The sequence below is a fragment of the Danio aesculapii genome, chromosome 20, assembly GCF_903798145.1.
Source record: "Danio aesculapii chromosome 20, fDanAes4.1, whole genome shotgun sequence".
In the NCBI taxonomy this organism is placed as follows: domain Eukaryota; kingdom Metazoa; phylum Chordata; class Actinopteri; order Cypriniformes; family Danionidae; genus Danio; species Danio aesculapii.
In genome coordinates this window covers 46,880,002-46,948,498 of record NC_079454.1, presented here as the reverse complement: position 1 = coordinate 46,948,498, position 68,497 = coordinate 46,880,002, and the positions used below count along the sequence as shown (strand labels likewise).

The 68,497-nt window shown below is 37.0% G+C and overlaps 9 protein-coding genes across 9 annotated transcripts; all 9 read right to left on the bottom strand.

Moving 5' to 3' along the window:
• Positions 1-877: 877 nt before the first annotated feature.
• On the bottom strand, positions 878-1,861 carry LOC130213570 (trace amine-associated receptor 13c-like). The gene has a single exon (XM_056445289.1). It carries the CDS (start codon positions 1,859-1,861, stop codon positions 878-880), a length of 984 nt encoding a protein of 327 aa, XP_056301264.1.
• Positions 1,862-6,992: 5,131 nt separating this feature from the next.
• LOC130213590 (trace amine-associated receptor 13c-like) lies at positions 6,993-7,979 on the bottom strand. The gene has a single exon (XM_056445318.1). The coding sequence runs from the start codon at positions 7,977-7,979 to the stop codon at positions 6,993-6,995; it is 987 nt and encodes a 328-aa protein (XP_056301293.1).
• A 5,513-nt stretch (positions 7,980-13,492) lies between these two features.
• On the bottom strand, positions 13,493-14,485 carry LOC130213586 (trace amine-associated receptor 13c-like). The gene has a single exon (XM_056445312.1). It carries the CDS (start codon positions 14,483-14,485, stop codon positions 13,493-13,495), a length of 993 nt encoding a protein of 330 aa, XP_056301287.1.
• Positions 14,486-19,545: 5,060 nt separating this feature from the next.
• LOC130213554 (trace amine-associated receptor 13c-like) lies at positions 19,546-20,705 on the bottom strand. Its single transcript, XM_056445272.1, has one exon. The coding sequence runs from the start codon at positions 20,571-20,573 to the stop codon at positions 19,584-19,586; it is 990 nt and encodes a 329-aa protein (XP_056301247.1). The 5' UTR covers positions 20,574-20,705; the 3' UTR covers positions 19,546-19,583.
• Positions 20,706-30,848: 10,143 nt separating this feature from the next.
• LOC130213591 (trace amine-associated receptor 13c-like) lies at positions 30,849-31,841 on the bottom strand. The gene has a single exon (XM_056445319.1). The coding sequence runs from the start codon at positions 31,839-31,841 to the stop codon at positions 30,849-30,851; it is 993 nt and encodes a 330-aa protein (XP_056301294.1).
• A 4,531-nt stretch (positions 31,842-36,372) lies between these two features.
• LOC130213572 (trace amine-associated receptor 13c-like) lies at positions 36,373-37,359 on the bottom strand. Its single transcript, XM_056445293.1, has one exon. It carries the CDS (start codon positions 37,357-37,359, stop codon positions 36,373-36,375), a length of 987 nt encoding a protein of 328 aa, XP_056301268.1.
• Positions 37,360-41,639: 4,280 nt separating this feature from the next.
• On the bottom strand, positions 41,640-42,626 carry LOC130213573 (trace amine-associated receptor 13c-like). The gene has a single exon (XM_056445294.1). It carries the CDS (start codon positions 42,624-42,626, stop codon positions 41,640-41,642), a length of 987 nt encoding a protein of 328 aa, XP_056301269.1.
• A 3,959-nt stretch (positions 42,627-46,585) lies between these two features.
• On the bottom strand, positions 46,586-47,578 carry LOC130213564 (trace amine-associated receptor 13c-like). Its single transcript, XM_056445285.1, has one exon. It carries the CDS (start codon positions 47,576-47,578, stop codon positions 46,586-46,588), a length of 993 nt encoding a protein of 330 aa, XP_056301260.1.
• Positions 47,579-52,095: 4,517 nt separating this feature from the next.
• On the bottom strand, positions 52,096-68,281 carry stx7l (syntaxin 7-like). Its single transcript, XM_056445284.1, has 10 exons — positions 68,210-68,281; positions 65,600-65,687; positions 64,904-64,973; positions 64,488-64,578; positions 63,969-64,106; positions 62,984-63,033; positions 61,576-61,672; positions 57,914-57,986; positions 56,168-56,250; positions 52,096-53,756 (listed from the first exon to the last, which is right to left on the bottom strand). The coding sequence occupies exons 2-10, from the start codon at positions 65,676-65,678 to the stop codon at positions 53,661-53,663; spliced, it is 777 nt and encodes a 258-aa protein (XP_056301259.1). The 5' UTR covers positions 65,679-65,687; positions 68,210-68,281; the 3' UTR covers positions 52,096-53,660.
• Between the last annotated feature and the right edge of the window lie 216 nt (positions 68,282-68,497).

Here is a 68,497-nt window from a genome sequence, read left to right as displayed (position 1 = left end):
ATTTAGCATACTGTAGTGTTAAATGGAACATGGCCCGTTCCATTTAACATCCCCCAAAATGTTTACATTATATATTAGATATATATATATCTTTACAGTGTAAAAAGGCTCTATAGAGCATTCAAATGTGCTTCAGTCTAAGAACAATATGTGGTTCCTTTTAGAACTATTCACGGAGTGGTTCTTCTATAACATCTCTTCAATAGCTCATCTAGAAAGTTCATTTAAAGCCATCTAAAAAAACAGCTGCAAATTTTACGAAGCACGTTCCAAAGGTCTGACTCGGCATCTGTACAAGCTGATTTATGAACATTTGTTGTGCACAAGCCTCAACTGAGACCTTGCTTGCTGTTGTGTGTGATATTTTTGACATAGATTAGGGTGTGTTCTATGGTCGCAGAGAATAATGATTATTTCTCTGCTCTGATCATTGCCTTGTGCATGACAATTTTAGTAATTATACATTAAAGTAATTGTGTTTCATTACTCTCCAATCACTGGTGAAATTTCACTACAAAACATCAAAACAAATGGCACAAATACTGCATTTTATTTCCAGTGATGCCACAGGACATTCATTTTGACATGTGAAAATAAAAAAAGGCCTATAAATACTAATACTTTTATATGAGACTCATTCATCTTTTTACTCTATATGATAATAATGTATTTATATGATAAACATGTAATAATTTGTTCTAATGAAAACATTGTTCAACAATTTTATCTGATAAACAAAACAAGTGAGTTAAAAGTGTAACACAGAAGCAAAAAACCTTCTCTATCATATTCTGCAGCACAAAATAATGCAGTAAACATAACTTGTAGGCAAAATTCACCTTACAGCAATAAAGATTTCTGTCTCCCATTAGATAACTTACATCACATTCATCAGCGAGGAGTCTTTGTGAAACACTTTAAATGTGAAAATTAATTTTAAGCTTTTCCTAAACCAGGAGTAGAATAAAGCGTAAATTATGGGATTAATGGTGGAGTTCAGGAAGAAAAATATCACAGCAACATCTATGACATAAAATATAACACTGCCATATGGAATCACTAAAGACGTAATATAATACGGCAGCAAACACAGCAGAAACACAAAGACCAGAATCCCCAGCAGCATCGCAGCTTTTCTCTCTGATTTGTCGCTGATTTTGTTTTTCGAGGATTCTGTGCTGTTGTGAACCTGAAGGGCTCTTATAGCAGTCGCATGTTTCTTAGCAATGACAAAAACATGAGTGTATAATATTATAATGAGTGTACACGGCATTAGAAACACAATCAGGAGATCAACGATTGATGAAATCCCATCAAGATTATAAACACACACTCCTGGACACACAACATCAGTGAAGTTTCCATTAACATACAGAAGAGTGACGTTATAAATGAGTGAAAATAACCAGTTTAGCAAAGCTGCTATGCAGACCACATTGAGTGAGATTTTCTCAGAGTAAAAAAAGGGAAAACTTAAAGCCAAAAAGCGATCGACAGCTATTAAAGCCACAGTGTGAACAGAAACACTTGTTGCTTGATAATTCACAAACTTAAAAATTGAGCACATGATCGGTCCAGAAGTCCAGCATGATTCAATGAGCAAAGACAAATGAAGTGGTATCACAAAAACTCCCACCAGCAGATCAGACGCAGCCAAAGAGAGGATGAGGATGTTGGCAGGTGTGTGGAGCTGCTTGAAGTGACTAACAGAGATGATGACCAGCAGGTTTCCACACACGGTCAGAAGAGCCACAGCTGCTGCGGCCACATACAGAATCACATAGACAGATAAAGAAACAGATCTCTCTGGACACGAGTATTGCTGACAGACATCAGTTTGGTTCAATGCTGTAAGCTTCATTGTGAAGTATTTGGAAGAAACATCCAAATGGAGTATGTTTTCCTGTGACTTTCTTCATGTGAAAACTGTATACTGTAAGTACAGATATCTGAAGGTGTTTTTGTCTCTCCAACAGCTGTGAAGATCTCCTCAGTGAATGTTCTCATGTAGCTTCCACAATAGCAGATAAAGACGTGCTACGAGCCACACAGCCTTTTATACACTTGACATGTTGACTCTTTCCGAGCATCAGGGGGGAAGAACATACAGTTGGGAGATCAACTGATTCTGTTCATGCAGAAAAACTGAATATTTGTGACACAGGACCTTCATTAGGAAAAGAAAAGTGACCTTTGGCACAAGAAGGCTGTAATTACCTCGTCTACCAGCAGAGAATCATTTAGTGTCACCTGCTGAAAGAGAGAGGCCGAAAATGAAAATCTGCTATTACTTCCCTCACTTTCAGGACTTTCAAGATGAAGAAGATTCTTTTTGGCTGAACGAACCCTTTAACAATATTAAATTGCTTGCACAATATACAGGGATTGGACCATTGAAACTAAAACACATGGTTTTAGACCGATAGGGCCTCCTTTTGAGGTCAATACAGCATTAATTAATCTTGGGAATGACAGATACAAGCCCTACACAGTGGCCAGAGGGATTGTGAGCCATTTATCTCACAGAATAGTGGCCAGGTCACTACATGATACAGATGGGGTGGAGGAAAAAGTTTCCTGACTTGCTCCACTAAATCACCCCAAAGTGGCTCAATAATATTTAGACTGGTTACTGTGCAGGCCATTGGAGATGTTGATGGAGATAGTTGGTACGCATCTTTGGGACTTCTCCTCACTGTAACTCTCCCGGATGTGGGAAAGACAGTGAAGGTGGACTGTAGTTAAGTTTGTTGGAAGTCAGGGAAGAAGAAAGCAGGGTCTGCGTATAAGGTGTGCAAAGAAGTTTTATTTTGTTTCGGCCTGTGGATCACCTTAAACTTAAAGGGCTGTAAAGCTAGATACCAATGGGTGATACCAGCGTTGGTTTCCTTCATGTGGTGGAGCAATTGGAGGGGAGCATGAGCTGAACAGAAGACAAACTCTCACCCCAGGAGATAATAGTGGATGCTGAGAACGATGCTGTGGGACTCCTCTACTACTCCCTCTTTATATTTGTGCTCATGTAAACAATACAGATGTGTTTTAACTACCACACTGGGTTTGGTCTCAATATAGTGCTGAATCAAGTTGGTTCTTGTGGGCAGGGATAAAAACACATCTGCAAAATCAAGCTGAAGGCGTTGGATGTCAGTGAGCTGGGTGGATGAGATATAATCACCCCTGGTGACGAGAGTGCAGGGCCGATTACAGCCACCTCCCTCTGGTCCCAGGACATCCTTGGGTGTAACCATCGTTGCCAGCATCACTGCCTCTGACTCCCTCCACTGCTTCAGCAGATTTAAGTGATACACCTCTCTCGCAACCTCTAGCACCCAGCACGACATCCAGGAGGAGTAACCAAAGGGAGGAGCCAGGAGGGGAGTTAAAGCAGTAGCCAGATGACCCAGGACACAGCCAGGAGGACGGCCCAGGGTGGAATCGAGGGAGGGAGGATCCATGGAAGAGGAGTGGTCGATGACTTCAGGGGGCCGACCGAGGGAGTCCACACTGATGGAGGTGAAAACCTAGGAGGAGACGGAGAGCCGCATGGTGAGGGTGACTCTGAGGTTTTGGAGGGCCAAGGTGGAGCAGGCGGCTAATCCGACCAAGGCGGAGGCGTTGACCAGGAAGACCCCTGTGAAGGCAGAGTGAGCTGGGGGGAAGGAGGAGCTCAATACAGCCCAAAGGATGAAGTGACAAAGAGCAGCCAAAGGAATGGAATCCACAGGCAGAGGCAGGGTGACAAGTGACAAAGGCGGAGCCAGAGGAGTAGGGAACCTGGTAAAGCTGGTGGGATGAAGAGCCGTGGTGAAGACAAGTGAGGAGTGAGCCAATGTGGAGTCGTACGGTTGGAGGGCCAAGGTTGAGTCTGCAGCTCGGAGGTTGGAAGCGAGGATGGAGGATGCAACTGACAGGAGGGCTTTGTTGCCAGGCAGAATCACAGCAAAAACTTCCCACATGAAGGTTGACCTTGGGGCGGCGGGGGTTAGGGGGTGTTATTGGGGGTAGGGGGTGGGGGGTGGGTTGGGTTGCTGGTGGAACTGGCTGATTGTTGCAGATCGTTTTGCCAGTACTTGAGGGTGTGTGTCCATGACAGTGAAGTACTTTAAATGTAAAATATATTTCTTGTGTTTTGTAAAGTTTTTCAAACTGGTGACAACAATGTTAAAACAATTCCTGCTCAAATGGTAGTTTACACAGAAAAAATAAAAATATCATTTTCAAAAACTTGCACCTAGTAACTCATTTGCAAAACATTGCACTATTAGTTCCCTAAAATGCTGCTGTCTTATGAATGAATGGACAAAATGTAGATAATCTTCCTTCCTTTTCAATCTTCCTACCAGCCTGGCCATTCCCCTCTGACCTCTGGCATCAACAAGGCATTTGTTCCCACAGAACTGTTGCTCACTGGATATTTTCTCTTTTTCAGACCATTCTCTGTAAACCCTATAGATGGTTTAGACCACATTAATTCTTTAGCATAGTGTAGGGCTTCCTATTGCAGCTTATACAGCATCACTTCATCTTGGGAATGACAGATACAAGTCCTGCACAGTGGGGATTTAGAGCCATTCTTTTTGCAGAATAGTGGCCAGGTCACTCCAAAACATTCCAAAGGGACTCAATAATAATTAGATCTGGTGACTGTGCAGGCCATGGGAGACGTTCAACTTCACTTTCATGTTCATCAAATTATTCTGTCACCAGTCTTATTGTGTGTATTGGTGCAATATCATCCTGATACATGGCACTGCCTTCAGGATACATTGTGACTCATCCATCTAGCACAAGTATTGGGCCTAGGAAATGCCATGATATTGCAACCCAAACCACCACTGATCCACAGCCATGCATCACTCTGAGCATGTAACAGTCTGGGCGGTACACTTCTTTGGGACTTCTCCACACCGTAACTCTCCCAGATGTGGAAAAGACAGTTAAGGTGGACTCATCAGAGAAAAAAACATGTTTCACATTGCCCACAGCCAAGATTTTCACAGCTGGCACCATTAAAACTGACGTTTGGCATTAGCACGAGTGACCAAATGTTTGGCTATAGCAGCCTGACCATGTAAATTGAGCCTGTGGAGATTCTGATTACAGTCATGGTGGAAACAGGACAGTTGAGGTGCACATTTAATTTTGGAGTGAGTTGGGAAGCAATGGTTTATGGTTTTGGATACAGCAACCAGGCTGGTCAAAATTAGCCATGAAACCTCCAACACTAAATTGGCCAGTGTTTCATTGTCCAACCCCTGTAGCATTTTGAGTGGTTGAGTATTGAACAGGTTGATTAGACAAACAAGTGCAATGAAAAAATTTAGGAAATCAATATCTACCTCAGCATTGCCTAAAAGAGACAATCTTTCACTGTACTTACAATTAAAACCCTCATAGTCCCAATGAAGTGCTTGACTGTAGATGGCAGATCCATTTCTTACAAGCCAGCAAATGTCAGATCAAGTAATCTTTATTTCTGTAGCGCTTTTTACAATGTAAATTCTGCCAGAGGGACTCCATAAATGAACAGAAAAAAGAATAAAAAGCCAAAACAACATTTTAGATTATGAACATATTTGGCATATCTGGCAAGCAGCTGGGGTAGTGGTAGAAGGTTTGTTTAGTTAGTCACCATATGTGGCCCAAGTTCTGGCAACCAGACCCAATCCACTCAAGTACCATAATTCATTTGGGTCAAGTGAAAGTGTGTTGTATTTTACTATGTGGGCATAGTACAGAATGGTGCACAATTATTTCTATTTCCTCAGTCAGAATCTGTTAATGGTACCAAAATAGGGAACAATACTGTGACCCATTTGCTCTAATAACTGAATCCCTTTATTAATCAATGAATCTCACTTACACCATAGCCCTATATATTTTTGTTATTATTATAAGAATGCAAAGATAACATGTAAAATGCTTAATGGATTATTGTTAATAGTGAACATAAACTACAAGGAAAAGAGTTTACAAAGGAAAAGTTATGAAATAAATAAGAACAATAAAAGAAAAATACAGTAGAAGACAGAATGAGGAACTACATGAGGGTTAAACATGTTTTACATTCAAACCATTAAGTCATGTAGTAGCTTTTACTTTTATTAGTGGTAATAGCATGTACCAAAGTCACTTTAATATATAATTAATTTAACAGAAATTCACGTTGTGGATTTCATATTGCAGATACCACTATGATTTTTTTTAATTTAGATTTAAGACAAATATACATGGCGATATTTGAATAAGATCGAGTGAAGGACTGGCGTTTCCGCCGAGCGCCACCTAGAGGAGAACTTCAATAAACAAATAAAATCATTTCTGAGAAGCTGTAGTTTCTCCAATGCATTCATTCAGGGGTCTGTGAAAATTTAAAGCAGAGATGGCGCCCTCTGTCAGGCAGGAGATGGGGGACATGTAAAGATATTGCTCTTTTTTTAAGCTTGAACTGATAATACTAGAATAGCAGAAGAGCATAGCCAAGAGATTACATAAAGAAGCTTAAAATAAACTCAATAGCTGAGACACAGTCATAAAAATAGAAACACATACATATACAGTTAAAATAGGGGAAAACAAATATGTAAAAATAATACATGAAAATGACATTACAACAACAAGAACATCACACAAACAAACACGAATGAGTGAAGCATCTAAATACATGTTTATTTTTTATATATCTCTGTACGTAAGTATCTTTTTGTTTAAACTATATTTCAGGAATAGGTTTTTTTTAATAAGTTAAAGATATTTTAGGAGAGAATTGGGGATATGATGCATAACAATTTGCAAATATTTGTGAATTAAATTGTAGTGTGTTCCAGGCATTTATTTTTGGTATTATAATAACAAAAATATTAAACTAAATAAACAATATCTACATCTTCATGGTCATGTTTTACAGCATTATATTACAAAACATCATGAGACGTGCATTATGAAAACAGGAAAAGGGAGGGGAAGCATATTGTTTTTAATTCTGTGACTTACATCACATTCATCAGCGAGGAGTCTTTATGAAACACTTTAAATGTGAAAATTAGTTTTAAGCTTTTCTGAAACCAAGGATAGAATAAGGCATAAATGATGGGATTAATAGTGGAGTTCAGGAAGAACATCATTACAGTAACATCTCTGATATGAAACAAGTTTTCACTGATGTATGGAATCACTAAAGAGGTAATATAATACGGCAGCAAACACAGAAGAAACACAAAGACCAGAATCCCCAGCAGCATCGCAGCTTTTCTCTCTGATTTGTCGCTGATTTTGTTTTTCGAGGATTCTGTGCTGTTGTGAACCTGAAGGGCTCTTATAGCAGTCGCATGTTTCTTAGCAATGACAAAAACATGAGTGTATAATATTATAATGAGTGTACACGGCATTAAAAACACAATCAGAAGATCAACGATTGATGAAATCCCATCAATAATAGCTATACACACTCCTGGACACACAACATCAGTGAAGTTTCCATTAACATACAGAAGAGTGACGTTATAAATGAGTGAAAATAACCAGTTTAGCAAAGTTGCTACACAGTTCACAGTCAGTGAGATTTTCTCAGAGTAAAAAAAAGGAGAACTCAACGCCAAAAAGCGATCGACAGCTATTAAAGCCACAGTGTGAACAGAAACACTTGTGGCTTGAAAATTCACAACTTTTAAAACTGAGCACATGACTGATCCTGAAGTCCAGCATGATTCAATGACCCAAGATAAATGAAGTGGTATCACAAAAACTCCCACCAGCAGATCAGACGCAGCCAAAGAGAGGATGAGGATGTTGGCAGGTGTGTGGAGCTGCTTGAAGTGACTAACAGAGATGATGACCAGCAGGTTTCCACACACGGTCAGAAGAGCCACAGCTGCTGCGGCCACATACAGAATCACATAGACAGATAAAGAAACAGATCTCTCTGGACACGAGTAGTCCTCACAGATATCAGTTTCATTCAATGCTGTAAGATTCATTGTGAAACATTTGGAAGAAACATCCAAACAGAGTATAGGTTCCTGCGACTTTCCTCATATAAAGTTAAATACATGGAAAACCACAGATGTGTCTCACCACTAGCTGTGAACGGCTCCTCACTGAACACATTCACTCTTAAAGATGTGCTACAACTCACACGGCCATTTATACACCTGACATGTTGACTCTATTTCAGCAGCATCAGGGGAGAAGAACATTCAGCTGAGAGATCAACTTGTTTAGACAGGTTTTGGTATAACTTTATGGTCTAATAACAAGTGGATTTACATGAAATGTATAAAATAAAGTTGTCAATACTGTAAATCTACAGATATACTGTTTACATCTCCATGTTTTAGTATGCTTTCCATTTTACATGCAGAAAGCATCTACACTTAACCCTGGGAAGCCACAGGAAACCATTTGTAAATGTCAGGAAAAGGCTGTTAATAATGTTGTAAGGCACGGACAGCTAGGGGGATGTAGTCTGTCTGGATTGTGTTCACATAAACATACTTTGCATACTAATGTACACTATAGAATCATGGTCATCATAGTGGATCATGGTTGACCTGAGCTCAAACAAAGCTCACCGACTATGTTATATAAAATATTCTAAATGACCTGTAAGCCAAATATATAGGAAATCTGCAGGACATGTAGGTAGACTTTGTTCTGAGATTCATTCATTATTTTGGTGATGCATTTCTACATAAATATTAGGCGCAAATTTATCTTTGAATCTCTTATGCAGTGAGTATTGCATACTTTTAATAATTTAGTGTTTGTCAAATTGATAAATGCTCATCGTCACAAAGTTCTCCACACAATAACAGACAGGTGTGCAGGCAGTAAATCACTGATTCATCAATGTCTCAGAAAGTTATATGCATATTAATGAGCACTGTCATCAATATAAACATTACAGGTTTTTTATTAGTGCTATATTGGTGCCGAAACTGGGGATGAAGGAGGAACACGCTGTCAGAGAGCCCACGCTGCTGGGGGATGTTTGTGGTACCATAGCGCTGGAGGAACAAAGTCTGACTGGTACAGTCATCGCCGTCGGCCATAGCCAAGAAAAAAACCTGCTGCTGTCTGCCATGATGGGAAGGAGCATTGGCCAAGAAAAAAACCTGCTGCTGTCTGCCATGATGGGAAGGAGCAGGGAAAGTGAGTAAAGAAGGGACTTGCTGCCGGGCACCCCTGAACAGGAGGAGCCGTCCCCTGCCATGCAGAGATGGGGAAGTTGGAAACTACCCACCGAGAGACAACCAGTGCTGCTTCAGGCACTGCAACTGAGGGTCATTCAGCTGCTCGAGGACCAAACGGCAGTGTTTTTGGCAAACCAAACTCATTTTTATTCTTTTTTACGCTCTCCCCTCTCTCTTTCTCCCTATATGCTTTCGCTTCCTTTCTCTCTTGCCCCCCATGTCGTTCCCCAGGTCTGTAGATCCACCAAGGTGCCGACCCTGAGACAGAGAAGGGGGGTATATCACAAGGGGGTGAGGTCAAGAGCCATGGGAACAGAGCGAGGCTGGTCGTGAGCAGCACCTGTTCATTTACCAGTCTCGAGTCTTACAGTGAAGCGCAAGCATAAAAGAAGGAATGATGACAGAGGATGATGAGAGAGGACCAGGCCTGGACACTTTGTTTTACATTCAATTTGGCAGAAGCCTCCTGTTTGCTTTATTTTTTCATAATTAAAATTATTGAAAGGTTTGTCAGTTCTCTGCCTCCTTCCGGACGGCAAGCCCAGAACACCTCTCCAAGTAGACATTCAGGGGGCAATCTTTAACATATGCCTGAGCCACCAACCAGCTTCATTTGATGTGGAGGAGCAGTGGCTCGTCTCTGAGCTCCTGGTGACAGAGCTTCTCATCCTATCTCTGAGGCCTGATGAAGCCAACAGGACAAGCAAACATGAAATCCTGTGATCCCTGATCCAGCATCCACTCAAATGTCCCGAGTCTTTCCAAGAATGTTTTAAAATCTTTCCTGGAGGAGAGAGCTGAAATGACACCTGGTTCAGTCAGACGTTCATACTTCCCGTTCACAATGTGGTTGGGCCTGCTGGGTCTGTCTGGCCTCCTAATCTGCTAGCGGATCTAACTCATGACCAGGTGGTTATTGATTGACAACTCTGTGACTTTCTTTGCCTAAGTGTCATCTGACCAGAAGTCAAATGAAATGAGTCCATCCTCAACCTCAAACATAGGGTGTCACGGTGCTGTGTGCACTGATGGACACCCTTATGCCTGAACATAGTGTTCAACAAGGACCAACTGTGACTAGCACAAAAATCCAACAACAGAACAACACTCGGATTTAGATCATTGAGATTGTACCTTCCTATCAGACCTCATCAGATGTCACTGTCACTGCCCATTTGAGTGTTGAACTCTCCCAGTGGAACAATGGAGTAACCAATCTGAGCACCATCAAGCACCACTTTCTAAGAACTCCAAGAAGGCCAGGTACTCGGTACTGCTGTTTAAAACATGCTCGTAACTTACAGTGGGAGACCTATGCCTGATGGCACTTGGCCCTTGATGATTAATGTAATGCAATTTATTGGCTAAACTGGTACATTTTTCAGGATTGCACTCAACGACGTCTTGCCTCACTAGTTAATAGTTTATTAGATTTTATTTGGGGTTGGTTAGATGAGGGCCCAATGTCCCCAAGTGGACATTAGTCCAGTTTGGTGACTTTGTGATGTGGTGTTGAGGGTCCCCTTTCATAGTAGGGGAAGCACAGAATCTTTTAAATATGTTTTGTTTGGGGGCAGTAACTGGCTTGGGCAGATGGCCAGAGGTCTTGCCAGTTGCCTCAACAACACCATGCCATCATCAAGGATTGCCTCACCTGTTATCTTACCTTCAGCTCCCCAGTTCATTCCCCTATCAGTATCCAAGATGTCCATCAGCTCGGTGTCAGCATCCAAGAACTGACCCCTTCTCAAGAACACTGTCATGATCCTGAGACTCACCCCACCATGGCACCTGTTTCTGAGTCCTTACTCACAAGCCCCATTGTGACCTTGCTGTTAAGTGCCATAGAGCCCTTGCTCTTAAATGTCATGTATCTAGCAAGGTTCTCCATCTCAGCTACTCTGCCCAACATTAGGTTTGACGCCCAGCCTGCCCTACAATGTCCTCCAGTCCTGCCTTGTCCACCTGATTGCCCTCCCTGCCCCTGATCTGTTTCCCATCATGGACCATCCCTCCCTTGTGTCAGTCTCTCATATTTGCCACCACACCTCCATCCTCCAACTCCACCTGGACTCTTTATTGTGGTTTGTTTTGAAGTTTCTGGATGTCACACTTCTGAGGGCAGGGTTATGTCACTGTCCTGATGTCCCTGTATGTTGTGTTTTGTGATTGCCCTTTGCTTCTGTTCACCTCACTGTTTTCTTAGTGTTACACCCTCATTTGTTTCCTTGTTTCCCTCTCCGGGCTGCCCCTGAAAGCACTTGTTTCCACCCCCTTGTTACCCCGTTTGCTAGTTAGCCTTTTGTTTGTGTTTCTATATTTCAGTTAGTGTTTGTTAGTCATTGAATGGATGTTTCCATTCAAGACCTGTGAAGAAAGGATGCCAAGGTATCCATATTCCTGGACCAGGCCATATCCTGAGCCGTGGGCCAGCATGATCACCCGCCGGTGACCTACTCACATCTGCAGTTCTCCACGAAGGACATCCAGTGTTCTCCAGTCTCCGGCACCTAGACTGCAGCTCTGCACAGGAAGTTTGGCCAGAGGAGAAATCGTCGTGCCCAACTGAGCCTGGTTTCTCTCAAGGTTTTTGTCCCCCTTCACTTTCGTTAATTGATGAAGTTTGTTCCTCGCCACTGGCTTGCTTGGTTTGGGACTTGTGGAGCTGCGCATCGATAGATTTGCTCTTCAGTGTTTGGACTTTCAGCAGTGAAAATTAAACCACACTGAACTGAGCTAAACTTCAACTCTGAAAACTGGACTGACACTGTTTCAATTTACTAGAACTTCTTCTGCTTTTACACAACTTACATTGAAAAAGCTATACTGTAGAAATAAAGATGAATTTAATTGAAAATGTTTGAATGTGTAACAGGTTTTTGTTTCCTGTCCTGGTTAATTGATTATTTTTGACTTGGTGCTTGCTTTGGTTTATTTAATAAAGGTTTTACTCTCACCTTTGATTTCCTTGCACCCTCCACATTGCAAGTAATCCTTGTGCCGTGCATCAGATGGCAGAATCATTTCTGCATATTTAGCAACAGGTTGTACAATATGACAGCCGAAATTATTATTGATTAATTTGATAAATTCTTAGAATCATATATTTTGTAATTACGCAGCATTACACTTGGGGAGGGGGGGGGGGTTGTAAGCGATAAGAGTGCTGTGATTGAAAGATCTCAAAATCTTGTGTTCTGACAGTGCCACAAAATGGAATTACAAGTAACATTCATTCATTTTCTTTCAGCTTAGTTCCTTTATTCGTCAGGGGTCGCCACAGCGGAATGAACCGCCAACTTATCCAGTATATGTTTTAAACAGCGGATGCTATTCAAGCTGCAACTCATTATTGGGAAACACCCATACACTCTCGCGTTTTCACACATACTTACAGCCAATTTAGCTTATTCAATTCACCTATAGCGCCTGTGTTTGGACTGGGGGAAACAGGGAGCACCTGGAAAAAACAAACGACATGACAGACTACAGTCTGTGTTGAGAAGGAGCATTTACAGACATCAAGTGAGATGTTTTACTCTCAGTCAAGTGTATTTTACGTCACTACAAGAATTGTTTATTTCTTTATTTATTATACAGTATTTGTTTTTTTAATGGCACTTTATCTACAACAATGAGGTTGTGTAGCACAGAAATTGAACATCAGTTTTGTTCGAATGACTATGGGCTACCTAATTTAGAATAAACTGGATTTTTCAGCATTATTGAATATATGTGAACACATTTATTTTAATACTATGTTTCTCAATGCAGGGAAAAATTTGCAGAGAATGCCTTTTTTTCCCCTGTGCACATACAGTACATGAATAACACATAACATATTAGCCTAAACGAGGCCCATTATATGAGCTAGATGATTATGTTTCTGACATATAAACGGTTGTTTGTGACATTTATAACATTATAGCATAATTCAGGACAGGGGGTTCATGTAACATCATAGTTACAGAACAACCTTAAATAGCCTATTAACAAATCACAAATTATTTCTCATTCCTCATTAAGGGTTTGCCATTTTATCATAGATTAAACGTATTCATTAAAAAGGGAAGATGGAGTTATCTGTCACATGTGAAACAAGGTCTACAGGCTCATTCTAAGTTCATTTTAGTTGCCTGCCAAAAAAGGTCAGCATGTGTTAAATGAATATATTGGAAAATCTGAAGTAATATTCCAGCTGTTTCATCAGGAACACTCATGTTTGTAATCACAAGTACACAATCAGTACATAGACAAAATGTATATGAAAACAAACAACATGACATTTTGTCTTACATTTAAAAACATTGCACATTCATCAGGGAAGAGTCTCTTTGAAACACTTTGAAAGTGAAAATTAATTTTAAACATTTCTGAAACCAAGGATAGAATAAAGCATAAATGATGGGATTAATAGTGGAGTTCACAAAGAAAAATATCACAGCAACATCTCTGACATGCAACAAGTCAACAGTAGTGTATGAAATCACTAAAGACGTAATATAATATGGCAGCAAACACAAGAGAAACACAAAGACCAGAATCCCCAGCAGCATCGCAGCTTTTCTCTCTGATTTGTCGCTGATTTTGTTTTTCGAGGATTCTGTGCTGTTGTGAACCTGAAGGGCTCTTATAGCAGTCGCATGTTTCTTAGCAATGACAAAAACATGAGTGTATAATATTATAATGAGTGTACACGGCATTAGAAACACAATCAGAAGATCAATGAGGGATGAAACATCATCTATGACAAAAAAGCACACCCCTGGACACACAAAACCAGTGAAGTGTCCATTAATATAAAGAACGGTGAAGTTATAGAAGAGAGAAAACAGCCAGTTCAGCAAAGTTGCTATACAGACCACGGTCAGTGAGATTTTCTCAGAGTAAAAAAAGGGAAAACTCAACGCCAAAAAGCGATCGACAGCTATTAAAGCCACAGTGTGAACAGAAACACTTGTTGCCTGAAAATTGACAAATTTTAAAACTGCGCACATGACCGGTCCAGCAATCCAGCATGATTCAATCAGCAAAGTGAATAGAAGTGGCATCACAAAAACTCCCACCAGCAGATCAGACGCAGCCAAAGAGAGGATGAGGATGTTGGCAGGTGTGTGGAGCTGCTTGAAGTGACTAACAGAGATGATGACCAGCAGGTTTCCACACACGGTCAGAAGAGCCACAGCTGCTGCGGCCACATACAGAATCACATAGACAGATAAAGGAACAGATCTCTCTGGACACGAGTAGTCCTCGCAGATATCAGTTTGGTTCAATGCTGTAAGATTCATTGTGAAGCATTTGGATAAAATATGCAAACAGAGCAGGGCTTCCTGTGGACAGATGAAGATCCCCTCAGTGAATGTGCTCTTGTAGCTTCCACTACAGCAGATAAAGATGGGATACAAGCTACACTGCTTTATATAAACTTGACATGTTGACTCGTTCTGAGCATCAGGGGAGACGAACATACAGCTGGGAGATCAACTGATTCTGTTCATCCAGAAAAAAACACACAGAACTAAGTTAATGAGTGATTAAATGAAGCATATGAATGCTCTTCTATAATTGCCTTGCAATTAAATGCATTCTGCCTGCTCTGAACGCACAAATAGACCTCATTTGGGAAAAAGGCCCAAGCATGCTGTAATTACAACATCTGCCAGCAGGGACAGATTGACTCACTCTAAATAGCCAAGTAGCCAACAGGTTATTTTATGAAAATGCATTTAAAAACTAAATAATGTACACAGATAGCATATTCGCAACATAGGCTCATTCTGAAAATGTAGTCCTATATACATTTCTGGAGATCGCGAATTACGTAGCCAGAGATATGTATGGCTGCATTTTGTCTTTAAAATGAACGCTACGGGGTGGTTTGACGCCGATCCTTTTTGTGCTTACCAGCTGACCGCTTACCTCCGTATGGTCGGCTTTTCTGCTGTTACCAGTTTGTTCAGTAGCTCGCCATGTACGTCTGAGGACTTGAGAGTGGAGTTGGCCAAGATGACGGGATTCGAGTCCAGCAAAGAACAATTGTAGAAAGCAGTTTAGACAAAAACAAAAGCCAAAAAATTAAATAAACAAGTAAGTAACAGGGTGAGAATGTGGTAAAGTCTGAAAACCAGGTAAAAGTCAGGCTGTTGTGAGGGCTTTTCTTTTTCTGCATTGCTTTTGAAAACACTATTGGTTAGGTTTAGGGAAGGGGGTGGATGGGGGTATTGGTCAGTCGATCGTTCGTCAGTCAGTCGACAGCAGCCTCTGGTGGATTTACGTGAGAACAGCAGGTGCAAATGGCACTCGCGCGAGAGATTTGAGATCTGAAAACGTGTACACTGTGGCCTCTGGCAGATTCGTAAAAACAAAAAACTGCATAAAAAAAACAGCTCCTGGGACATATTTGGCACTCTCCAGAAATGCATATAGGGGTACGTTTTCAGAATGAGCCTGGGTTTAAAAAAAAAAAGATCTATAAAGAGTTTAGTGTTTTTTTTACAGAAAGGAACTGTCAGCCTCACATGCTTGCTCACTCAAAAATAAAATGCTGTTATTTTCCTCAACCCTTAGGCCAACAAGATGTAGATGTTTTTTATTAATAAAGATTTTAAGCTGAAATTGAGGTTCTTTGTGATTACCATGATTAAAATCATTGCTCCTGCTTCAGCCAGGGTACAGCAACAACGTTTCTTGATTATTACACCAGAATGAGAGTATAGTTCCTAGCCATATCAGCCTAGAAAATAGCAAGTTTTCATCTCCGTCAGTCTTAGTACACAGTGTAATTACTGAAGAGTCAAACCTTAAAAAATAGGAAACGGATAAAAACTGTTTTCGAATTTTAAGAGTGAGATGCTAACGGTCTAATCCGATTTATAAATCTATGCTAAGCTAAACAAAAAGTGCTCGTGCCAGACCTGAAGATCAGCTGAATGGATTCAAAAATGGTAAAACTCAAATGTTGACCTTTGGGGAGTAAAATGAGCTTACAGTATATCTATTTCCCCCCAGAAAGTGGAGTGTTATTTTAAATGAGCATATATTGAGCTGAATTGTGCTTTACAGCACTTGAAGTCCTAGAGCTTCACTTTTCAGTATGCTAAACAACACCATAAATTAATACTGATAAATTAGATTGTTGTTAGAATCATGGACGTGTCTTTTTACCAGCATTACCTGAAGTTTATTTATAAACTAATTTCGAGAGGATCACGTAATTATGATTGAACACGACTAGTTCTGCATTACCTATGTATGATCCACCAATCAGACGATTCCTAACCCACTATAAAGAGCCAGGGTTTCTCACTACAGTTATCTTCCATTTGAAGAATCTCGTCTTCCACCCCTATTCCTCCACCTTTCCCTTTATAGGGCGGCACGGTGGCCGAGTGGTTAGCACTGTTGCCTCACAGCAAGAACGTCACTGGTTCTAGTCCTTTAACAGGCCGGCTGTCGTTTCTTGGCAAAGAAATCAGGTAAGACAAAAACAGAACCCAAAAAATAAAATAAACAAGAAAATAACAGTGAGAATTTGGTAAAATCCGAAAACGTGGTAAAAATCAGATGAGGGCTTTTCTTTTTCTGGACGGCTTTTGTAAGTTGTTGGTGGGGTTTAGGGAAGTAAGTGGGTGGGCGGGTCAATCGGTAAAATTGGTTGGGCTTAGGGAAGGAGGTGGCTGGGTCAGTCGATTGGCCGTTCGCACAGTCAATCATTCAGTCAGTCAGACAGACGGTCATTCGACAGCGGCCTCTGGTGGGTGTATGCGAGAACGGCGCAGGTGCGAACGACAGTCGCGAGAGACATTTGAGATATCGTGGACTCGCGAAAACAAAAACTGCAACAATACGTACCACCCGGGGCATATTTCGCAGCCTCCAGAAACATCCACGGGACTATGCTTTCAGAATGAGCCTGTGTTGTTATGATCAATCATCAGGTAAGTGAATTCAAGTTGATGAATAGTATTTGAATGCATCTGTTCTTCACAGACATGAATGGGAAGGATTGGAATATCATATGCATGCAAAAAATGGATTTTGCCGTATGCATTGCATGCAAGGAAATTTTAAAATTGTGTAAAATTGTGTTATTTGTACACAGATTTATGAGATCGATTGGAAAAAATAAACAAAACACTGGAATTCAAGATGCTTGAATTTGCATATACAGTAGGCCTATTACTAAGTATCAGAATCTTGTTTGGACGCGCTCCCATAGGTGTCTCCACAGTGGACAAAAAAATAGAAATACAACAAAAACATAAAAAAAAAATATCGAAATGCAATTCATTATTAATTCTTTCATTGTAGCAATTTAAATATGACATGATAAAACGCAATCTGTGTCGATGTGGTACAGATGCCAAATGAGAAGTTTGAGAAAATACGTATTGCTTATTTACCAATGCACATGACAGAGAGCAGGAGAGAGACATGAGTTTGTGCAGCAAAGTTAATATGCTTTGAATGAGTGTTCTTCAAAGCTCTATGCCATTTAAAATAAACCAGATTTAACAGCATTATTGAGGACACGTGACAACATTTATTTAAATACTTTATATTTGAATGTGGGGAAAACTTTGCAGGGGAATACATTTTCCCTGCAAAAAAAATCTGTTCATTAATAGGCCTGTCATAAAAATCAATATATCGACTTATTGCACAACATATGAACATGACCTCAAGGATTTTTGTTGATGCAATATATATCGGCCTTACATAAAAACCAATTGTAGCAACACTTTAGCTGATTGCACAACCTCTCTATATCTAGGTGTCAGTGTCAGTATGGTTTTAAAACACTGTGGTATTTACTATAAATGACTTCAGTATATTTTCATGTGGGTGTCTGATGACTGAAAATAGATCTGGTAGCAAATATCACAGCCTCTGTTACTTTTGTACCTTGCACCTTTTTGTTAAGATTTATTATAATTTATTTAGGATATGCGTTTTCACATTCTGACTCCAATGCCTGATTATTACATTATTAAAATGACTATAATTAAATAAAATATTCTTAAGGATGAAATATGTATGTATAAAGAGTGTACTTGCATTGTGATGATATTATATTATCATTCTGGCATTATATAATGAGTGCCATAAAATGACAATAATATTGTTTATCGCAATGTATTTTGGTGCAATATATCCTATGACAAAAAAAAAACTTGTCGTGTAAGACCTATTCATTAACAGTTTCTGTATTTTGTGATCCACAAGTGTTTTCCATTCACTTACGGTTGTGAATTGCATTTTGGGAGCTTGATCTCTGCTCTGTTGACTTTTGATGTTGAAAATTCAATTCTACAGTTTAACAAAGTGACTTTTATTGACATTTTAGAAATAATCTAATGTATCAGAAATGATGTATAGAGAAATAAGTCTGTACAATAACAGATATGTGCTGGCAGCTTATTGCAAAGTTTTTGTAGAGTGATATACATGACCAAAACAGACAATATATCCCTTTAAACTATTAAAAATGTTAATAAAAGTCACTTTTTTAAACTATTCCATGTTAAAAGTTGTTGGAAGAAAGATCAATGTCCCATAATACAATTCAAAAGCATAAATAAACAGCCAAAAATAAAAATGTGAAACACAAAATAAGGAAAACTTTGTACAATACACTCAGAAATGAAGGTACGCGAGCTGTCACTGGGGTGGTACCTTTTTTAAAGGTACTCGTTTGTACTTAAAGGGTACTTATTAGTACCTTAAAAGTATATATTAGTATCTACAAATTTTAAGAGGGATACTTTTGTTCTTTTTAGGTACTAATATGTACCCTTGAGGTATTAATATGGACCTTTGAAGTACAAATGTGTACCTTTTGAAAAGGTACCACCCCAGTGACAGCTCGCATACCTTTATTTCTGTGTACATGCAAAAGTGTACAATACATGCAAAACACATGAATTTTGGCTACTATTAGACTAAACGTGGCCCATTATTTGAGCTTCATGATTATGGGACTTACATATAAAGTGTGGTTTGTGACATTTGGAATGTTATTGCCTAATTCAGGACTGGGGGTTCATATATCATCATAGTTACAGTTCAAGCTTGAATTTCCTATTTACAAATCACAAATAATTCTTTATACATTAAGGGTCTCTCATTTTATCATTATATTACTGTTAATAATCACAAAAGGAAAATGGAAGTTAGGTGTCACATGGAAAAAAGGGCTACATGCTCATTCTCAGTACATTTTAACAACCTGAAAAAAGATCAGTGTGTGTTAAATGAACTGTCTCTTGGCAATATCTGAGGAAATATTCAATAGCTGTTTTGTGGTGAAGAGTCGGGTATAAAATGGCAATTAAATGCAAATGGACATTAGTATACAGATAAACAACACAAACAAGTGTTTTACATTTAAAGACTTTGCACATTCATCAGGGAAGAGTCTCTCTGAAACACTTTAAATGTGAAAATTATTCTTAAGCTTTTCTTAAACCAGGGGTAGAATAAGGCATAAATTATTGGATTAATGGTGGAGTTCAGGAAGAAAATGATCACACCAACATCTCTGAAATATATGAAGTCAACAATACTGTATGAAATCACTAAAAAAGTATAATACGGCAGCAAACACAGGAGAAACACAAAGACCAGAATCCCCAGCAGCATCGCAGCTTTTCTCTCTGATTTGTCGCTGATTTTGTTTTTCGAGGATTCTGTGCTGTTGTGAACCTGAACGGCTCTTATAGCAGTCGCATGTTTCTTAGCAATGACAAAAACATGAGTGTATAATATTATAATGAGTGTACACGGCATTATAAAAACAATCAAGAGATCAACAAGGGATGAAACTTCATCTACGACATAAACACACACTCCTGGACACACAACATCAGTGAAGTTTCCATTAACATACAGAAGACGAAAGTTATAAAAGAGAGAAAACAGCCAGTTAAACATAGCTGCTATACAGATCACAGTGGGGGAGATTTTCTCTGAGTAAAAAAAGGGAAAACTTAAAGCCAAAAAGCGATCGACAGCTATTAAAGCCACAGTGTGAACAGAAACACTTGTTGCCTGAAAATTGACAAATTTTAAAACTGCACACATGACCGGTCCAGCAATCCAGCATGATTCAATCAGCAAAGTCAATTGAAATGGCATCACAAAAACTCCCACCAGCAGATCAGACGCAGCCAAAGAGAGGATGAGGATGTTGGCAGGTGTGTGGAGCTGCTTGAAGTGACTAACAGAGATGATGACCAGCAGGTTTCCACACACGGTCAGAAGAGCCACAGCTGCTGCGGCCACATACAGAATCACATAGACAGATAAAGAAACAGATCTCTCTGGACACGAGTAGTCCTCGCAGATATCAGTTTGGTTCAATGCTGTAAGATTCATTGTGAAGTATTTCGAAGAAACATCCAAACAGAGCAGGACTTCCTGTGGACAGATGAAGATCCCCTCAGTGAATGTGCTCTTGTAGCTTCCACTACAGCAGATGAAGATGGGATACAAGCTACACTGCTTTATATAAACTTGACATGTTGACTCTTTCCGAGCATCAAGGGAGACGAACATACAGCTGGGAGATCAACTGATTCTGTTTATCCAGAAAAACAGAATATGTGACACACAGACCTAAGTAAAGTATGCTGAACTATGCAAAGCCTATTAATGCTCTTTTTTAAATTTGGCTTACAATCAAATTTATTCAGTCTGAAGGGCCTTCACTAGGGGAAAAAGTGACCTTTGGCCCAAGAAAGCTGTATTCACAACATATACCAGTAGGGACTGACTGAGTCACTCTAAAAACCTTCACCCTAAGGCAGGGGTGTCCAAACCCGATCCTGGATTGCCAGTGTCCTACAAAATTTAGTTCCAACCCCAATCAGACACACAGATATAGGCTGTTTCTCAATTCCAAGAACGCAGAGAATGGACTAACGTTCTTGTGGAGACCGGCCTTGCCAGGTGTCCTCAGAAGAACAAACTCGGAAGACCACGAGAACAGAGAATGCATCCTTTGAGAAATGAGATGCTGCGTTCTTCCTGATGGTCACGTGACCTTCATGCGTTTTTAATGGAAAATTATTTAAACATTACAACATTCATACACCGATTTATTGTTTTTTCAAAATATATACTATGCATAAAAACATAAATATATACTGCACAATGTAAATAAAACAGAGTTTAATACGAATTTCAGCAAACAAACAACCTTAAGCTGCGGTCACACTTGACTTTTCCTCCAATAGACTTCCATTCATTCGCACACGAATACGTCAGACAAGAAATGCAGGGTCATGCATTAAGTTTCGCAGGTTGCTGCGGTGCAAAGTTCAAGCTTGGTGAACTCTGACCTGTGAAATCGCATCACTTGACTGCGTGAGATCCATCGAGGATCAAAACAGGACCTCTCTGGACAGAAATTTAAAGCATGGAGTAATCGCTCGCTTTTTTAAATGTCTAATCATCTTGTTTAATCCTGCCCATTTTCGCAGCGCCACACGACAGAATTTCACACACACAAAGCCCGGTGTGACCGTAGCTTTAATGTGTTTATTTCTTTATTAAGATGTCCATGGTAATGTTTACTTTTACCGTTTCATTTAAGGAAACTCCTGAGCTAAATAAGTGATATCTCTGAACTTTAATAATAAACCTATATAAAATGCTGCACTTTGGCAGCTGATGATGACCTTACACGAGAATCACGAGGACGCAAGACCGCTGAAGAACGCATATTGAGAAACAGCCATACACTCAGCGGCCACTTTAGGTACACCTGTCCAACTGCTCGTTAACTCAAATGTCTAATCAGCCAATCACCTGGCAGCAACTCAATGCATTTAGGCATGTAGACATTGTCAAGACGATCTGCTGCAGTTCAAACTGAGCATCAGAGTGGGGAAGAAATACTTTGAACGTGGCATGGTTGTTGGTGCCAGACGGGCTGGTCTGAGTATTTCAGAAACTGCTGATCTACTGGGATTTTCATGCACAACCATCTCCAGGGTTTACATAGAATGGTTCAAATATTAGAAAATATCTAGTGAGCGGCAGTTCTGTGGGCGTAAATGCATTGTTGATGCCAGAGGTCAGAGGAGAATGGCAAGACTGGTTCAAGATGATAGAAAGGCAACAGTAACTCAAATAACCACTCGTTACAACCGAGGTATGCAGGTCAAACCTTGAGGCAGATGGGCTACAGCAGCAGAAGACCACACCGGGTGCCGCTGCTGTCAGGTAAGAACAGGAAACAGGAAAGTAATTTAAAGAATGACTGTTTTCAATATATGTTTACAGCTTTGTTGGTTTATAAAAAAATAAATAAAAAAGTCTAACAAACATCCTGTTGGACTACTACACTTGATTTTGGTTTTGTTTAAAAAAACAACAACAAGAAAACATGTTAAATGAGAATCTGAAATATTTTTATGGCATACTATTTTATTATTATGGCAAACTATTTTATTATTCAAAAATGTTTTATTTTTAATATTTTTTTTAAATAAATTGGTCTTACACTTCATGTTTTCAGATTTTTCATAGTAGATCTATTAATTTCAGTACTGTTACCATGAAACAACATATCAACCGTTTGGTTGAGGCTGATATTTTAGAAATTAGGGGATGTGTAGCGTCCTCCCGATAGATGGTCAAGACCAGGGGTGGGCAAACTCGGTCCTGGAGGGCCGGTGTCCTGCACAGTTTAGCTCCAACTCTAATCAAACACACCTGCTTATAGATTTCTAGTGATCTTGCAGATACTGATTAGCTTGTTCAGGTGTGTTTGATTAGTGTTGGAGCTAAACTGTGCAGGACACCGGCCCTCCAGGACCGAGTTTGCCCACCCCTGGTCAAGACTTTAACTGATGGGTTTATTGATTTATTAATAGTCTTGACCATCTATCAAGGAGGATGCTACAGTAAGAGCTTGTGCCTCTTCGGAGAGTGCTAAAGCATTCAATTTTGACCTTTTCTCATGTAAAGAGACTCTCTGTCTTCAGAAAGTAGCGATCTCCATTCACACTTTTGCACACTTTTTTTCTGAACTTTCTCACTGGAACTAATAACACAGAGAGGTAAGTTTCAAAATAAAAGTTCCTCAATACGAAGCGTACAATTTCAAAATAAAATCAACAATAAATTGAGTACCATTCAAGCCTATTATGTTCCCCTACAAAAATAAATAAAAATAGGTCATTTACACTCTTACCAAATTAAGAGTCCTGCTTTACATACTACAAATAATTTTCCCTTCAGAAATGACCCATTTCCATTTAAAGACTTAAAAAGCCTCTAACAAAAGAACTAACTTCTGTACCGGTCGCTCTAATATAGATGGCTTATTTAGGTGTTGTCCATTTTTGTTTAGTCTCTTATCTCCTACTGAGATTTTCAATCTTCTTACAAGTCCATCTTTCCCTTCAACAGTCTCTACAACCCTTGCCAGTTTCCACTTACCTCGAGGAGATAATTCATCAGTGTCCATCACAACATCACCTATTGAAAGCTTCTTTCAGGTGCATACCATATCTGCCTTGCCATGATGCTCTGGAGGTATTCTTCTTTCCATCGACTCCAGAACTGTTCCGCCAGTTGCTGAACCCGTCGCCATCTCCTGGGGTGGTCTTCATTTGGATAAGGTGATTTGGTGTCAAGTGCTCTAGGCTGTCAGGACTGTATAGGGTATCCACAGTGAGGGATCTGCTGTTTACTATAGCCATAACTTCATGCAGCATGGTTCTTAAGACAGAGTCACAGAGTCTGTTGTCGGCTATTGACAGTGTTGAACTGAGAACACTTCGGGCTGTCTTTATCTGGCCCGCCTGCATGACTTGAATAGGGCGTGTTCATTACAAAATCACACTGTGTTTCAGACAAAAATGTGCTCAGTCTGTCAGCATTTAGCTCTTGTAGAACTCCCTTGAACTCATTCTTAGCATCAATAAAATTGGTACCTTGGTCGCATTGGATTTGACGGACAGAACCTCTGATGGAAATTAAACATCTTAAGCTGTTAGTGAATGAGTCAGTAGACATGTCCTCTAACATTTCCAGGTGAATAGCCCTTGAGCAAAAGCAAATAAAGAGCAGTCCGTATCGTTTATGTTGTTTCCTTCCTTCTGTCATGACGAAGGGACCAAAGCAGTCCATGCTACAATAAGTGAACGGAGGTAAAGGTTCCATTAGTTCTTCAGGTAAGTCACTCATTCTTTAGCCTTCTGGTGGTCACCTAAGTCTGCGACAGGTGACACACTGACGTATACATGAAGACACTGCTCTGCTCATACTTGGTATCCAATAACCACTGGATCTGACTGTGTTTGCTGTAAAGCCCTTGCCTTGATGCTGCACCATTTCGGGATTGTGAGCTATTATCAGCTTTGTGATATGATGATCTTTGGGAATAACAATGGGATGTTTGAGTGAGTCACAGAGAGTTGAGTGGTGGAGTCTTCCTCCCACCTTCACAATGCCCTGTGTGTCAAGAAAGACATCAAGTTGGTAGTTTGTTGCCTTTTGTCAACTGAGTTCCTTTCTTTAAAACTTCAATTTCCTTTCTGTATGCTTGTTTTTGCATATCTTTGACAATGACATATTCTGAGTTTTACGTTCACTCTCTGTGGTTTAATTTGATTTAATTTGCTTAGCCTGACGTACAAGGCGGGTCACTGCTTTAATGGCTCTGACCATGATGCAAATTTGACAAGACGATCTGCAATGTTGAATGGTTTTTGTGTTTGTAATGCAGAAGTTTGTAATGTTTGAGCATTTGGATCTCTAGATCGCCAATTCTGGTATCACATTTTCAAACAAGAGTACTTCGGTTTCCAAAAGGAATTCAGGACCAGAGAACCAATCAGATTCAAGCAACTCAGTCACTGTTTTTCCCCGAGATGCTCTATCTGCTGGATTTTTGTCTGTAGGCACATAATGCCATTGCTGGGGAGTTGTGCTATCGCAAATTTTCTGTACTCTGTTTGCAATGAAGGTGTGAAAACGTCTGGAATCATTGTTGATGTAACTCAACACTACTTTGGAATCTGTCTAGAAGTGCTCCTTTATGTCAGCGCAGCTTAGCTCTTCTTGAGCACTGATAGAAACTGACACTACTGCTGCAGTCAATTCAAGCCGAGGTATGGTTGTTAATTTTGTGGGCGAGACACGGGCCTTTCCCATCACTAGAGAACAGTGAATTTCACACTTTTGATTTTTGACTCTCAGGTAGCAGCACTGTCCGTATCCACTGGTGCTAGCATCAGAACAGTGGTGCAATTTCTTTTCTGTGACTTCTCCAAAATTCATGGGAACATAACATCAAGGTATGTTTATCCTTTCCAGGTTTGAAAAGTTGTGTTGCCAGCTCTCCCACCGTGGTTCCAGCATTTTGGGCAGGGGGTCATCCCAGCCAACACCTTGACGGCACATTTCCTGCAAGATCTTCTTCCAGTGAGGACGAATGGCGCAAGGAAGCCAAGAGGGTCAAATACGGAAGCGACAGTTGCTAGCATGCCTCTACGTGTTCTTGGCTGGTTTGCTAAGGTGTTGCTGAATCTGAAACTATCACCTTCTACGATTCCAAGAGTTTGTTCTAGCTGCGTGTCCGAGAAAGTCAATTTCTTTGTCTTTGTGTCTGATGCTCGCTCTGATGAGGGTATGCTTTGTAGAATGGCTTCACTGTTCGAGATAAATTTGTGGAGACAGAGATGGAGTTGTAGCCTCTCACTCTCAGCCCAGAACCCTCGCGCACTGATGTTTTTTCCGAGCATAGTGGTAAGTTTCAGTTTCACAGGTTGGATATCCGCACATAGCTTATAGCTCACCTCTTTGTCAATGAATGTGCTGTCACTTTGTGTGTCCAATAACGCATGCATGAGCTGCTCTTTAGATAGATCAGAGGCCATAGACACCCACACAGGAACAATCATGGAGGTAATGCATGACTGGTCTCTTCTGGTGACACTCAGTGCAGTGGCTGCTGCGGATTCATCTGGAGCATTAGATGAGTTTTTCACCTGTGATGTTTGGGCCTTATGTCTGGCACTTCCGTTGTAGTTCTCATCATGAAGACAGGTAGGGTGCCTTCCCTTGCATGTGTTACAGGTCAGGCAGTAACGGCATTCTTTAGCATTATGGCCAGATTTGAGACACCCATAACACAAGTTATTTTCCGTCACATATTTTCATTTGTCAAATAAAGACTGCTCACTGAAGTTTAGGCATTTAGGTAATTGATGATTGTCATGTTTGTGTAGCAGTTTTACTCTGGTTGTGTGGTTTTTAATAAGACGACAGCGACGTTGGAGGTCTTTGATTTATTCTGCAAAAACACAGAGCACAGTGAATATGTGAAAAACGTGTCTCTCTCTTTTCCACTCAGGCTCGCGTTAGCAGAGCGAGAGAGCATGCAACTAACCCAGTAAGCGGTGGATTCAATACTGAAGATAGATACATTAATAATAGCAAACAAATTGACAAAAACAAAATTTACAAGAAAATAAATACAAATAATTAGAAAACAAAAATTTGCAGTCAAGACCAAACATTATAGTATACATCAGATAACTTATAAAAGGAATATAATGTTTCACTGGTCACTAAATTAATGAGCAATAGAATGAAAAATAGTGTCAAACATTAAAAATGATACAAAAACAAACATTTAAATTACAATATAAAATACATTAATATACGCAAAATTATATTGCCTCGCATACAGACCTCATACAGAACTCGTGTAAAACACAGATTTCAAACATCACTTAAAAAAACGTAGTAAACATACCTGCAAAAACACAGAGCACAGTTAATATGTTGAAAAACGTGTCTCTCTCTTTTCCACTCTGCCAATTAGAAAGGAAAGTCACTTTAAGCCCTCAAAATGTGATTATTAACATTCATTTTTGATACATCATAGCCTTATCACATTTATACATCCACTGTCACATGAATTAACACAGTGAACTCATTAAATACGCTTGAAAATCCTTACCAGGCTCGCGTTAGCAGAGCGAGAGAGCATGCAACTAACTCAGTGAGCGGCGGATTCAATACTGAAGATGGCGCTGCCTGCCCACACACCGCATGAGTTACTGTGTGCGTCACTAATATGTGCTCTCCATAAAACAACATTCGCCAACATGGTTCCGTATAGAAAACTTCTCTACCAAAACTATATACAATACATTATAATTATGAAAAGAAAATATAAAACAAAAGTCATTAAAAAAAGTAAAGTTTTGATGAAGTTGTATATTTTATACTTATTAGCCCAGCTACATTTGCACCATATACACAAGGTTTGATTTAACATCACTTGTTGAATTATTGCTGTTTGGATGCTAAAACCATTAGCCTTAGTTTCTTTGGATTCCCGTACAAATTTCCGTTCACTGAATGGGTGGGTGGAGTGAAGAGCGTGCAGAGAGGTGATGGGGTTGCAGGCTATCTCTGCCCCTAAAGACACAAAGTCAGCAAAATCTTTGAAAGTGGGAAAATCTCTGCCATTACTTATAGCTACTGTGTCCTGTCGGTTCCAAGTGGCAGCCAACCAGTCAGGAATTTTAAGCATTAGCTTTTGATTTACTTCACAATCATTTAAAATGTCTAGGCCTTTCACATGGGGCATTGCTTGTGAGCAGTCGTTCAGAAAATCAGAAAATGCTCTTAATCTTTCTGCATCCCTGGCTTGTATTTTTGGCCATTTCATCCGCTTGTCGCTAAAGGCACATTGGATTACAAATGGCTGACCATATCGCTGGTTGAGTTTACTCCATGCATCTCTGTATGCTGCTTCATCACCTCTGAAATAGATATTTTGAGCAGCGCCTCTGACATATTTCTTTAAATAATAAAGTTTATCAGCGGAGGAAATATTCCTTTGGTCAATGAGAGACTGGAACGAAGCTCTCCATTCAATGTAGTAGATCGGGTCACACTAAAAACTGAGGGAGTTGGAATTGGAAGTCTTCTAGCCGCTATGCTTTCTTGAATTGCTTGAGTTAGATGAGAAACGTCAGTAGGGAGCGCCCACATATCATTTAAAGAGAGCGGCCCGTTTAGTTGTACATTCTCTTGTTTAATTTCTCTCTCATATTTTTGAGTCTAGCTCGAGCAACTTCCATATCCTTTTCAGCTTGTAGGCGTTCTAGATGGGCACGCTGTATTTCTATATCTCTTTTATGTTGCTCTTCCATTAATCTGATTTTCTCCTTTTGTTTTATTTCTTCTTGCATTGCTCTGTATTGAGCTTCCTTTGCTGCAAGCTCTGCAGTAGCTTCTGTTCTTTTTGCAGCTATGCTTGATTCAGAGTGATGACTAGCAGGTGAGCGAGAGGCAGATCCATATATAGAGTGTACATATTCACGGGTTAACAGTTGATGAACTCTCCACTCATTGATGAACGCACTAAAACTAATTTTAGGAGGTCTTTTGTTACAGCTTCGCAAGCATCAATTTTCCGTCTAAATTGATGGTGTGACAAGCTGTCTGATTTCCTGATAAAGTTTCAGTGTGTCATGCATTCCATTTTCTATTTCATCAGCCATAGTAGCTAGTTCAGACTCTGAAATGTCCCTTTTTAATGTTTCTCTGGCTGTTCTGATTTGAATTTTCCATTGTTCCTATAAACTGAGCAAACTTTTACCCTTTTATTTAATTCCTCCATTTGATATGCTTGCATTTTCTCAGTACATTAGTCTGACGTTCTGTGTGACGTAGTAAAGTTAACTCTTCCTCGTCAGCCGGTTAATTTTCAATTTCAGCCAGTTGGTTTTCATTACTTTCACTCTGTTCCTTTAATTCAGGCATATCCAAACTCAGTCCTGGAGGGCCGGTGTCCTGCAAAGTTTAGTTCCAACCCCAATCAGACACACCTGGGCTAGCTAATCAAGCACGCACTAGGCTTTCTAGAAACATCCTTGCAGGTGTGTTGAGGCAGGTTGGAGCTAAAATCTGCAGGACACCGGCCCTCCAGGACAGAGTTTGGACACCCCTGCTTTAAATCATCCATTTTGGTTTGTCCTACCGTCTCCGTTGACCATCGCACCGCCACAACACACTGCTGTCCGTTTCTTTCCGTCCGTGTTGGCAGGTCAATCAGGCCAGTGCAGGTGAAGCTCTTACTGAAGCGTCCTCCCCGATAGATGGTCAAGACTTTAACTGATGGGTGTTTGATTTATTAAATCAATAAAACCATCAGTTAAAGTTAACCATGTATCGGGGAGGACGCTACAGGATGTTGAAAAAAATGCATTGAGTGTGTTAACTAGCGACATTAGGAGTTAAGAAATGCAATCCAAACATTTTTTTTCTTGATGGGGTAGTTAAAGGGTTAAATTACAAAAGCCTTTACTGGGCTGACTGGTACTTTTTCAAAAGCATCTGCCAAATGCTTAATGCAAAAGGTACTTTCTTTGTGCGTAGGCCACATTGGTGCATAAAAAATACAAAACTAACTTTTGAAAAGGTACCACTTCTCTGGCAGATTTTATTACCTTAATTTATGAGAGTATATTCAGTTTCAGACTAAAATGTTAGTCTGAGCTGGTTCAGCTGAAAAAACTTGCCACTGATTTGTCTAAAAACAGATTAGTGGCTTTGTTTTTTTGTGTCATTGGCAGCGAATTATTATTATTTTTTTTCAAAGGCACATTTATAAAAATGACTTACAATATATGTGCTGACTGAACTCTGGCCTAATCCTTAGTTTTAAACCCTGTCTGTTAAAGCAAGCCTTACAATTAAGTGCGTTTAAAGTTATTCTGTGAAATCAAATTGCATTTAAATACTTACTTAAACAGTATATGCACATATGTTTATCCTTATAACATAGCCTAAACCAGTGTCTCCCAACCTTGTTCCTGAAGGCACACCAAAAGTACACATTTTCATCCTAATCAAACACACCTGAATCAAACCAAAGAGCATTAGAACAGACTCCAAAACCTGAAATGAATGGGTCAGATAAGGGAGACATCCAAAATATGTACTGTTGGTGTGCCTCCAAGAACAGGGTTGGGAAACACTGGCCTAAACTTACCACACTCTGTAAAATAGTTGGAATATATTTTAAACACACATAAGCGGTCCAAAAAAATGAACATCAGCTGGTAATTTACACTCAGGCCTATAAGATAATATTTTTTCAAGATTAAAGATGATTTTTAACTGACACCATGATCTTTGGTTATTCTTATATGCAAGATAACGGCTACTGATAGACATTATATAGGTCAAGTGATCTAATGTGTTATATTATTGCTAAAGTCATGGTTCAACCAAAAAACAAACCTACAAAAAACAACAAAAAAAAAAACAGACAAGCAAGCAGTCATGAGTGTTAATTTGGTTTTGCTTGTATATGTCAAAATATTCTTGTCTGAAATCCACATATAACATAACATTTGCTGTTTTACCACATTATTAAAACTATTCATTTCAATATGAAGATTGAGTTATCTGGAATGTTCATTCTCAGTACATTTTAGTTGCCTGACAAAAAAGTCAGTGTTTGTTAAATGAACTGTATCTTGTCAATATCTGAAAACAATATTCAAGCTGTTTTGTAGTAAAGACCAGCGTTTATAGTAAATTATATACACAGACATGAGTATATACACATATACAAAAATATATGAAAATTTAACAACAGAAAACATTCATTTAATGACTTTGCACATTCATCAGAGAAGAGTCTCTTTGAAACACTTTGAATGTAAAAATTAATTTCAAGCTTTTCTGAAACCAGGGGTAGAATAAGGCGTAAATGATGGGATTAGTGGTGGAGTTCAGGAGGAAAAATATTACAGCAACATCTCTGACATGAAACAAGTCAACAGTGCTGTATGAGACCACTAAAGAGGTAATATAATATGGCAGTAAACACAGGAGAAACACAAAGACCAGAATCCCCAGCAGCATCGCAGCTTTTCTCTCTGATTTGTCGCTGATTTTGTTTTTCGAGGATTCTGTGCTGTTGTGAACCTGAAGGGCTCTTATAGCAGTCGCATGTTTCTTAGCAATGACAAAAACATGAGTGTATAATATTATAATGAGTATACATGGCATTATAAACACAAACAGAAGATCAACGATTGATGAAACAACACCTACAACAGAAACACACACTCCTGGACACACAACATCAGTGAAGTTTCCATTAACATAAAGAAGAGTGACGTTATAAATGAGTGAAAATAACCAGTTTAGCAAAGTTGCTATGCAGTTCACATTGAGTGAGATTTTCTCAGCGTAAAAAAAGGGAAAACTTAAAGCCAAAAAGCGATCGACAGCTATTAAAGACACAGTGTGAACAGAAACACTTGTTGCCTGAAAATTCACAAATTTAAAAATCGAGCACATAAGCAGTCCTGAAGTCCAGCATGATTCAATGATCCACGACAAATAAAGTGGTATCACAAAAACTCCCACCAGCAGATCAGACGCAGCCAAAGAGAGGATGAGGATGTTGGCAGGTGTGTGGAGCTGCTTGAAGTGACTAACAGAGATGATGACCAGCAGGTTTCCACACACGGTCAGAAGAGCCACAGCTGCTGCGGCCACATACAGAATCACATAGACAGATAAAGAAACAGATCTCTCTGGACATGAGTAGTCTTCGCAGATATCAGTTTGGTTCAGTGCTGTAAAATTCATTGTGAAGCATTTGAAAGAAACATCAAAACAGTGTAGGTCTTTTTGAGACCTTCTTCACATACACACACAAAAAAAAAACACATGCAAGCACTGATGAAGATGCATTTGTCTCTCCAGCAGCTCTGAACGGCTCCTCACTGAAACACAATGTGTAGTCAGTCACCGTTCACCAGTTAAGACGTGCTACAATGAACACTGCCTTTTATACACTCGACATGTTGACTTCTTCCAAGACGAGCAGCATCAGGGGAGAAGAACATTCATTTGGGAAATCAACTGATTTAGAAAAGTGTCACAGAGATCTCACACAAAAACATCTTTTTAAATCTTGACATATGCACACCTCAGCTTTGAATATGCTATTTGATGTGAAATCAGGCCTGTAGCCAGTCTAATAAAAGGCATGGTTCTTTTTTTCTGAAAAAGTTGACCTTTTTGCAGTTATACGCCTCATTTTCTGTTTAATTCTGAGATTTAGTGACATTTTAAGCACTATTTGTAGCTTGTCGGATGGTCTTTATAACCACACTTTTTGATATACCAAAAATATTTGCTAAAGATTTATAATAAAGAAATGTGAAATAATTCTTATTTTTAAATTACATATTTATTACACCATATATCATTAGAAAAAAGTAAGAATCTGTTAAAGTTTTACATTAAAATCTGGAGTCTCTTGTCATATATTAGCACATTCAACTTTTCTCAGTGCGAATTTGATAATTGAATAAATATATATATTTTTTAAACATAAAAATTAATGTAGAACTTCACAATAGAAAATTCATGGATAACAACAATAGCCAAAATAGTATTCAAATCAGTTTCAATAGTATTCATATGGACCGTTTTTGGTGCTTCACATCTTTTTATTGCTCAGTTTTTGTTTCAGGAATAAGGTCCAAGATTTAGAATAAAAGTTACCTGTAAAATGTTTTCTCTTATTAAAAACAATGCAGTAGTGAAAGATGACTTCTCTTACATCAGATTGTAAAATGAATTTATTTGTTAGCATTGGCCAAAATTGATTAGCTGAAGTCACACCGAAGCTTGGTCTTTTTTGATGGGTTATTTACACTATTAACTTCTTTTTAGCAGAAGGCCTATATCCCTACTGAAAAATCCAGCTTAAACCAGCCTAGGTTGGTTGGCTGGTTTTAGCTGGTTGACCAGCCTGGTTTTAGAGGGTTATTTTGGCCATTTCAGGCTGGTTTAAGCTGGACATAGCTGGTTTTGGCTGGGCTCCCAGCCTGGCTAGGCTGGTTAAGCTGGTTATCTCCCATCTGGTCAACCAGCTAAACCAGCCAACCAACCTAGGCTGGTTTAAGATGTTTTTCTGCAGGGATGGCAACAACTACTGTAGGTAGGCTTAATTATGGGAGAAATGTTAGCCTATATTTCAAAGTAACATTAAAAAATAAGATAAAAAAAAAAAAAAAATCACATTACTGGTATTAAATATGTTCACGTGAACTGTATTAAAACTGTTGAGGTTGGGCATCAGTTGTTTTATGTGATGAACTATTGCGCATGCTCTAAACATTGCGCATGCTCTAAACATTGCGCGAGACAGCAGATATTTATTTATTTATTTATTTATTTATTTATTCTATTTTACATATATTTTTACATTTTATTAGATTTTCGTTTAATAATCTAAGATCGATCACAATGTTATTGATCCTTTTCGTACGCTTCAGATACAGCAGGAAAAAACTTAACAATAAATTGATTTATAGCGTTTCTCTCGTCCAATAAATCGCAAAAATAAACAAACTACGCGTTATGTCTTATATATGAAATGCTGTCCATTTTATTACGAAATTCAAACAATATCGTTTGCCGCTCTTTTATGCTGAATGAATCTTTTAAGCCAGCCGCTAGCGCCTCAGTTGAAGTGAAGCAGCAGCTTGAATACACGAGGACCAGCATATGCGAGGAGGATTCATCTTTACGGCTTGTCTAACAGCGTGAAATTGACTTGAACGAACATTAGAAGGTATGTAGAAACATTCAGTAAAAGTTACCACAATTTACCCTGTTGTTTATCACGCTAAATCCGAGTTTCCACCGCCGAGACGTCGATAAAACAGTTTGTAAACAATGACACAGGAAGGCTACACCATTGGTTATAATTACAAATATAATGAGCTACATCTAGAATGAGCTACATCTAAATTTGCGTTTTGCTAAATATATACACAAAATGTCACATTATGTTTTTAACCTGTTGTTTAATAATTATTGCTTGAACAGATATGTCGTTTTTTTATTACAGTGATAGTCTATAGCCACCGTTTAAATGGTTTATAATTTCAAACCAACAGCAAAAACGATTCATTATTATTACAAAATCACTGTTAATAAAAACTGCCTTGTTTGAAATTCAAATGTTTGCCTATTAATTTAATTTTAACCTTATAATATTAGCCTATGTAGGCCCACCAATTCCAACAGGGTACACTGTTTGTAGTTTACAGTAGAGCTGCTCGATATTGGAAAAATCAAGGTCACACTTTATTTTGATGGTCCATTTGTTGAATTTAAGTTACATTGCATCTACATGCCAACTAATTCTCATTAGATTATAAGTAGAATGTTTGGTTAGGGTTAGTGTCAGTTTCTTATTGTCAGTTAAATGTCTGTTGAAGGGGCAGTATCAACAGATATTAAGCAGTCAGTCTATACTCAAATTGACCATCAAAATAAAGTGTTACCAAATCAGACATTGCTATATAGACCATTTTGAGGGATGTAAACAAAAACAATGATGCTAGCATATATTCTGTTTTACATTTTTAATTTCTATAGCTTTCAAGAATCCCAAAAGAGCCAAATATTGATAAATAATGTTATGATAGCCGTTTTAAAATTAAGTTATGATTGAATTGCCAGATTTTACTCTTACTGGAAATTGTTTGGTAACAAGCTGGAAATGTTCATGACCACATTGAAATGCTTTATATATTGCAATATGAGTATAATTTCACCAGATGAATTGAATAGCTCTATTAGGAAAGACTTCATTAATTTAGATAGATTTGGGATTTAGATAGATTAGGTCTTTTTCAATGTAGTGTGTTTGCATAAATTATAATAAATTGCAAGCAAATACAAATACGTCAGGGCAGATATGAAAGTGAAATAAACAGTGCTTTATGGTTTTCTGTGGAATCAAACAGTATTCAGGTCAAACATATATCAAACATAAAATAACATGGCCACCGTTATACAAACAATTAAATAATATTAACAATAATAATAATAATAATATGTAACAATATCTTTGTTTTCATACTAAATAAATAACATAATTCTGTGATGTGACTATTGCGGATGCACACATTCGCAATCGATGCTTGTGCGGTCGTAGTTTACAGCATTAGCAAATTTTCACGTTGAAAAAAGTATGTGAATAATTCTACATGAATTAATTCTAATTAGGATGAAAAGTGAAATCTTTATCATGAAAATAGCATCAAAAACAAACCAAAGCAGAAAGTCTCACAAGAATATGGTTGTTGCTTTGTAGGAGCTGTGATCCACTTAGTGTATTAATTAACATTTAGATCGAGGAGTTATTGTGACTGACTGGTGTTTAAAGAACAACATTTTGTTTTGCAGCCTTTAAACATTATAAAAGCACTTAAACCTTTCTTGATAACCTGCTTTTTTGTTTTACAGTAAATGCATTATAGACTGGAGCTACCTTTACAATTGTCAAAGCAGAAAGAAAAAAAGAAATGAAAAAAAAAATTATATATATATATATATATATATATATATATATATATATATATATATATATATATATATATATATAGACAGTTAAAGTCAGAATTATTAACCCCCCTTTGAATTATTATTTTTTTCTTTTTTAAATATTTCCCAAATAACAGAGCAAGGACATTTTCACAGTATGTCTGATAATATTTTTTCTTCTGGAGAAAGTCTTATTTGTTTTATTTCGACCAGAATAAAAGCAGTTTTTAATTTTTAGAATCCATTTTAAGGTGAAAATTATTTGCCCCTTTAAGCTATATATTTTTTCGATAGTCTACAGAACAAACCATCATTATACAATAACTTGCCTAATCACCCTAACCTGCCTAGTTAACATAATTAACCTAGTTAAGTCTTTAAATGTCACTTTAAGCTGTTTAGAAGTGTCTTAAAAATATCTAGTCAAATATTATTTACTGTCATCATACCAAGATAAAAGAAACCAGTTATTAGAAATGAGTTATTAAAACTATTATGTTTAGAAATGTGCTGAAAAAAAATCTTCTCCGTTAAACAGAAATTGGGGGAAAAATAAACAAATAATTCTGACTTCATCTGTATATGAATCTCAGTCTTTAGTATTTTGCTTTTGAAACTGAATATTAAACAGGAGAGTTCAGTTTTAAATGAATATAGGAAACATTTAATAGATGTTTGTATTAAAGAACAATATTTAATGACAAAATAATGTATAAAAACACATTAATCTGGAATTGGGAGGGGAAACATTCTCATAAATTTAAATAACTTACATCACATTCATCAGCGAGGAGTCTTTATTAAACACTTTTAATGTAAAAATAAATTTTAAGCTTTTCTGAAACCAAGGATAGAATAAGGCGTAAATGATGGGATTAATGGTGGAGTTCAGGAAGAAAAATATTGTAGCAACACTTCTAACATGATACAAGTTAGCAGTACTGTATGGAATCACTAAAGACGTGATATAATACGGCAGCAAACACAGGAGAAACACAAAGACCAGAATCCCCAGCAGCATCGCAGCTTTTCTCTCTGATTTGTCGCTGATTTTGTTTTTCGAGGATTCTGTGCTGTTGTGAACCTGAAGGGCTCTTATAGCAGTCGCATGTTTCTTAGCAATGACAAAAACATGAGTGTATAATATTATAATGAGTGTACACGGCATTAGAAACACAATAAGAAGATCAATGATTGATGAAATCCCATCAATATTATAAACACACACTCCTGGACACACACTGTCAGCGAAGTTTCCATTAACATACAGAAGAGTGAAGTTATAAATGAGTGAAAATAACCAGTTTAGCAAAGTTGCTATACAGATTACAGTGGGTGAGATTTTCTCTGAGTAAAGAAAAGGAAAACTCAAAGCCAAAAAGCGATCGACAGCTATTAAAGCCACAGTGTGAACAGAAACACTTGTTGCCTGAAAAGACACGAAGTTGAAAACTGAGCACATGACTGATCCTGAAGTCCAACACGACTCAATAAGCAAAGTCAATTGAAATGGCATCACAAAAACTCCAGTGAGAAGATCAGACGCAGCCAAAGAGAGGATGAGGATGTTGGCAGGTGTGTGGAGCTGCTTGAAGTGACTAACAGAGATGATGACCAGCAGGTTTCCACACACGGTCAGAAGAGCCACAGCTGCTGCGGCCACATACAGAATCACATAGACAGATAAAGAAACAGATCTCTCTGGACACGAGTATTGCTGACAGACATCAGTTTGGTTCGATGCTGTAAGATTCATTGTAAAGCATTTGTATAGCAAACATCCAAGCAGGATCGTTTTTCCTGTGCCTCTCCTCATATAAAAATACGTGTAAGCACAGATGAAGATCTCTGAAGATGCATTTGTCTCTCCAACAGCTCTGAAACACAATGTACAGTCAGTCACTGTTCACCAATGAAGAGGTGCTATAAAGCACACTGCCTTTTATACACTCAACATGTTGACTCCTTCCAAGATTGGCAGCATCAGGGGAGAAGAACATTCAGCCGAGAGATCAACTTGTTTCAAAAATGTCACGAAGATCTCATATTAAAAACAGAGATAGGTTTATATAAAAAGTTCTTTGTGAACCTATAAATAACTAATATAATCACCCCTAATGCTAAGAATTGTCTACGATTTTTGCAAAATCAGGATTTTGGATCAGTTTTAAAACATTATACTATTTTAATGAGACATTTGAATAATTAGAACTGAATTAATTAAATAGACTTAACCTGTTTGCTTAGATAAGCTATTCATATAACAAACACAAGTCCTGCTAATAAATAAAACAACACTTGTAAACTTTCTATTTATTAATATTTGATGATTTATTGCATTTATATAGTATAAATTGAAGAAAATGTGCTATTTTAACAAAATTTAGTTTTAATGACTCAGTGATAGCACTTTCGCCTCACAACAAGAAGGTTGCTGGTTCGAGTCCCGGCTGGGCTAGTTGGTATTTCTGTTTGGAGTTTGCATGTTCATCTCGTGTTGGCGTGGGTTTCGTCTGGGTGCTCCGGTTTGCCCCACAGTCCAAAGACATGCGCTATTGGTGAATTGGATGAACTAAATTGGCGGTTCATTCCGCTGTGGCGAGCCCAGATTAATAAATGGGCTAAGCCGAAAAGAAAATGATAAATGAATAAATAGGCCTTAGTGTTCGTGAGTGTGTACGGGTGTTTCCCAGTGCTGGGTTGTGGCTGGAAGGGCATCCGTTGCGTAAAACATATGCTGGAATAGTTGGCAGGTTATTCCGCTGTGGTGACTTCTGCTAATCAAGGATTAAGCTGAAGGAAAATGAATGAATGAGTTTTAATGAATGATTTGGCCTGAGCGCTAGTTGTACTTACACAGTCTTGACCAGCAGGTGTCACTAGTTTGTGGCGTTTTGAATACTTTAAGACTGGATCTTTTTGGGGAAGAGTTCATTCAAAGCTTAGAAAAAGTTTAATTCTTTTCTCACTGGTCGGCTGTAGTGTATCAGCACTGCATTCATATTACACAAACGCGCACTTTAACACATTTAACCGTCACATACTCTGATAGTATGCGATTGTTTTGGTCTAGTAATTTGAGCGAACTATAAAGGGATAGTTCACACAAAAATGAAAACTCGCTCATTATTTACTCTCCTTCAAGTGGTTACAAACCTTAATGTGTCTTTTTCTGTTGAACACAAAAGAACATACTTTGTAGAAAGCTGAAGATCTGTAACCATTTCCTTTTAATAGTAATAAAAAAACAACAATTAACGTCAAGTGGTTAAAGTCACAGATTTTCAGGCTTTCTTCATCATATATTCCTTTATGTTCAACAGAAGAAAGAAACTTATAAGGGGTTATAACAAGTAAAAAGTGAGTAAATGATGACAATTTAAAAATGTTGGGGTGAACTATCCCTTTAATCGTGTATAGCTAGACCTTTTGATATGAACAGATTTATGTTAAAAGGATGGAAATGCAGCCTGTATGGGCACAGCCAGCAAATCACTGTCAATGTTTGATCGCATGTTCTCTAGGCATATATAAAACGTTTTTTTATGTTTTAACCAGCTGGTGAACTTGGTTGAGTGTAATTCAGACAACGTGAGATTACTGTCCAGAACAGAACTAGGTTACCAATGGTTTGAATGTTTAGTTAAATAAAAGTTCAAATGACTTATTAAAATAAACAAAACTATATTATAATCATTCATTCATTCATTCATTTTCTTTTTGGCTTAGTCCCTTTATTAATCCAGGGTCACCACAGCAGAATGAACCGCCAACTATATTAAATTATTATGTTAAAATAATAATATTGCGGGAGAACATTTTCCTGAACAGACAAGTAGAAAACTTATCCACCCTTTGATGCACAACAGCTTTTTTTAACTAATCTGAATATAACTTTCTTCCTCAGATTAAATATTCAGTATTGTAAGACATTTAAAAACGTAAACGTGACTTACTGAAACTGAGTTTACATGCAAGGCCTACTTAAAGAGAGCCTACAAACTTCAAATATAAGATCACAAACTTTATTATGGTTATCATATTACTAAAATAATGACTTATAGGGGAGAGACAGGAGTTATATTGCACATATTTCAGTGAACTGCATATGGACATAAACAATGAAAATATGCATTCACATTTTCATTCATTAATTTTCCTTTGGCCTAGTCCCTTTATTCATCAGTGCTAACCACTGAGCCACCATGTCATCCCCATTCTCATTTTTATAAAATATATTGTCTCTCTTTCCATGTCAATTGATTACTATTACTAATAACAATCAAACAAAATTGAGCAATTCCAGCAAATGTCAACCTTGCCATGACAAAAGTAAAGTTTTCACCAAAATAACGAAACCCTTTCTAAGTTATTTGTGTAGGTTAGTTTTTTACAGGACTGCAAAAATACTCAAAAATGTATCTGTCAGTGTGGGCGACGCAGTGGCACAGTAGGTAGTGCTGTCACCTCACAGCAAGAAGCTCGCTGGTTCGAGCCTTGGCTTGGTCAGTTGGTGTTTCTGTGTGGAGTTTGCATGTTCTCCCTGAATTCGCATGGATTTCCTCCGGGTGCTCCGGTTTCCCCCACAGTCCAAAGACATGCGCTACAGGTGAATTGGGTAGGCTAAATTGTCAGTAGTGTATGGATGTTTCCCAGAGATGGGTTGCAGCTGGAAGGGCATCTGCTGTGTAAAACATGTGCTGGATAAGTTGGCGGTTCATTCCACTGTGGCGACCCCAGATTAATAAAAAGACTAAGCCGAGAAGAAAATGAATGAATGAATGCATCTGTCGGTGTTTTAGAACAATTATACTTTAATTACCAAAGTCACACAAATGGCAATTCCACATCCATAACAGAGAGACGTCACATCCATAATGAAACTTTTTCCTCATAAATGCAAAACTGTAAAATAAGATAAAATCAATCATTTTGGTAACCCTTTATTTTGATAGTCCATTTAAGTATTAGTAGACTGTCTGCTGATACTGCTCCTTTAACAGACATTTAACTGACTATAACCCAACACTAACCCAACCCTAACCCCAACCTAACGTTCTACTTATAATCTAATGAGAATTAGTTGGCATGTAGATGCAATGTAACTTAAATTATACAAACAGACCATCAAAGTAAAGTGTAATTATCATTTTTGTTCTATAGTGAGCAAACTCTTATCCTTTTGATTAGCATTGTTTCTTTTGAGTTGCACAGTTTAATTAACAGAATTTCTACAAAGTATGTTGTATACAGTACTGTAAACTTGCATACTATTTTGGTCACCACCATAACGCATGCTTATTTTACTGATTTAAAATATGCTTATACTTTTCAGTACCCTTAACTCTGTTTAGGATGTGTTGAAAAAAATCTTCTCTCTGTTAAACAGAAATTGGGGGAAAAAAATAAACGGGGGGGCTAATAGTTCTGAATTCAACTGTGTAAGTATCTTGTAAAAAACAACTATCAACTGTAATGGCTTTCAATGGAGAAAGACACCATCAATGCATCCAAAATTGCATACTGTATGAATAGATGGAACATTTGAATTTGACTTCACAATTGTTAAAATATTCATACTTGTTAGAGTATAATTATGTGTAGTATCAATAAAATTCTAACATGCGACAATGACTATGTTGTTCACATAACCCACCAGTGTCAGTGCCATTCATAAATCCATCAAGTGCACACTAAGGATCTCAGCAGATGTAGTATTTTACGAGGGTATTTTTGGATCCTTTATCTTGTTTTTCAAATATAACTATGAATTCGGTCATAGTACTGCCTGTTTTTTCAGATGAATCAGAATGTTTTCACACAAGAATCATTATTCTCTAAAAAGTACTTTACCCTTAACTCTGTTTAGTAGTCAATATAATGTTAACATAATTTTTCTCTGTGAATTTATATATTAAGTTTTTACTGCGAATGTCACATCCATAACGCTGAAATTGCTCAATTACTGAAAACAAAATGCAGAAAAAGTGTTTTGAGTGAATTTGTGAAACATGCCTTTTTTATTTATTCAATGACTTACTGCACATTCATCAGCGAGGAGTCTTTAGTAAACAATTTAAACGTGAAAATTATCTTTAAGCTTTTCTGAAACCAAGGATAGAATATGGCATAAATGATGGGATTAATGGTGGAGTTCAGGAAGAAAAATATCACAGCAACATCTCTGATGTGAAATAAATTAGCACTACTGTATGAAATGACTAATGAAGTAATAAAATACGGCAGCAAACACAGGAGAAACACAAAGACCAGAATCCCCAGCAGCATCGCAGCTTTTCTCTCTGATTTGTCGCTGATTTTGTTTTTCGAGGATTCTGTGCTGTTGTGAACCTGAAGGGCTCTTATAGCAGTCGCATGTTTCTTAGCAATGGCAAAAATACGAATGTATAATAATATAATGAGTGTACACGGCATTATAAAGACAATCAGGAGATCAATGAGAGATGAAACCATATCAACGACATAAAGACATTTTCCTTGACAAATGACATTGGTGAAGTTTCCATTAATATAAAGAAGAGTGAAGTTATAGAGGAACGAAAACAGCCAGTTAAACAAAGTTGTAATGCAGATTGCAATGGGTGAGATTTGATCCGAGTAGAAAAAAGGAAAGCCTAAAGCCAAAAAGCGATCGACAGCTATTAAAGCCACAGTGTGAACAGAAACGCATGTGGCCTGAAAAGTCACAAAGCTGAAAATCAAGCACATCGCTGGTCCAGAAATCCAACATGACTCAATGACCCAAGATAAGTGAAACGGCATCACAAAAACTCCCACCAGCAGATCAGACACAGCCAAAGAGAGGATGAGGATGTTGGCAGGTGTGTGGAGCTGCTTGAAGTGACTAACAGAGATGATGACCAGCAGGTTTCCACACACGGTCAGAAGAGCCACAGCTGCTGCGGCCACATACAGAATCACATAGACAGATAAAGAAACAGATCTCTCTGGACACGAGTAGTCCTCACAGATATCAGTTTGGTTCAATGCTGTAAGATTCATTGTGAAGTACTTCTATACTTTCAAACATGATTGCAACCTGTTGCTCCTTAATATTGAAACTATAAAAATACTGCTCATCATTTGAAATTCAGTCCACATTGAATTCTGAAGGTTCAGTGATATCAACTCGTGCTGCCTTTTATACACTTGACATGTTGAGTCTTTCCGAGCATCAAGGGGGAAGAACATCTCCACAGCTGGGAGATCAACGGATTCTGTTCATCCAATAGAAAAATCTGAAGAACTCAACATATAAACTATTGTTATCTACACAAATTATATATAATATGATTATGATATCACTTCAGTATATAATGAAATGTTTGAAATACACAGTAAAAGTCAGAATTATTAGCCCCCCTTCAATTTGTTTTCTTTTTTTAAGTATTTCCCAAATGATGTTTAACAGAGCAAGGAATTTTCACAGTATGTCTGATAATATTTTTCTCTTTTGGAGAAAGTCTTATTTGTTTTATTTCGGCTAGAATAAAAGCAGTTTTAAATTATTAAAAAACATTTTAAGGTCAAAATTATTAGCCCCTTTAAGCTATATATTTTTTCGATAGTCTACAGCAGAGTTTCCCAACCCTGTTCCTGAAGGCACACCAACAGTACACATTTTCAACCTCTCCCTAATCAAACAAACCTGAATCAACTTATCATAACATCAGAAGAGACTCCAACACCTGAAGTTAATGGGTCAGAAAAGGGAGACATCCAAAATATGTACTGTTGGTGTGCCTCCAGGATTAGGGTTGGGAAACACCGGTCTACAGAACAAACCATCATTATACAATATCTTGCCTAATTACTCTAACCTGCCTAGTTAACCTAATTAACCTAGTTAAGCCTTTAAATGTCATTTTAAACTGTATAGAAGTGTCTTGAAAAATATCTAGTACAATATTATTTACTGTCATCATGGCAAAGATAAAATAAATCAGTTATTAGAAATGAGTTATTAAAACTATTATGTTTAGAAATGTGTTGAAAAAATGTTCTCTCTGTTAAACTGAAATTGGGGAAAAAAAATAAACGGGGGTGGGGGGGGTTGCTAATAATTCTGAATTCAACTGTGTAAGTATCTTGTAAAAAACAACTATCAACTGTAATGGCTTTCAATGGAGAAAGACACCATCAATGCATCCAAAATTGCATACTGTATGAGTAGATGGAACATTTGAATTTGACTTCACAATTGTTAAAATATTCATACTTGTTGGAGTATAATTATGTGTAGTATCAATAAAATTCTAACATGCGACAATGACTATGTTGTTCACATAACCCACCAGTGTCAGTGCCATTCATAAATCCATCAAGTGCACACTAAGGATCTCAGCAGATGTAGTATTTTACGAGGGTATTTTTGGATCCTTTATCTTGTTTTTCAAATATAACTATGAATTCGGTCATAGTACTGCCTGTTTTTTCAGATGAATCAGAATGTTTTCACACAAGAATCATTATTCTCTAAAAAGTACTTCTCTTTAAAATGTATTGTACATTTATAATGATTACTTGTGTAAAACAGTTTATAAACAAACAAAAGCTATTAAGACCAACTATTCTTAACAGGGTTTGATAGGTTTTTTCCAAAATTAGCCCAATACCCTTATTTCAATCAGCCGCCATTTTAAAACACGAAAGCGAGGCTGTGGTGGGAAGACACTCAGAAGTATAGGATCAGCACTGTAAACATTGCAACAACATGCTGTGGACTACAAACCTCCAGCTGTTGCCGCGATTTCAAAATGCAGATATGGTGTAAACATCACTTTAATATCATTCAGTTCAGTTTAATTTTAACAATTAAAAGCATATTAGGCATTAAGCAAAACCACAATAATCTTAAAGAGTGTCCTCTTAGGCTTCAGTTTATGTCACTAGGTAAACACCGTGGGGGCTTCCCTGCTTCAGCCTACCCGATGAGTGATAAAACAATGCAGTCATCTGTAGCACACCCTGGGGTTGTCTGTAATAGTGTTGTCCCGGTACTAAGGTTTTAAAAACACCCATTTCCTGCTAATATTCAAGTGCCGCTGAGCACATTCTTAAACAGTGCTCAACAAAACTGACTCTGATTGGGCGTGAAGTTCACCGCTCTTCACCGAGTACAAACACGGATACACGGAAACTGGAGTGTTTAAAGCTGCAAAGATCCGTCGATTGCTCGTCTGTGTTTGCGCTCGGTAAACATTGGTGAAGTGCGGTAAACTGATGAACCATTACGCCCAATCGCAGTCATTTCTGTTGAGCACTGGTGAATACTATAGAAAATAAGCACTGTTGCGTTCAACAGTGCTTAAATGTTTGCAGGAAATTTTCATTTTTTTATTTCAGTACTGAAATTCAGTATAGTAACAAGTCTAGTATAGTGAAAGAATCAGTTCATTAACTTGAGTTTGATATAGTAAATGGCATCTAAATCGTGTGTTTGGGAAAGATAACGTTAGCTAACTAGTGCCATTTGCCTTTCAGAACGGACCTTCGGTTCACTCGGAAGGTGGTAAAATTATAAATTTGGGTCATTTTCTTTTCGCTGATAAGATATACAGCCAGGTACTCAACATTCCTGTGTGACTCAGGCGATACTTCCGGGTTTCTTCCCACCACAGCCTCGATTTCGCTTTTTAAACGACACCCGCATGAAATCAGTCTATAACTGGCCAGAAATCCTAGCCCAAAGGCCAAACAAAACTAACATTAGCCCAATGACATATCTGTAGGTTTCAAACAAGCCTGAAGGACTCAATTAGTTTGATCAGGAGTGTTTAATTAGAGTTAAAGCTAAACAGTGCAGAGCTGCGGGCGTGCAGGAACTTAGTTTGACACCTGTGGTTTGGACGGTAATCCTTACGAATTCATAGTAGTTCATTCATATCAAAATGTACGATGTTAGGAGGAGGCACCAAACCCTAAATTGTAAGAAATCACACAAAAACATCCGAATTAGCTACTAAATCAAAAGTTACGAATTGCAGCGAGACAGCCTTGGATAAACTTACCTTTAGAACTGACTGCATAGCTAGCATGGTGTCCCTCGTGTGCAGTTCGGTTAAAATCCAGAACAACTCTGATGGACGTGACTATAAAACTTGTGAATTTAATTTTTAATTAAAGATATTTTTAAAAATCTAAAACAAACATTCAAGATATTATTTATATTTATATTATATTATATATATATATATATATATATATATATATATATATATATATATATGGTAAGTGTCAAGATGCAAATCTTTGTATTTAAAATACAAGACACACTGTAAGAAATGCTGGGTTACACACAATCAATTTGTGTTAGGACATTTAAGTTGTGTTAGGACATAAATTTAAGTAGATTGAACATAAAACAATTAAGTTGTTAAAAAAAAAAACTTAATTTTTTATTAAGTCGCTTGAACAAACAATAAATGTCATTTTTTTTGAGTGTACGATCAAAAACAATTGATGTTATGTAGATTTTAGCCTTAGGTGAAAACAGTCAGACTCCAGTAATAAAACATGTCTATGATTAAAACAAAGTAAAGAGATGGCAGTCAAGCAGGTAAAATCTGTGAATCTAAACATGAAATCTGTGCATGTTGAAACATATTTTACAGAAGGATAAAAAAACAGTATAGATTTTTATTATTTAAGTAATAATTTAAAACAAATAAATAGCCCTATATAGATGCTTTTAAAATAAACATTTCTGGAAATAATGATCTATTCACAAAGTTTGTACATATTCTCTGAATCAACAAATCAGCAAATATTTTACTTATGATAATGCCATGCTTTGACAATAATTTCATCCTTCATGAATAGCCCATTTGGTTTTATTTACCAAAATATAAGAATAACAGTATTTCTACTGCACAATAATAATAAAAAATAATAATAATTAGGAAAAACTAAACATATGAAGACGGACTTGATTTTTAATAAAGAGTCTACTTATTAAGAGTCTACTGAGAGATCACATTAATCAGAGAAGAGTCTTTGTTAAATACTTTAAAAGACATAACTATTTTTAAACTTCTCTTAAACCAGGGGTATAATAAAGCATACATGAGTGGATTGATAGAGGAATTAAGATAAAACAGAATCAAAACACTGTTGATAACATTAGAGAACGAGTCGTCTCTTAAGAAATTTGTTAAAGAAAAAATATAATACGGCAGCAAACACAGGAGAAACACAAAAACCAAAATCCCAAGCGCTAAAGCGGCTTTTCTCTCTGATTTGTCGCTGATTTTGTTTTTCGAGGATTCTGTGCTGTTGTGAACCTGAAGGGCTCTTATAGCAGTCGCATGTTTCTTAGCAATGACAAAAACATGAGTGTATAATATTATAATGAGTGTACACGGCATTAGAAACACAATCAGAAGATCAATGAGGGATGAAACCCCATCTACAATATATAGGCATTGCCCTGGACACATGCTGTCAGTGAAGTTTCCATTTGTATAAAGAAGAGTGAAGTTATAAATGAGTGAAAATAACCAGTTTAGCAAAGTTGCTATACAGATCACAGTGGGTGAGATTTTCTCTGAGTAAAGAAAAGGAAAACTCAAAGCCAAAAAGCGATCGACAGCTATTAAAGCCACAGTGTGAACAGATGCACTCGTGGCCTGAAAAGTCACAAAATTGAAAACGGAGCACATCACTGGACTAGAAGTCCAACATGATTCAATGAGCCAGGATAAGTGAAACGGCATCACAAAAACTCCAACCAGCAGATCAGACACAGCCAAAGAGAGGATGAGGATGTTGGCAGGTGTGTGGAGCTGCTTGAAGTGACTAACAGAGATGATGACCAGCAGGTTTCCACACACAGTCAGAAGAGCCACAGCTGCTGCGGCCACATACAGAATCACATAGACAGATAAAGAAACGGATCTCTCTGGACACGAGTAGTCCTCGCAGATATCAGTTTGGTTTAGTGCTGTAAGATTCATCATGCCTGAAGTAGAAACAGCAAGTCTTCTGTCTTATATTATGCAGGACAATATTAAAATCTAATATTTGTATTTCCAGCAGAGTGAGTCGAGTCTCACTTCATCCTCCGTGTAAAGGCTTTGCATTGTTCCTGGTCAGGAGGATCACACAAACTAAGCCAAACAATACATCTAGATGATTTTTATACATGTCCCCTCCTCTCAGCTATAATGAATAAATAATTAGATGGTTTTAATGCAGGTTTTTTTCTTCATCTTTCCATATAATTGAATTTTTTAGTCATAAGTTGATCAGCTTTCATAAGCACTTAGGCTGCACATTTGCAGTGCAATTATTAGTATTCCAATGTGTGGGATATCATTCATTCATTCATTTTCCTTTGGCTTAGTCCCTTTATTCATCAGGGGTTGCCATAGCGGAATGATCTGCCAACTTATGTTTTACACAGAGGATGCCCTTCCAGCTGCAACCCAGAACTGGAAAACACCCATACATTCTTGCATACACTACGACCAATTTAGTTTATTCAATTCCACTGTACCACATGTGTTTGGACTGTGGGGGAAACCGGAGCACCCAGAGGAAACCCACATGTAGGAAACATGTAAACTCCAAACAGAAATGCCAACTGATTTAGCCGGGACTCGAACCAGCAACCTTTTTTCTGTGAGGCAACAGTGCTAACCACTGCACCACCATGCCACCATGCGTGGGATAGTTCAGCCAAAAATTAAACTTCTGTCATTAATTGCAAACCTTTATGAATTTCTTCCTTCTGTTGATTTCAGAGTACATCATGCTGTGTGTGCATATGAGAGCAAGCACTGAAAGCATAGCATCAGAGCAGAGCTCGTTCATATTCATGACCGATCCAAATATGGTCAATAAGGACCTTCTGATTCTAGGGGTATTTTATGAGCATATAAATAATTGAGCATATAAAACCATTTCTGGAGAAATTTTGAACTTACCTAAGCCTATCTAGATGTCAAAAAACTATTTAACTTAGTAAATAAATGCAGCATAATTTTTATTTTCATAACTAAGACCAATACAAAACCATAAAAACCCCAAATTCATACATAACATCCAGATCAACAAGCCACTTAACACATAAAATTTTTTGGTCTCACTTTTGAATTCATCATTAGATCCATATATTTTAGCGATTTCATCTCTTCACATTATCCCTATTATTGTTTGTAAATTAAACTGCTTATTAGCGATGCCCAGATCAATCAGCTGGAGATCGGTATCGGCCGATAATCACATTTCATGACTCGATCGGTTCTTGATCTCATGAACCGATCGCAAGTGTTTGTTTACAAGTTTACACACAGAGGAGACGCACGTGCACACATGTTAAATGATTACTCCATCATTTGCATGTTTCTAAATTGCATTGTCAATATTTTTTCTTACCCATTTTTTATGTGCTTTATCTATTTTGGTCTGTGAGGCTGCTTCTGACCATGACATGTCCACACTAAATAGTTATAAGAGACATGTTTAAGGGATTATCTGCGACATTCTTTAGTTATTCTCATAGGTAAGGAGAAAGCTCCACTTACAGTAAGTATCGTACTTAGAGTGAAAACAGAATAGGTACTCTATATCGGCCAATCACCATGACAAGGAATTGGTATACTGTATCGGCTGCAAAAATACTGATCAGAGCATCCCTACTGCTTATTTTTCTCAAATTTGGATCAGCAAATGTTTTATGCCAGTTATATAATATGGCACTTTTATCCAAATAAATTTGTTAATAATTTGAGAAGAGACAAGTTAATAATAGAGACAAATCTGCCTTAAATATACAGAAAAGTATAGTTTATTGGACTGATTAATCAAAATCAACTACTTGCAACAATTTTGGCAAACACTTTTTGCTTATTGTTGACAAATGTAATGATTGAAATCATATCAATATAGTATTTCCATTTACCCCACATAGTTCCTAGCACTTGAAATTATTTCATCATGCTGCATTTCAAACTCAATGCTCAAATGTCTCTAGTTTCTTCCTTTTGGAGGACATTTTCTTCATTTTCTTTAATTTAGGTCACTAGACCTATAATTATTTCCAATCCAAAACAGTTTGGGAAGAATTCAACACACAAAGTAATCATAAAAACATTATATACAGCACAAAAATACAGAAAAACGGTACAGTTTATTGGTCTGACTGGGCAGAAAAGCTGGCTTTAATGTTAAATGTAATGTTAATTTATTTAATTGATGTTAGTTTAGGTCCTGATTTACCTAGAAAACATTCAATCCTAAATTAAATTTCACAATCACATTTCAAATAAATAAACAAATAGCTCTAGATTAACTGTATATAAAACTATCTCTCTTGATTCATCAGCTTTTGGGAAACAGCTATTCAGTTATGTATTTTATTCAATTAAAATAGGGAATAAATCATGAAACTGATTTTAAATATAAAGACATAAAAACCCACAATGCACTAATCACTCAGGCAGCTCTTTATAAATTATTTGTATGTGAGCAGGTCAAAGGTGAACTGTGCTTAATATGAAACTCCATATTTGATAATGTCTCCATCTGGTGGTCATTTACCTTTACAACTAGTGGTAAATAGAGTAACCCTATTCGGTTCCCTTCAGAGAACTGATCAGCACAGGATCCATTTAAAGTTACAGCATAGAACATCTGTATAAAATATAACAGAGACGCAAAATAGAGCTGGTATGCTGGAATTAGGGTCACAGAATCTATTTCAGAATAATTTTACAAAGTGCTTTGGGCCACAATGAGAACATAACATGATTAATAAGACTAATAATTCTTCATATGAAGTGTTAGAGCAGGGGTGCCCAAACTCGGTCATGGAGGGCTGGTGTCCTGCATAGTTTAGCTCCAACTTTCTTCAAAACACCTGTCTGGAAGTATCTAGTATCGCTAGAAAAAGCTTGATTAGCTAATTGGGGATGGAACTAAAATATGCAGGACACCGGCCCTCCAGGACTGAATTTAGACACTCCTGTGTTAGAGCATCTTTAAAGCAGCAGCTTCGTATTGACAATCAAAAATAGACATTCATTTGTAGCATTTTCAACAAGTGAAATGTCACATTTAAGGGAATTTTACTCTCAGGAAAACATCAGCAATGATTTTGGTTTAGGGTGGTGATTTTTAAAAGATTTTAAACACCTAGTAAGCTCTATAAAAATACCCTGGGTTGTTTTTGGGTAAAACATGGACCCAACTGCTGTTATTTTAAATAAGATTTTTAACCTAAATGGTTAAGTTTATCCATATTTCACTCAAATTTGCTTTGAAACAATCAAGTTTTTTATAGAGTAGCCTATTTGGATGATTGTATAACATTGCATTTTATTGCTTTTTTTGAAACATCGAATAGCACGGTAAAAAAGGTGTCAGTAAAGCTTAATTTGTATTAAATATTATGTGATGTATATCTTAAAATCCCATTCACACCAAAAACAACAATGAAGACAACAATATTAGTGCCATACCAAAGTAACATTTACTAAAAGCGTGGATTGCCACTATACCTGCCACTATAAATGATCAAACTCATTAAAGTGCCACTATTATGCTATTTAAAAAAAGTTTTACATTCATTCATTTTCCTTCGGTTTAGTCCCTTATTTATCAGGGAGTCACCACAGTGGAATGAACCAACAACTATTCCAGCATATGTTTTTTACACAGCGGATACCCTTCCATTGGCAACCCAGTACTGGGAAAAACTCTCACATTCACACACACACTCATACACTCTGGCCAATTTAGTTTATTCAATTCACCTATAAACATGTCTTTGGACTGTGGGGGAAACCAGAGCAACCGGAGGAAACCCACACCAACATAGGCAGAACATGCAAACTCCACACAGAAATGCCAACTGACCCAGCTGGGACTCAAACCAGTGACTATCTTGCTGTGAGCTGACAGTGCTAACCACTGAGCCACCAATTTCATATTTAATATAAACTAATTCATAAAAGAGTTTCAAAAGATTCACTCTTCCTATATTCATTCCTGCAAACATGCTCTTCTCTGATTGTACAGTAGTTCAAAAATGAACCACCCAATACCAAATGTGATTAAAGTATCCTTCTTTCTCTCAGCAATCAAAAAAACGTTGGATAGTAATTAAGTGTTGTGCTGATTTTATTGTTTTAATTCAAGCTATGACACAAACTTAGAAGAACAACCGCAGTCTCCATCAAGAGCAGATATTTCTACTGGAAGGTTTTTACTTACATTGTTGTACATTAAGAAATCTTATAGTATTATGTGCTTGTATGCAAACGTTTTTATATTTGTTAGCAAATCGCTTGTATTTACAAATGATAATTTTATAGAAGCAAAATTTAAGTATGCATGTGCCAGTAATATTACACTACCTGACAAATGTCTTGTCATTGATCCCAGTGGTAAGAGCAGCAAATAATAACTTGACTTCTAGTTGATCATTTGGAAAAGTGGCAGAACGTAGATTTTCCTGATGAATCAGAAGACCTACTGGAACCCACATGGACCAAAGATTCTCGAAGAAATCAGTCAAGTTTGGTGAAGGAAAAATCATGGTTTGGTTACATTCAGTATGAGGGCGTGCGAGAGATCTGCAGAGTGGATGGCAACATCAACAGCCTGAGGTATCAAGACATTTGTGCTGCCCATTACATTACAAACCACAGGAGAGGGCGAATTCTTCAGCAGGATAGCGCTCCTTCTTATACTTCAGCCTCCACATCAAAGTTCCTGAAAGCAAAGAAGGTCAAGGATTGCTCCAGGATTGGCCAGCCCAGTCACCAGACATGAACATTATTGAGCATGTCTGGGGTAAGATGAAGAAGGAGGCATTAAAGATGAATCCAAATAATCCTGATGAACTCTGGGTGACTTTATTAATAAGTGATTTGAGTCATTCCAGAGATGTATGGATGCAGTCCTCCAAGCTCATGGGAGTCAGACACAATATTAACTTTTTTTACTGCAGCATGACTTTATATTCTATACTGGACATTATTTCTGTTCAGTGACAAGACTTTTGTCTGAGCAAAGTCAGACCTTACTGTTCTAATTAAATAATTAAAAATCAAGGCATGATCATATTTTATTTTGGTCAAATAAGCGTAATCTAGAGGCCTTTGCCTTTTATATTAGCCACTTCTTATACCAAATGACCAAGTCAAGCTATTATTTGTTGTTCCTAAAATTTAAATAGGCGACAAAACCTTTGTCAGGTAGTGTAGATGTATCAGTCTAGGGTTCATGTTATTGTATGAAAGCATTTTTACAGTAATGGTTTGAGGTTTAAGTAGTAAAATATAGATGTATGCAGTTGTTTCATGTATGTACAGCTGAAGTAGAAAATCTTAGCCTTGTGAATTTTTTCAATTATTTCCAAAGTGATGTTTGACGTACAGACGTCATTTTAAAATGGAAGAAGGTACTAGTATTCATCTTAAAGTGCATTTTAAAGGCTTAACTAGTTGAATTAGTTTAACAGTGGTTTGTTCTGCATCCAATCGGAAAAAATATTGACCTTCTAGTCATAATAAAAACATATTAAAGGAAATACTGTGAAAATGTCCTCGCTCTATTAAACATCACTTGGGAAATATCTGAAAGAGAATAAAACATTTTAAAGGAGGGCTAATAGTTTTCCTTTGACTGTATATGCGAGTTATGTCACGTATTTAGTGAATTCTCTCATCATAAACAACAAAGTGCAGAATCTGCAGATATGATGCATGTAGATTCATATGGCAGTGATTATTTCACATTCATAAAATTGCATGGGAGGTAGTATTCGAAAAAACATAATAGAGGCACTTAAAAACGTATATTCTGATTGGCTGTTAATTCTGAAACTGATTCCAACAATTGTATTTCTCAGTGCTGTTGTCATTATATTTGATGTGTTGACTGCAATTCTTTTGTATTTATGATGACTTTTAGAGCTATTTCTTTATCATTGACATGGTAGTGATCATTCTTGGTGTGAATGGGACTTAACTGCAGTTAGAAAGCATTACAAACATGCCAGTGCAAAAATCAGAGAGATTTGATATAGACTCATTTGCTGACAGAAGCGTAGATGATCAAACCAATAATGAGAGCCACCACAGCCAGAACAGCCACCAGGATGAAAATCTTCTTCCGGAATGACGTCTACAGTGAACAGAAGAAATACATCACTGGTATAATAATAATAAAACTAATCATAATCATAATGAGCTGTCAACATAATGTTCATTAACTAGTACATTTAATAAATTGCAGTACTTTAATATGACTAAAAAATATTAGTGCCGCTAATACATTATTGGAATAGTGACACAACAGTGCTTATTTTATAATTACGAATAAACAGACCAGAAAATTCTGTTATTTTGGTGCTTTCCTTTGTTATTTGTTTTGTTATTTATTAATATTTTATCATCAGACAGTGTGGGGCTGTGATATATAATGACAAAACTCATTAAGGGTAGTGTTTTTTTGGTTCAGATCAGTTAATTGGTGTTGTACTGTAATACGCAGTTTATGAGTAAATGCAACGCTGGCTAGAATGATCGCATGCTTTTGACTTCACTGGCCTGACCACAGTAACATCACCCCTCAACTGTAAAACTTTTTCTCTACCAGCAGAGTTAATCCAGATGAGAATTTCTTTTTAGAAATCAGCTGAAGCTAATAAATCATCCACAAACCGTCTCCAAAGGCGTTCATATTACCCTGACATTTGAGTCGCTTCGCTGATCTTTAAACACCTGCTAAAATGAGCTATGGTTTTGTCTCTGTCCAATGACAGCGAGTGTTTCATTTACAAGCAAGAGAGGGGCTGCGTCTGGAATCACATACCTCAATACTATATAGTATGCTAAAATTAGTATGCGAGCCGAGTAGTATGAAGAGAAGTACCCGGATGACCTACTACTTCCAGTGAGATTCTGAAGTGTGCATCCGATAGAGGCTATAATTTCCCATGATACCCTGTGAGAGAATTCATGAATGGGAGTGAAGCGACGCAACTCACATGGGTAGGTAACATGATCGTGACAAAATGGTGGATGTAGTACGTCCGAGTTCCATTTATACGGTCACTTATGCCATCTATACAATCATATATAAGGCTTTATTCATACTGCATAGAGCGTACTTTTCTAACGGCCAAATCGTACATTTAAATTTAAATGTAGTATTTACTGAGTAGTAGGTGTTTTTGGATGCAGCCAACCTTTAGCTCGATTTGAGGCGAAAGTTGATTGGTTGCTCCCACGTGTGGACTGTCCAATGGCATTTTATAACTTGGAAAAAGCATGTGACAAAAGAAAAAGAAAAGCAAGTGGCAAATAGAGATAGAAAGGCTTTTGCCAAATGTCTTTTTAAAAAGCTAATTAAAATCTGCATTTAAATGATCTATAAATATATGTTTTTATTGTTTGACTAATCAGCGTTTTAAAGCATGAATTAAATACAAATGTATAAAATTGTCTATTTATACATTTAAAAGGTATTTTAAATGCATTGTTTTATTGCTTTATTAAATGACATTTAAAAAACAATTTAAATAAACATTTAAATGTCTATTTATTTGTCCATTATTTGTTCGTTTCCATTGTGACTTATTTATATACATTTTTATGCTTCAATTATTAAATTGATAATCTGATTCTTCATTTTATTTCTAACTGGAACTCCTGGTCCTCCATAGTTTGTTCTGCAACTGTCGCAGTGTAGAAAATGCAGAGCACTCGTTGAGCGTAAAACGTGCTCTGCACAACGTTATGATGTTTTAAAAATGTCTCGCTTCCTTTGAAAACAACTGAGGAAAAATAAACATCGATTGCTTCCCTGCAGCACAACAACACTTTGGTGGACACGCACCCTAATAGTAATTTAAGACAATAAAAAATAACCCATCATGCAAATTTACTCAAGTTGTGATATAACAGTGATATAGAACAAATGTAAAATAAAAGTAAAAAAATTAAAACATGGCAGTGCAAGTGAAGATTTCAAGCTAATTACTGCTTTGGTTGGCATTTATTCCTCGCGCAAAGCCATTTTTAGGCTACTTGGTTGGTGCATTTTTGCACTTTTTGAAGTCTGAGGCTGTGTACAAAATCGCATACTTCCATACTATATAGTACACTAAAAACAGTATACCGAGTAGTATGTCTGAATTCATAGAATTCGAAAAACAGTATGCGAGAAGTACCCGAATGACCTACTACTTCCGGCAAGATTCTGAAGTGTGCATCCGATGCACGCTACATTATCCCATGATGCCTCGCAAGAGCATTCGTGAATAGGAGAGAAGCAATGCAACTGACGCGGGTAGGTCACGTGATCATGACAAAATGGCGGATGTAGTACGTCTGAGTTCCGTTCATACTATATATTAAATAATTTAAATTCAAATGCAGTACCTACTGAGTAGTAGGCGATTTGGGACGCAGCCTGTAAGTAAGTGTCCATCCATATCTACATTAAATCAGCTACATTTCTTCTTTATGTTTCACAGAAGAAACTGGAACAATGTGAGGAAGAATAAAAGATGATCAGTGGTTTGTAAATACCTGGTGACCTGCTGCTCTTTGGAGCTGTTCTGTGGCCGACTGCACACTGATTTCTGCGTTTGATACATTGGCCTCTATACTGTCTGTAGATGAAGGAAAAACAGAGGTAAGACTTTATTTACACTTCTACACACAAAACTAGAGCAAATATTCTGACTGGATTATTTGCATAAAAAATGATTAATTGTGCATAACAGAAAGGCTTTTGAATAATGCATCGCCCCCTTGGATCATGTATAATTCCCTCAAAACTTTGTTTTAAAATCCCTTAGTGAGCAATATTTCATCATTCATTAAAATTAGGTAGGCATCTTAGGGTTTTGCTGGGCAGCACAAACAATGATGCAAACTGTTGTTATTCTGACGAAATCTCACACATGTAAACAACACAAGTGTGTGTTGATAGCTCACATCTTGTGATTAAAAGTTTAGAGCGTGAATAAACAGTCCCACAGAGCTGGTGTGTGTGAAGCCTCGCAGGTCTTCATTACCAGCCTCTGCTTTTCCACTTTAACACCTTTAATTGCACTTTTCTGTTTCATCACTAAACACTCCATTTGAGGCAAGTCTGAAAAAACCTACATCATTTATTTTAAATTATATAAATCTTTTTATTTCATTTACATTATATTTTATTTGAACTTCAGAAAATTGGCAAACCTGAATTTCAAGTCAGTTATGTTCTGTAAGCGGTGTTAGCTGCAATAATACAAGATGAAATAGCAAAATATTGTTATAAAACTATAATTCATTTTCCTTCCGTTAGTCCCCTCATTTATCAGAGGTCAACACAGTGGAATGAACCGCCAACTATTCCAACATATCTTTTTAAGCAGTGGATGCCCTTACAGTTGCAACCCAGTACTGGAAAACACCCATAGACTCTAACATTCACACACACACTCATACACTGGTCAATTTAGTTTGTTCAATTCACCTATAGCGCATGTGTTTGGACTGTGGGGGAAACCGCAGCACCCAGAGGAAACCCAAGCCAACTGAGAACATGCAAACTCCACACAGAAATGCCAAATGGCCCAGCTGGGGCTCGAACTATTGACCTTCTTGCTGTGAGGCCACAGTGCTTACCACAGAGCCGCCTATAAAACTATTATGATAGTGTAAAAGTGGTACACACTTTCCTGTCTGAGGGTTTCATTTGTAAATACTCATTTTCAGACAAAACTAAATGCTGTAGAGAGCTGGGACATACCACTAATCATGACAAAAGCAGAGAAACCACCCAGAGTGTTTTGGCTTAATATAATGATAAAAGTGTCTACATTTGAACAAATTTAGCAGGATTTACATTAGTGTTTGATTTGTTTAGTAACTTTTTGAAGCAAACTTTGGTTGGATTGACTACTTTGAAGAAAGCAGTATGGGCCCAACTACAGAGATTTGGTTGTGCATTAGTTTTGAATGCATGGTTTCTGCTACATTCATTCTTCCATGGCAAAGCGCCACACCAAAATTCACCCTGCCCTGCTCATTCAAAACATTCAGTCACTGTTTTTTTTTTTAATAGCGGGTTATAATCGCACCAAAACGTATTAAAAGGTAAGTGAATTATAACAGCGCAAACTTATCTGTAATCGTAGTAGGGCTGTGCGTTATTAGTTTAACCCTTTAAGGCATCATGCTGACCGACTGACAGATGCGTGAGGCTAGCAAACACGACGTAGCTTTCAACATTTGATATTTTAATATACAATATATATTTCAATATAGCAATATACACCTTACCAATCATATCTCCCTGTTCATGCACCATCATGCCCAAATCTCTGAAGATTTCATTAATGTCTGTGATGTCCGACTGAAAAAAAAAAAAAACAAGACAAACGTTTTATACATGTTCAAATTTTGAAGAACAAAAGATAACCATGCAAAAATCATGACAGTAGCACAATGTTTAACCCCTGTTTACACCTGGTTTAAAGATCTGAAAACAGATGGACGATGCTAAATGTGACCCTGAACCCTGAGTCTTATGCTGCACGAGTATATTTGTGGGAAAAAATACACTGTATGGGTCAAGATTTTTCTTTCATGTCAAAACTCAGTAAAATATTAAGTAAAGATCATGCTCCATGAAGACATTTTGTAAATGTCCTACTGTAAATATATCCAAACTCAATTTTTGATTAGTAATGTGCATTGCTAAACACTTCATTTAGACAACTTTAAAGGAGATTTTCTTGGTATTTTGATTTTTTTTAACCTCCAGATTCCAAATTTTGAACCAAATACTCTGCTATCCTAACATATCATACATCAATGAAAAGATTCTGCTTTCATTCAGATGATGCATAAATAAAAATGTCCAAATAAGTACATTTCTGACTGGTTTTGTGGTCCATGGTCACAAATACGTCCACTTTGAACTATGTTTGAATGAATTACTTTCATAGAGTAAATGCTAATGCAATTCGTTGCATTGGAAAAGTCACTAAAGGCTGGCTACTCTCTGCCTAAAAACCTAATTTGTCAAGAGAAGTGTACAGTACACCAAAACAAATGTAAACAGTACAACGTTTGAAACACAAACCCACAGTATTCGACAGATATCAGAGCAGAAATGAAAGCTGCTACTTTGCATTTGGTTTCTGTTGACTCATTTCACATTTACTTGTAAATTGCATACACTTATTTCAAGATATTAGACAAGGAAAGTGGTTGAAAGTGTACAAAGAATGTGTCTCTCCATTCTGCTTGTAATCCAATTAACCAAAACACATCTAAATAACAGGTGTAAACAGAGCTTTTCTTATAAGACTGGTTAAATTATTTCTTTATTGTGTCAGGTTTTAATTCAATCTCAGGCCTTATTTACACCACATATTAAATTACTTGTTCACTATCCCCTGAGACCTTCATTGATCTCCAAAACACAAATATTGATATTTTAGATGAAATCTGAGAGCTCTCTGTGCTCATTTACTATAGTATGAATGACATATCGCCACCAGAGTCAGCAGCGCAACATGCAAGCATCATATTGCCTGTTGTAAACATGCACCCTGATCTGATACAGAAGATGTGGACGAACAAAGCTGTTTTTACACTTTGTTGGTGCACAAAAGTGTTCTTGGAGCTTCGTATGATTACAGATGAACCACTGAAGTCACATGGAATGTTTTCGACCACATGTTTGATTATGTGTAGCTGTCAAAGTGTAAACATTCATGAGATCCAATGCGAATGAACAGATACAAAAGACCATCTACTTTTCTAATACTGACCAAAAACACAGTGATTAGAGTAGATTAGTGTAGGTGATTAGACTTCAGTGGATTAGACCAAACACGCATATCTTTCACCTCATTTTCCACTCATTTTCAAGAGGCTTTTCATGGGTTTATTTGATAGACTGTAAAAAATATGGACGTAGTATTTGTGACGCCACCTATAGGTTTCTGAAGAGTGCGAATGAAGCTACAAGTGGGCATGGCCAACCGTCGCCATTTTGTTAACGCATCATTGCACCGACCGGGGGTAACCAAAAATGGGCAAAAAGGCAGTGCATGTGTAGTGGTTTAAAGATCAATATAATCATTAAAATATACTACTAAATAAATTGGATTCATTAAAAAAACAAATACAAAGAAGAGTTAAAATCGATATGATTTATACAGCGATGTGTTGCCCTTTGTATTAAATAGCTGCCCGAGAAAACATGTCATTCATGGAGTGTCCGCTAGGGGGAAATCTAGAGCTGCAGACAGTAGGCGTTGTTTAACTACACTGTGTGACGACGTTAATACAACTCAAAGCAAACAGCAGCTCGAGATTGTGTCTGATGATTATTCATTAAATTCCCCTTTTCAGGTATGAAATACACAGAAATATTTGTATAAATATATACAGACGTGTCACAGGGATTATTATGTGATCGTGTTGTTTTGTGAATATAGGGGAAAGGTTAAAGCAGATATAATAGCATTACCGATGCTAATCGGTGGGTACATGCTAACCGCAGTACAAGCTAACCACAATGATGTGTTGATGTATATCTCTCGGTGTTTAAAGTTAAATTAAACATACTTTATTTCATTGTTAGTTGAAAGGGAATGTTTTATAAAAGAGTTTGTGATTGAAATGATGGAAAATGGATGGACACTTGATGAACACTTTTGTTCATAAATGTGAAAAACAGTTACTGTTGATGTTAATTGTTTAAACTGACAAAGTATTTTCGTAAGAAAATGATTGATTATAGTTGTGAATGGACACATAACGTTACTTTAAAGGAAAAAGTACTATTTGTAGCACTGGGCTCAAAATATATTGATGTAATTTGATGTATTAATGTGTTTAGTTGTTTATGTTTTTGTCATTTATGTATTAATTGTTAAAGGAAACACTACACTGTGTGACGACGTTAATACAACTCAACGCAAACAGCAGCTCGAGATTGTGTCTGATGATTATTCATTAAATTCCCCTTTTCCAGGGGTGCAACACATGAGTGGAGTTACAATTGCCTGCTAGAATTTTGTTTAGGTGAGTTTTTCTTTGGGAGAAACGCTCAACACTTTATTACCCGCGATTCGTTTGTGTTCTGATCACATGCACTTGATTGTATACTATATTAATAAATTCTGTTTGGTGTTTTTTAAAAACACTGTTGTAATACATTGAGCAACTAAGCATTTTTCTTACAATGTTTTTCTACAGGAGGAAAACGCGGATATACTTCCAAATACTTCAAATGTAGTCTGTGTTAGTAAATGCAAGGCTATTTATGAAAGCCAGGCATAACACTGTACGACAACATTTCAGATGACTGTTTAAGAATTTTCAAGAATAAGAATTTCAAAAGCTTAAAGAAAAAAGAGGGAAGAGTTTCCACAATTTGAACATAAAAAGCATTAAGAAACAAGAGAAAAGGTTGTCCATATAATCTGAACATGAAAAGAATAAAGAAATAAGAGGGAAGAGTGACCACAAGAGTAGACATAGGATGATAACCAGTTTACCATGGTTTGGAAAAGTCAAGGTTTTTAAACCGCTAAAATGTTCTGTTATATAGTATATGTAAGGCTTTTTGAATTAGTTTTTTTTCAATGTGTTGTAAAGAAATCTGTGCTTTTGAAACTAATGAAGATAACAGAAGTCAATGATTTATTTTAATCCTTTAGCCTGACATGTTTACTGCTCTAAAATATTATAAATGTTTCCAAAAATGAAATATATTGTGTCAAATGGGGAGGGAAATGTTGTTGTTTTTTTACCCAGACTTTTAAAACAGTGATCACAATACAGTGATACCGTGAAACCGTGATATTTTTATTCAAGGTTATTATACCGTCAGAAACTTTTATACCGGCCCATGCCTACACAAGAAATGTTGAAATCAGGATCAGAGAAAATACATTGTAATACCCAGTGGAAACAGGCCTCACCTCCAGCTGTCTGATAGAAGATTCTCTTTCCTGAATGAGCCGCAGATCTTCTTCTGTGATGTTCTCCTCATAGCTCTGAGCTTGAGCACTGAACTCACTAGAAAAACACATATAGAAGCAGGACGTTTTAAACATTTATTTTACATATTAGTCATTTATGTAAAGTATTATTATTTATTTTATTTCATTTTTTAGTTCTTCCTATTTAGTTAATTCTTTTATGTATTTTAAGTATGAGATGTGATTGAATGAATGAATTTCCTTCAGGATCAATAAAAGTATCCAACTTAAGCCTGGTGAATGTGACATCATCGTTGTGTTTGCGGAGGTTCGCTTAGGGTGCGCGCGACAGGTTTTTGGCTGGCGGAGAGCATTTTTTTTCACGGCGCCGCGTTTGATTTGAGTTAAATATGAACCACTTTGAAAAGATTTTGTCTGAAACAGGTATGACTGTACAGACATATTTATGATCCGTGATCATAGAGATAACCAGATGATCAATAATTCTTGGCTAGAAATTGTAACATCCATGGGAAAGGAGGAAAGTTTTTGTTAAAAAGAAAAACCTGAGGGATAAGTTTGTTAAAGCCAAAAGAGGCCCAGGCAAAAGTGGAGACCCTGGTACGCAATTACAGAAATATGTTTTTCCCCCAGTCATGGGTTTTACACTGATGTATATATTACATTTAAGAATTTAAAACAATTTAATAGCTACAAAACTAAGGAACAAATTATTTCTTATAACTAGAAAGGAATATGCTATTTGAAGCTATCGGTTTACAGTATACTGATGCCCTGTTTTTCAAGGCTTTATTGGTGATAATGGTCAGGAATGTTGGACCATTATTGCCTTTTTAGTATAGTATAGGTCAAAAACTAGCCAGACAGTAATGTGTGAATTGTGGAGCGGGCTAAATCTAAAAAAACAAAAAACAAAAAAACTCTATTTTTTAGTAAGTGTTCTTTCTTTTGCTTTTATTCTTGCCATAATAAAAAATATATTTGCAGAGCAACCTATGTTCTGTTGTCATTAATATTTTAATCAACTTTAATAAGTAAAAATTGTCTGAGATATGAATAAAAGCAAGTGATGCATCAGAGTTTGATTATAAAAATGTTGAATGGTTATAAAATCCTTATAATCATTAAAATAGTTTATAAAAACAATAAAAATAAGTAGTTTAAAAATCTTGTTTGATATTAATGATATGATGTAGTTCCGGAAATGTCCTACTTCTCTGTTTATACGTCTGACTTTACGGTCAGTTTCTTTTGACTGCCCCCTGTCGTTTTAAAGAATATCACTATGGCAAGTATAAAAGCCTCCTCTGTTTCACGAGGTGCGCGCGCTGTCAGCGGAGGGGCGTGATGTGGCGCCAGGCTAAAGTATAAATCCAGCTTAACTAACCTTTGGAATGCTGGATCAGCTTTTCCGAACACATCGTCGATATCTACACCCTGTGGACAGAAAGAGAATTGTGAGAAATTAAAAAAAATGTTTTTTTAAATGCTTGGACACCATTATTCTTATATTTTACACGCACAACAATAATCTGTAGTATGGATCGGTAATGCAACAAAATTGTGTTTTTTCAGTCATGCATCTCATAGCATTTTTTATGCAAGTGTAAATGCATTCACACTTTTGGCACAGCAATTTTTTGGATAAATGCAATAATTTGACATAAACAGTGATGCAAACATATAGTAAAGAGACATTTATAAAAGTACGGATTTCTTGAAAATCAATCTAAGGGAGCAAATATTCCTTTGTAGTGGAAAATTTTATTTCTGTCACATTTTATTGAACCACCACAACATTTTTGGAGAATGGGAAATGCCTTAGAAGTCAGCTGTCCAAGACCATAATTCATTCATTCATTTTCCTTTGATTTTTCCTTCCACAGTGGAATGAACCGCCAACCATATGTTATACACAGCAGATGCCGTTCCAGCTGTAACCCAGTACTGGAAAACACCCATGCACACTTTTTATACTCACACTCATACAATACAGCCAATTTAGTTTATTCAATTCACCTATAGCGCATGTCTTTGGACTGTGGGGGAAACCAGAGCACCCAAACTCCACACAGAAATGCCAACTGACCCAGCGGGGACTCGAACTAGCAACTTCTTGCTGTGAGGTGATAGTAATAACCACTGAGCCCCTGTGCCGCCCTCAAGACCATAATACACCACAATATATAAAAAACAATAATAAAAATCCCAATACAGTTAAAAAAAAATGTGGGATTTAAGTAGTGTGTATATAACTATGAAAGACATTAGAAACTTGCACTTCAATGTAAGATATTAGAGTCTGTATAAATGTAATGTCCTATTAGATGGAAAATATGGCGTAATATCAACAAATTATAGATAAAACTCACTGAAACTCTGGAGCTTGCACGAACACGAGCCACAAACTCCTTCTCTTTCTTTGCAACCTCTCGCTGAGCTTTCTGGAAAATGGCCAGCACGTTGGAGAATTCAGTGATGAGGCGTTCTCGTTGGATCTTTCTTTGCCTCTGTATCAGAACAAAGACTGTTAAAGGAATACACACTGCGCAAGACTCCTCCAAACAACCATTACACTGACTGACGCAATATAGACATGATATGCACGTCGTTCAGACGTCTAATGTTTAGTGGATAGTTCACCCAAAAATGAAAGTCTGGAGGCAGTCGATACATTCTTCAAAGTATCTTATTTTGTGTTCCACAAAATAAATAAAGCCACAAAGATCTAGAATAGCATCAAGGTGACTAAATGAAATGACTATAGAGATTTATTTCAATATATTAAGCTTCGTTCTATTACTAAATTGTAAAGTTTTGTTCATGTATGCTGAATGTTTCAGCATTTAGTAAAATTATGTGTATGTGATGAAGTGTGAGTTTGATAGTACCTGTTCTGTGGTCGCAGGTAAAGAGCTGAAATCTTTCATGCATTTATCTGTCACTTTGGCAAGTTGATTAACACTCTGCTGCTTCTCCTGCCTATTTATTTTGACAAACACATAAATTGACATTTACATACAGTGCATGTTTATTTTTTAGCGATGCACCAACAGAATTTTTTGACTGATATCAATTTTACCAAACTATTATAATTAAACATTTGTGATTAAAATAGAAAACGGTTTCGATCGTGTTTTAAATAACTAATAATCAGTGTAATGCTATAGCCAAAAACACAAATGGTTTGAAATGAATACAAAAATTGGTATTGCAAAAATATATATTGGATATATCAATGCGTCTCTATTTATTTTATGTCTGATAAAAGACTGAGATCCGAACTAGATGTTTGTATTCAGCTCACAATGTCTGTCGCAGGTCACTTGTGTCTTGTGCTGTTCCAAGATGTCTCATCAACTGCTGGATTTCATTGGCTGGAAAACAAAAGCAAGACCAAATAAATCGTCACCTTGGAATTATAAGGTTCTATCTGCGCTCTGAATGATTTTGAGATATTGATCTTCAAAGTTTTTACATTCCATATAGCAAACAGTCTGTGTGTAACATTTGTTTTTTAAATAAAAAGTCTTAAAATGTAAACAACATATAAAAAACATCCCATAATGTAAATAAGTTTTCATTTAATAAGAATATATCAATAATTCAATTTAGACAAAAATGTCAGATAGAACCTTATTATTCTAAGGTGACAAAATATTTGAAACACTTCCCATGTCATCAGGTTACAGAAAGGAGTGTTTTTTCATAACCACATGTGTTCCGCTTGTACTCGACTTTTTATTTGTTGTGGTTTTGTGAATGTAGCACATTAAATTGCGTAGCAGACAAATGGAGAACCACTGAACGCAACTGAACAAAGAAATTGAAGATGTGAAAACAGAAACATCACCAACATTCAGGCGTGGCTAAAAATATAAGTCAAGTCTAGACATAAATATTCAATAAGAAGTAGTTTATAAAACAGAAACCTCCAGTTATTTTTTGGCCAAAAACAGATGGCACCTTTTTTAAGCACATAAATAAGATTAAATGTACTCACTTAGCAGTGTTATTCTCTGGATATTTGAACTAATAGTCTGTGCCAGGACATTGGCATCGACTTCTCTTGATCCATACATGATGGAGGCCTTTAATAAAAGAGACAGAAATTTGCAGAAATCACATCTATTCTCAAGCCTACAATCGCACAATTATGTCTTATTATACATTATATAATAACATGCATATACTCATTATTTAAAAACATTATTTCATATATACATTGCTCTTAAAGCAAACTAATTGAATGTGTTTACATATTGCTTATCAATTTCATCCTTCAATAACATTCAACTATCATTACATTTGATCCAATATTACAGAATAGTTCGTATATTAACATGTATGACCTGAAATGCTGGATTTTTGACATTTGCTAATAAATGTCACTTAGTGGCGGACTTTCATCAGTTGTAAACATGCTTTATACGAACTGCTGATTGAAGTAAAGTTGGTATAATATTTGCACATTCATTCAGTAATAACTTGTGACATGCTCCCTATATTGTTTACCAAGGTACTTTGAATATTCGGTCTAAAATAGCATGTAATGACTTTTAAAATAGCATGTAATAAACAACATTAGCACTATTTATCTGACTTTAAACAATGTACTTTGATAGTCACTGGCTGCTAATATGATTGAACTATTTAGTATAAGCAAATAATACTTTTCTGAAATTATATTATTAAGGAGAAAACCTGAATGTGTGAATATAAAATCAACTTTACCTCAAATACATACTGTGCTATTTGGAGGCCAACACAGTTTCTTGCTCTTTTGAATGCGTTTCTAATGATAATAATGTTGTCATTTTGCATTAATGAGAACATTTGACCCATATAGTTTCTCATCGGGAGATTCTAAAATGCTTAACATAAAAAAGCTTAATGTGGCTTAATGTATCTAAACATCAACCAGAGAAACCCAAATTTCTGTCAAACTTGTAATTAACCTGAGCAACTGTGGAAAGAACAAGTCCCAATTACATAGATATGGTGAAAAACAACACGTTATGTGTTTTATTTCTATTGAAATCTTAACGTGACTTAATGTATCTTAACAAGCAGGAAAAATCAAATTTCTATCAAATTTTACTTGTGATTAGCACTTACTACTAGCAAAAAAATTTGCCTCGTTTCCACGGCTAAAGTGAACAATATTGTTTTAAGCGTTTTCCTCTGTGTGGGGATGTCAATAACATGCACAAGCACATTCTTTTGACAGCAAGGGTTAATCTATTATAAATACATTTAGATTTTATGAACCGCCTTTTTAACATTTGGTTTCCCTCTGTGATTGTGAAGTTACATTAAGCCTTCCATATTATGGACTTCAATGGGGTAGAAAACACTTTATCTATGGAATTAGGGCCATTCTTTTGATAATAGTCAGTGTTAACCACAAGTAAAGTTTGACAGAAATTTGGGTTTCCCTGGTCAGTGTTATGGTACGCCAAGCTGTTTCCTTATAATGGACTTCTATAGGGAGAATGCTTAAATTGATGTTGTTTACTTGATACACTGAAATAAAAGCTTCTTTTAACAGCAGAAAGTGTTTATCATGAGTATATTTTTATAGAAATTTGATTGTCTACAGATGTTTTAATGGACTTTAATGGGGATAAAAACGCCATTGTTCACTTCATCCACAGAACCAGGGCTTGATCTTTTGCTTGTTAAATGCTGGATTTGTGATGTTTTTAATAAATATCATGTAGTGACAGACTTTCACGAGTTGTAAACCTGCTTTATACAAAGTATACATACTGATTGAGGTAAAGTAGGTTTAAAATTCGCACATTTATTCAGTGACAACTTGTGACAGGCTTCCTATATTGTTATCTATAATACTTTGAATATTCGGTCTGAATCGTATTACTCCAAAGCAACATTAGCACTATTTAATTGTCTATGAACAATGTTATACTTTGATAGTCACTGGCTGCTAATATGATTTCACTATTTATTATTAGCAAAGAATACTTTAATGAAATTATATTATTAAGGAGTACGAATGTGTGAATATAAAACCAACTTTACCTCAATTACATACTGTACTATTTAGAGGCCAATACAACTGCTCGCTAATTTGTTTGCGTTTCTTAATGATATCACTGTTGTCATTTTGCATTAATGAGAACATTTGACCCATATAGTCGCTCACCCATATGACTTAATTGGAATATGTCTTATTAGCTCAATAATGACACGGAAATAGCTGGAGTGGTGTTTATTAGTTAGCAGGCTAGTAATAAACAGATGACTAGTAAAACCGATCTGCGCTGCACCTGGAAAACGAAAGAATGCGGAAATCACGGCTCTCAAACTCACAAACACGCATTCATTTATAATATCAGACTATTATTACGTTAACTTTGCTGACACACACCAAATATTAGCATTCGGGGAATCTTACAGTGTAGTTTCTGTCAAATGAACATATCGCGCTGTCAACAAATATGCTTCAGTGAATGAACTTTGCGTTTGCTCGTTTACTTACTTCTCTTTTAAACTACCCTCAACAACTATATACGTTAAGTCAACACACCTGTACAGTGTATAAAGACGCATCGTTTACTTTAATGTGTACTTTGGTTGTTCGGTTTACCTGGATTTCCTGAGTGAAACTCCGAGCCCTCAGCTGATTTCTTTGACGCGCGGGTCACGTGACTTCTCCACTATCTTCCGCGTGCGTTCAGAAACATGCAGTTATGAACTACACCAAAGCGGAGGGGCTTACTTTTCCTGCACTTTCTTTATGTGTAGATAATAAAGTTTGTAAAAGCGTGAATAAAAATATGTTTAATTTTGTCTGGAAAAATAAAATCCATTATGTTAAGAAATCTGTAATTATGAACAATATGAATTAGGAGGGTTACATTTTCTTGATTTCTTT

Coding starts and splice junctions, on each gene's coding strand:
- stx7l (XM_056445284.1), bottom strand. CDS start 65,678: ATGTATGGATCAAGAGAAGTCGATGCCAATGTCCTGGCACAGACTATT. Junction 64,579..64,903: donor AGTGACCTGCGACAGACATT/GTGAGCTGAATA, acceptor CAAAATAAATAG/GCAGGAGAAGCAGCAGAGTG. Junction 57,987..61,575: donor CTTCTATCAGACAGCTGGAG/GTGAGGCCTGTT, acceptor TTTTTTTTTCAG/TCGGACATCACAGACATTAA.
- LOC130213554 (XM_056445272.1), bottom strand. CDS start 20,573: ATGAATCTTACAGCATTGAACCAAACTGATATCTGCGAGGACTACTCG.
- LOC130213591 (XM_056445319.1), bottom strand. CDS start 31,841: ATGAATTTTACAGCACTGAACCAAACTGATATCTGCGAAGACTACTCA.
- LOC130213590 (XM_056445318.1), bottom strand. CDS start 7,979: ATGAATCTTACAGCATTGAATGAAACTGATATCTGTGAGGACTACTCG.
- LOC130213564 (XM_056445285.1), bottom strand. CDS start 47,578: ATGAATCTTACAGCACTAAACCAAACTGATATCTGCGAGGACTACTCG.
- LOC130213586 (XM_056445312.1), bottom strand. CDS start 14,485: ATGAATCTTACAGCATTGAACCAAACTGATATCTGCGAGGACTACTCG.
- LOC130213573 (XM_056445294.1), bottom strand. CDS start 42,626: ATGAATCTTACAGCATTGAACCAAACTGATATCTGTGAGGACTACTCG.
- LOC130213572 (XM_056445293.1), bottom strand. CDS start 37,359: ATGAATCTTACAGCATCGAACCAAACTGATGTCTGTCAGCAATACTCG.
- LOC130213570 (XM_056445289.1), bottom strand. CDS start 1,861: ATGAAGCTTACAGCATTGAACCAAACTGATGTCTGTCAGCAATACTCG.